We start from the raw sequence: 72,089 nt of genomic DNA on the forward strand, positions 1-72,089 counted from the left end.
TGCAGGCAAATCTACGTCACTTGTGTCCCTCAAAAAACCAGAACCCGGCCTTGCCACGCCACCAATTTCCCGTGCCCCCGGGAAAGCTTCCTCATTAAAAATATACTCATCCCCATCATCCTCCTCATCCTCCACCTCCTCTTCGCCCGGTACCTCGTCATGTACACTGCCCTGACCAGACAATCGCTGACTGTCATCAAGGCTTTCCTCTTCCTCTGGTGCAGACGCCTGATCCTTTATGTGCGTCAAACTTTGCATCAGCAGACGCATTAGGGGGATGCTCATGCTTATTATGGCGTTGTCTGCACTAACCAGCCGTGTGCATTCCTCAAAACACTGAAGGACTTGACACATGTCTTGAATCTTCGACCACTGCACACCTGACAACTCCATGTCTGCCATCCTACTGCCTGCCCGTGTATGTGTATCCTCCCACAAAAACATAACAGCCCGCCTCTGTTCGCACAGTCTCTGAAGCATGTGCAGTGTTGAGTTCCACCTTGTTGCAACGTCTATGATTAGGCGATGCTGGGGAAGGTTCAAAGAACGCTGATAGGTCTGCATACGGCTGGAGTGTACAGGCGAACGGCGGATATGTGCGCAAAGTCCACGCACTTTGAGGAGCAGGTCGGATAACCCCGGATAACTTTTCAGGAAGCACTGCACCACCAGGTTTAAGGTGTGAGCCAGGCAAGGAATGTGTTTCAGTTGGGAAAGGGAGATGGCAGCCATGAAATTCCTTCCGTTATCACTCACTACCTTGCCTGCCTCAAGATCTACAGTGCCCAGCCACGACTGCGTTTCTTGCTGCAAGAACTCGGACAGAACTTCCGCGGTGTGTCTATTGTCGCCCAAACACTTCATAGCCAATACAGCCTGCTGACGTATGCCAGTAGCTGCCCCATAATGGGAGACCTGGTGTGCAACAGTGGCAGGTGCGGATGGAGTGTTTGTGCGACTGCGGTCTGTGGACGAGCTCTTGCTTCTGCAGGAGGACGAGGAGGAGGAGGAGGAGGAGGGGGTGCGAACGGCTACAGACAACTGTTTACTAGACCGTGGGCTAGGCAGAACTGTCCCAAACTTGCTGTCCCCTGTGGACCCTGAATCCACCACATTTACCCAGTGTGCCGTGATGGACACGTAACGTCCCTGGCCATGCCTACTGGTCCATGCATCTGTTGTCAGGTGCACCTTTGTGCTCACAGATTGCCTGAGTGCATGGACGATGCGCTCTTTAACATGCTGGTGGAGGGCTGGGATGGCTTTTCTGGAAAAAAAGTGTCGACTGGGTAGCTCGTAGCGTGGTACAGCGTAGTCCATCAGGTCTTTGAAAGCTTCGCTTTCAACTAACCGGTAGGGCATCATCTCTAACGAGATTAGTCTAGCTATGTGGGCGTTCAAACCCTGTGTACGCGGATGCGAGGCTAAGTACTTCCTTTTTCTAACCATAGTCTCATGTAGGGTGAGCTGGACTGGAGAGATGGAGATCGTGGAACTAGCGGGGGTGCCGGTGGACATGGCAGACTGAGAGACGGTGGGAGATGGTATTGTTGCCGCCGGTGCCCTAGATGCAGTGTTTCCTACTACGAAACTGGTGATTCCCTGACCCTGACTGCTTTGGCCTGGCAAAGATACCTGCACAGATACAGCAGGTGGTGCGCTAAATGGTGGTCCTACACTGCCGGAAGGGATGTTGCGTTGATGACTAGCTTCATTGGCCGAGGGTGCAACAACCTTAAGGGACGTTTGGTAGTTAGTCCAAGCTTTCAAATGCATGGTGGTTAAATGTCTATGCATGCAACTAGTATTGAGACTTTTCAGATTCTGACCTCTGCTTAAGGAAGTAGAACATTTTTGACAGATGACTTTGCGCTGATCAATTGGATGTTGTTTAAAAAAATGCCAGACTGCACTCTTTCTAGCATCGGATACCTTTTCAGGCATTGCAGACTGAGCTTTAACCGGATGGCCACGCTGTCCTCCACCAGGTTTTGGCTTTGCCACGCGTTTTGGGCAAGATACGGGCCCGGCAGATGGAACCTGTGGCGATGTTGATGCCTGCTGCGGCCCCTCCTCCTCCTCTGCTTCAGAACTGCTGCCGCCTGCACCCTGTTCCCCCAATGGCTGCCAATCGGGGTCAAGAACTGGGTCATCTAATAACTCTTCTTGTACCTCCTGCGCAACTTCGTCTGTGTCACCGTGTCGTTCGGTGGTATAGCGTTCGTGATGGGGCAACATAGTCTCATCAGGGTCTGATTCTTGATCAGCACCCTGCGAGGGCAATGTTGTGGTCTGAGTCAAAGGACCAGCATAGTAGTCTGGCTGTGGCTGTGCGTCAGTGCACTCCATGTCAGATTCAATTTGTAATGGGCATGGACTGTTAACTGCTTCACTTTCTAAGCCAGGGACGGTATGTGTAAAGAGCTCCATGGAGTAACCCGTTGTGTCGCCTGCTGCATTCTTCTCTGTTGTTGTTTTTGCTGAAGAGGACAAGGAAGTGACTTGTCCCTGACCGTGAACATCCACTAACGACGCGCTGCTTTTACTTTTACCAGTTTCACGAGAGGAGGCAAAAGAGCTAGAGGCTGAGTCAGCAAGATAAGCCAAAACTTGCTCTTGCTGCTCCGGCTTTAAAAGCGGTTTTCCTAATCCCAGAAAAGGGAGCGTTCGAGGCCTTGTGTAGCCGGACGACGAACCTGGCTCCACAGCTCCAGACTTAGGTGCAATATTTTTTTCCCCACGACCACCTGATGCTCCACCACTACCACTACCCTCATTACCAGCTGACAATGAACGCCCCCGGCCACGACCTCTTCCACTAGACTTCCTCATTGTTTTAAAAACGTAACCAAACTAACGTTATTTGTTGCAGTCACACAACTTACACGGTGAGCTATAACTTCAGTATGATTTAGCTACCCCTTTACAGGTTGGTGAGACCACCGCGAAAATCAGGCACAATGTTACACACTCTTTTTTTGGTGGCTGCAAATTAGAGAGATGCCCCACACGCAGGACTGTCACTGAAGCACAAATGTTAATATTAATGTCACACTATTATTTGTTTTTTATTTTTATTTTTTTCAGGAACACTTTAGAAACCCCCCCAAAAAAAAAAAATTGATTTTTGCAGGGAGAATTTAGAAAACAAATGTAACAAACTATATGCTTTCTATGGGCCACTGAGTGAGAGATGACGCACACAGGAATCAGGAGTGGCACACAAGCCCAGAGGCCAATATTTTTCTACCAATGATTGATGGAGTTATTTTCTCTGGTAGATTTTGGAACCCAAATCAAGGAAAAAAAATATAGGCTTTCTATGGACCACAATTGGAGAGAGAGAGAGAGAGAGAGAGAGAGAGAGATGGCACACCCAGGAGTCAAGACTGGCACACAAGCAGAAAGGCCAATATTAATCTCCCACTGTTTTTTTTTTTTTTTTTTTTTTTTCAGGGAGACTTTAGAAAAAAAAAAAATAAAAAAAATATGATTTTATCAGGAAGAATTTAGAAACCAAATAAAATAAAATGATTTTTTCAGGGAGAATTTAGAAAACAAATAAAACCAAAAATAGGCGTTCTATGGCCCACTGACTGAGAGATGACGCACACAGGAATCAGGAGTGGCACACAAGCCCAGAGGCCAATATTTTTCTACCAATGATTGATGGAGTTATTTTCTCTGGTAGATTTTGGAACCCAAATCAAGGAAAAAAAATATAGGCTTTCTATGGACCACAATTGGAGAGAGAGAGAGAGAGAGAGAGAGAGAGATGGCACACCCAGGAGTCAAGACTGGCACACAAGCAGAAAGGCCAATATTAATCTCCCACTGTTTTTTTTTTTTTTTTTTTTTTTTCAGGGAGACTTTAGAAAAAAAAAAAATAAAAAAAATATGATTTTATCAGGAAGAATTTAGAAACCAAATAAAATAAAATGATTTTTTCAGGGAGAATTTAGAAAACAAATAAAACCAAAAATAGGCGTTCTATGGCCCACTGACTGAGAGATGACGCACACAGGAATCAGGAGTGGCACACAAGCCCAGAGGCCAATATTTTTCTACCAATGATTGATGGAGTTATTTTCTCTGGTAGATTTTGGAACCCAAATCAAGGAAAAAAAATATAGGCTTTCTATGGACCACAATTGGAGAGAGAGAGAGAGAGAGAGAGAGAGAGATGGCACACCCAGGAGTCAAGACTGGCACACAAGCAGAAAGGCCAATATTAATCTCCCACTGTTTTTTTTTTTTTTTTTTTTTTTTTCAGGGAGACTTTAGAAAAAAAAAAAATAAAAAAAATATGATTTTATCAGGAAGAATTTAGAAACCAAATAAAATAAAATGATTTTTTCAGGGAGAATTTAGAAAACAAATAAAACCAAAAATAGGCGTTCTATGGCCCACTGACTGAGAGATGACGCACACAGGAATCAGGAGTGGCACACAAGCCCAGAGGCCAATATTTTTCTACCAATGATTGATGGAGTTATTTTCTCTGGTAGATTTTGGAACCCAAATCAAGGAAAAAAAATATAGGCTTTCTATGGACCACAATTGGAGAGAGAGAGAGAGAGAGAGAGAGAGAGAGATGGCACACCCAGGAGTCAAGACTGGCACACAAGCAGAAAGGCCAATATTAATCTCCCACTGTTTTTTTTTTTTTTTTTTTTTTTTCAGGGAGATTTTAGAAAAAAAAATAATAAAAAAAATATGATTTTATCAGGAAGAATTTAGAAACCAAATAAAATAAAATGATTTTTTCAGGGAGAATTTAGAAAACAAATAAAACCAAAAATAGGCGTTCTATGGCCCACTGACTAAGAGAGAGAGAGAGAGAAGGAACGCTTAGTACTGGCACACAAGCCCAAAGGGCAATATTAATCTCCCTTTTTTTTTCCAGGGAGAATTTCTAAAACCCCCCCCCAAAAAAAAATAGGCTTTCTATGGCCCACTATTTGTGAGAGAGATGGGACGCTCAGGACTGGCACAGATGGCACACTCAGGACTGGCACAGAAGCCCAGAGGCCAATATTAATCTCCCTTTTTTTCTGGGAGAATTTATAAAACCCAAAAAATATTTAAATAGGCTTTCTATGGCCCACTATTTGTGAGAGAGATGGCACGCTCAGGACTGGCACAGATGGCACGCTCACAACTGGCACACAAGCCCAGAGGCCAATATTAATCTCCCTTTTTTCAGGGAAAATTTATAAAACCAAAAAAAAAATTAAATAGGCTTTCTATGGCCCACTATTTGTGAGAGAGATGGCACGCTCAGGACTGGCACAGATGGCACGCTCACAACTGGCACACAAGCCCAGAGGCCAATATTAATCTCCCTTTTTTCAGGGAAAATTTATAAAACCAAAAAAAAAATTAAATAGGCTTTCTATGGCCCACTATTTGTGAGAGAGATGGGACGCTCAGGACTGGCACAGATGGCACGCTCAGGACTGGCACAGAAGCCCAGAGGCCAATATTAATCTCCCTTTTTTTCTGGGAGAATTTATAAAACCAAAAAAATATTTAAATAGGCTTTCTATGGCCCACTATTTGTGAGAGAGATGGCACGCTCAGGACTGGCACAGATGGCACGCTCACAACTGGCACACAAGCCCAGAGGCCAATATTAATCTCCCTTTTTTCAGGGAAAATTTATAAAACCAAAAAAAAATTTAAATAGGCTTTCTATGGCCCACTATTTGTGAGAGAGATGGCACGCTCAGGACTGGCACAGATGGCACGCTCACAACTGGCACACAAGCCCAGAGGCCAATATTAATCTCCCTTTTTTCAGGGAAAATTTATAAAACCAAAAAAAAAATTAAATAGGCTTTCTATGGCCCACTATTTGTGAGAGAGATGGGACGCTCAGGACTGGCACAGATGGCACGCTCAGGACTGGCACAGAAGCCCAGAGGCCAATATTAATCTCCCTTTTTTTCAGGGAGAATTTATAAAACCAAAAAAATATTTAAATAGGCTTTCTATGGCCCACTATTTGTGAGAGAGATGGCACGCTCAGGACTGGCACAGATGGCACGCTCACAACTGGCACACAAGCCCAGAGGCCAATATTAATCTCCCTTTTTTCAGGGAAAATTTATAAAACCAAAAAAAAAATTAAATAGGCTTTCTATGGCCCACTATTTGTGAGAGAGATGGCACGCTCAGGACTGGCACAGATGGCACGCTCACAACTGGCACACAAGCCCAGAGGCCAATATTAATCTCCCTTTTTTCAGGGAAAATTTATAAAACCAAAAAAAAAATTAAATAGGCTTTCTATGGCCCACTATTTGTGAGAGAGATGGGACGCTCAGGACTGGCACAGATGGCACGCTCAGGACTGGCACAGAAGCCCAGAGGCCAATATTAATCTCCCTTTTTTTCAGGGAGAATTTATAAAACCCAAAAAAAAATAAAATAGGCTTTCTATGGCCCACTATTTGTGAGAGAGATGGCACACTCAGGACTGGCACACAAGCCCAAAGGCCAATATTAATCTCCCACTGTATTTTTATCAGGGAGAATTTATACACCCCACAAAAAAAAATACAGAAAAATGAAAAGGCTTTCTATGGCCCACTATGTGAGAGAGATGGCACACACAGGGATGGCACTCTAGCAGAAATGCCAAATTGCCAATCTTAATCTCCCACCAAAAAAAAAAAAAAAAAAAAAACAGGGAATGTCCTACAATTACTATCTCCCTGCCTGCAGTAATCTCAGCCAGGTATGGCAGGCAGCTACTATCTCCCTGCCTGCAGTAATCTCAGCCAGGTATGGCAGGCAGCAATAAGGAGTGGACTGATGCACAAATGAAATAAAAAGTGTGGACAAACAAAAAAGATAGCTGTGCAGAAAGGAAGGAACAAGAGGATTTGTGCTTTGAAAAAAGCAGTTGGTTTGCACAGCGGCGTACACACAGCAATGCAGCTATCAGGGAGCCTTCTAGGGCAGCCCAATGAGCTACAGCGCTGAGGGGAAAAAAAAAAAAAAAAAAACTTCCACTGTCCCTGCACACCGAGGGTGGTGTTGGACAGTGCAAATCGCTGCAGCACAAGCGGTTTTGTGGTTAATGGACCCTGCCTAACGCTATCCCTGCTTCTGACAAAGCGGCAGCAACCTCTCCCTAAGCTCAGATCAGCAGCAGTAAGATGGCGGTCGGCGGGAACGCCTCTTTATAGCCCCTGTGACGTTGCAGACAGCAAGCCAATCACTGCAATGCCCTTCTCTAAGATGGTGGGGACCAGGACCTATGTCATCACGCTGCCCACACTCTGCGTTTACCTTCATTGGCTGAGAAATGGCGCTTTTCGCGTCATTGAAACGCGACTTTGGCGCGAAAGTCGCGTACCGCATGGCCGACCCCGCACAGGGGTCGGATCGGGTTTCATGAAACCCCGACTTAGCCAAAAGTCGGCGACTTTTGAAAATGTTCGACCCGTTTCGCTCAACCCTAATCACCATGAGTGGAGAAAAAGTTTTGGTGTTATCATTCATATTCTCTGAAAAAAAAACATGAAAGCAAAAATTCTACCGAGGTATGTATAGTTTTGAGCACAACTGTATTAATGGTTGTCTGAACAATGTTACACCAAGCTGAATTCCTATACCAATGTCTTCCCAGAAGTGCTTGATTGGAAATTGCTGTAGGATATTGTTAGGTGTCGACTTCCCGCCGCTGCACAGGGGGAATCTCGAACCATGTCCTCTGCGGTCTCCCATGCTTCCCCAGCCGCAGTGGAGTCTGCTCAGCAGAGACGTCGGTCCCAGCATCTGGCTCAAGCTGATACTGTGCATCTGGTTACAGCTGCTGCCCGAAGTTCAGCCTTTGTAACCAGCATTGATCAGTGGCGAGCAGACGTTCCAGGGACTAAGTCCTGCTTTTCATCTACTGAGCATGCCTATGGGATGACCTCTCATTGGAGGTCGGAGGTCACATGCCCAGGACCTGTAGCGGCTCTGATTGGACCACTAGGAAGGTCCCGGAAGGCTGCATCTATAAAAGACTTGCATGGCCGCTCGGCCATGCTCTAGTAGAAATCTGAAATCATGTGTGTATGGATGTATGACTGAAACTGGTCAAAGCTCATTAATCATTCCCATCCCTAGTGTTGTTGAAAATAATTGGGTGATTGAGCTACCTAGCGCCAGATTGTGCCATCCAGCACTAGACACGAATTTCTGAGTCAATTAGCAGCCACCGCCAGTGCAGCGCCGTGCGCAACCAGTGCGCTTTCCTAGCCCTAGTTAGGGTGGTTAGTGGCATCCGCCAGAGCGACGCACTCTGTGCAGTAAATCTTTTGCTAGTCCTTACAATTGGTCAGTGTAGGGTGGGAACTCCCGCTTGGACTCAGCATCTGACTCAGGGCATCCTCAGGCACGGGCTCAAAAGCCACCAAGGGTCAGTGCGAGTCCAATCACCAGCATAGAGGGGGTGAATCATAGGGATCCCACCAGCATCCACCAGCACCCTGTGACTATTAACAGGGCACAGCATTCATTTAAGTGACTCTGTGAAGCAGCAGAGATCGCTTCCATTCACACTGGGTGAGGTCTAACCCATGTGTGAGCAGGCGTTCATCCACCATTACTCAGCAGCAGGTTCCATCTCTGCATGGTGGACCCCGGGATGCAAACGCACCTCATATCTCCCTTTATATTATTTGGTGTGTTCCGCTAGCCCTAACAGATATGGTAGCATATGTTTGCCAAGCAAGTTATTCACAGTTAGATGAGCAACATGCGGCTTGGGGTTGTGTTGAACATATCTCCTAAGAAACTTTAAGCAATTACCATGGCAATGGATTTACTACAAATCAATGTCACACCAGGCTATTAGCAAACCTGGAATGAATACTAGAGGGGTCGAGCTACCATACATTATGCCACTCCACACCATAATCCTGAGAGTTGGATGGATGTGATATTCCCTCATAAAGACTTCTTCATGGCATTGCCCATGCAGTATCCTTAGCAATATCTGGTTTGCATCCAATACAAAAGAGGGACTGATTGCTAAAGAGGAGAGACCTGCATTTAAGCATCCATTGCCATCTTCTTCTGTACTATGAGAGCCTTTGATAGCTTTGGCATGAGGTCAATCGGCATGTCAGCATTAACATAAAGAGGCTTTTATGAAGGAACATTTTTATGTAAAATAAGCTCTGGGGGCAGAATTATCTTTCAGGTAACATCCACCTCATAGCCTCTGTAAGAGTTAACAACCACAGCTTACTGTATTGTTGGAGATTTGTGATGTAATATATGTTCTGACCATTAGAGGTCAGGGTTAAGAGGTCAGTGTTGGAGAGAGGGATGTTTTTAGGAGCTGGCTGGGAGGAGTCAAAGAAGTGTTCAGGTTAAGGTGAAGCTGTGGTTCCTGGGAGAAAGTTTGGAAAGGGCGGTGTGGCTCTGGATCTATTGTTGTTGACTCTGAGATGCATTGTTTGGCTTGACATGAGTCAGCTTGGTGAGGAAAACCAAGTACACAGCATCTTGGGTTAGGCCACGTGAGGCCTTATTTCTAAGGCCTTAGGGAAGCTCTGCATTTGAGAGATTGGCATTCCCTAAGAGCTTCAAGACAGTGTTTCTATCTCTAAGAACTTAGAGAATCAGTGTTACTTCTGGACCCTTCTACTTCAGTTTCAGGAAGTACCGGTACCATCTTACATCTGAATATATTTATGTGCATATATAAATAGCCTTATAGAGATCCAGTTAGTTAGGAGAAAAGGCCTCTTCTCAGTGCCGTAGAGTTTCTGCTGCCCTAGGCACTTTTAGTGCTGCCTCCCCCATTGGTGAGTATGACACTATCGGCAGTGACTTTGGCAAAAATAACTGATGTGAAAGTAGTCTTTTGCAGCAGATCCGGCAGTTTTTCCACATCTGCCGCGTAACGGATCACTTACGGCAACACTGCGTTCGGCCTCATTCATTCTCTATGGGACTTGCGGACATGTGCGGCACTTGCGGTTTTGCCTCAATCTGGCAAATGCAGTATTTGCAGCAATGGAAAAAAATGCTGCTATCAGTGTTTTTTTATCTCACCGCCAGGGCAAAACTGCAAGTGTCGCACATGTTCGCAAGTAGCCATCACTACCTGTCCCTGCACCTTGCTAGCTCATCGCTAACCATGCCTCTGACCTAAAACTACACTATAAAGCTTTAGAAAAACAATTTATTAACTGAAATATTCCTACAATAATGAGGGCTCCTGGCTACAGCGTAGACTGGGACGGGCAGTCTCCGGGTCTCCATCCTCTCTGAGCACATCATCAGTCCCTGCCTTACTTCCTGTGCACAGACTTCCCTCCACCAGACCCGGTAATCGCCGCTCGCAGTAGCATACCAGCAGATGTGTATCTAGGGTTTCTGGCACCTGGGGAAAGAATTCACCAAGGACATATGCGATTTGCAAACTTAGTCATGTACCCACGAGCTCTCTCCCTAATGCTCTCAATGATCAGTGAAAAACAGAGAAGCTCGTTGTCACAGGACCATATGTATGAACGTCACATATGAGTGAAGTGTCCATGTGATGACTACTGGAACCTGCAGAGCTGAATCCTGACATCGCAGGCTTCTGAATTCTCACAACTAATGCACTGCACACTTTTAGGATTCTCCCTTGCTGGTGGACAGTCATGTCAGCACAAGCATGTGATTTGTATACTTCTGAGCACATTCCGACTAGACATGCCCGGCCTCGCTCAGTTCATTTTTATTGAGTGAGGCCACACATGTCTAGTCAGCACGTGACCGCATGTATGTAGATCGCAGCACGAGAGAATCCTGACAGTGTGCAGTGCCCACTGTGAGAATTCAGAAGTCTGCAGTCACATAGAATGACTGCAGACTCATCACAAGCCTGGACATCCCCTTTAATGCTCCTAACATACCGTATATACTCGAGTATAAGCCGAGATTTTCAGCCCAAATTTTTGGGCTGAAAGTGCCCCCCTCGGCTTATACTCGAGTCACGGTAGCGGTGGGGTCGGCGGGTGAGGGGCTGAGGGCGCTGGGGTATACTTACCTAGTCCCAGCGATCCTCGCGCTGTCCCTGCCGTCCCACGGGCTTCGGCGCTGCAGTTTCTTCCTCTCTTCAGCGGTCACGTGGGACCGCTCATTACAGAAATGAATAAGCGGCTCCACCTCCCATAGGGGCGGAGCCGCTTATTCATTTCTCTAATCAGCGGTGCCGGTGACCGCTGATAGAGAAAGAAGCTGCGGCACCGAAGACAGGAGGGGACAGCGCGAGGATCGCCAGGACTAGGTGAGTATAGCATATTCACCTGTCCTCGTTCCAGCCGCCGGGCGCCGCTCCATCTTCCCGGCCGGCGCCTCCATCTTCCCGGCGTCTCTGCTCTCTGACTGTTCAGGCAGAGGGCGCGATGACGCATATAGTGTGCGCGGCGCCCTCTGCCTGATCAGTCAGAGCAGAGACGCCGGGAAGATGGAGGCGCCGGAACGAGACGCCGGGAGCTGCAATCAAGGGAGGTGAGTATGTGTTTTTTTTTCTTTATTGCGGCAGCGGCGGCACAAATTTATGTGGAACATCTATGGGGCACAGTGAACGGTGCAGAGCACCGTATATGGCACAGCACAGCTATGGGGCACAGTGAACGGTGCAGAGCACCGTATATGGCACAGCACAGCTATGGGGCACAGTGAACGGTGCAGAGCACCGTATATGGCACAGCACAGCTATGGGGCACAGTGAACGGTGCAGAGCACCGTATAAGGCACAGCACAGCTATGGGGCACAGTGAACGGTGCAGAGCACCGTATAAGGCACAGCACAGCTATGGGGCACAGTGAACGGTGCAGAGCACCGTATAAGGCACAGCACAGCTATGGGGCACAGTGAACGGTGCAGAGCACCGTATATGGCACAGCACAGCTATGGGGCACAGTGAACGGTGCAGAGCACCGTATATGGCACAGCACAGCTATGGGGCACAGTGAACGGTGCAGAGCACCGTATATGGCACAGCACAGCTATGTATGGGGCACAGTGAACGGTGCAGAGCACCGTATATGGCACAGCACAGCTATGGGGCACAATGAACGGTGCAGAGCACCGTATATGGCACAGCACAGCTATGGGGCACAGTGAACGGTGCAGAGCACCGTATATGGCACAGCACAGCTATGTATGGGGCACAGTGAACGGTGCAGAGCACCGTATATGGCACAGCACAGCTATGTATGGGGCACAGTGAACGGTGCAGAGCACCGTATATGGCACAGCACAGCTATGGGGCACAGTGAACGGTGCAGAGCACCGTATATGGCACAGCTATGGGGCACAGTGAACGGTGCAGAGCACCGTATATGGCACAGCACAGCTATGGGGCACAGTGAACGGTGCAGAGCACCGTATATGGCACAGCACAGCTATGGGGCACAGTGAACGGTGCAGAGCACCGTATATGGCACATCTATGGGGCACAATGAACGGTGCAGAGCACCGTATATGGCACAGCTAGGGGGCACAATGAACGGTGCAGAGCACTATATGGTTCACACCTATGGGGAAATATGAACGGTGCAGAGCACTATATGGCACAGCTATGGGGAAATAATGATCTATTTTTATTTTTGAAATTCACCGGTAAATGCTGCATTTCCACCCTAGGCTTATACTCGAGTCAATAAGTTTTCCCAGTTTTTTGTGGCAAAATTAGGGGGGTCGGCTTATACTCGGGTCGGCTTATACTCGAGTATATACGGTAAATAAAAACATGAGAATTAGTTAGTATCACAAATAACATTTATATCCAGATACCTTATAGATGACGTCACCTCTGGAGCCGTTCTTCTTTTCTTCATCTTGTCCAGACCCTATGATGAGTTTTCTCATCTACAGCCTTCTCTGCAGACTTCCATCTTCTCCGTTCTTTTGCAGAAAATCTCCACATGATGCCCTTAAAGATACAAGTGTCATTATAATGCTCCTGAATAAAAACAATGCCCCTCACTATATTGTCTGCACAAAATATGACCCCACACTGTCCCTCTTATGGTATATGCTCCTTACACTGACCTCTCCTTTCCATACCGGCCCCCTCTTCACACTGTCCTTCACAGTGTCCCCCCATAGGGCCCAATATTTATACTGTATTCTCATCACACTCCCCCTCCTTAGTATACTGTACCCTCCTGGCTGTGCCCTTACAGTGTCCCTTTATGCTACGCCCCAACCACTCAGTTTCTATTCTGTGCCCAGTCAGTTTTGTCCCCCATACTGTCTCCTCACACTATTCCCCTCCATCCCCATACTGTCTCCTCTAACATCCCCCTGTTCACCATACTGTCTCCTCATATATTTAGCTCCTCACTTTCTATACTGCCTGCTCACCTGACTCCCCATAATGTGTCTGCACACATCGCATCACCCTCCCCCCATTCCTCCAGTACTGTTTCATCATACATGCCCCCATTCCCCAGTACTGTTTGCTCATACATGCCCCTTATTCCCCAGTACTGTTTCCTCATACATGCCCCCCATTCCTCAGTACTGTTTCCCCATCTCCCCCTTTGCAAATCATTTTGTGTCCTCAAATGTCACCCCATACATTAAAAACCCCCATCCCCACTCAAATTATCCACACATAATAACTCCATCCCCGTGCACTTAACCTTTGGTGTCTTCAGCTTCACTGGGTAAGCTTATTGACTCAAGTATAAGCTGGGTATGCATTGTCCCCTCATTCCTATCCCGGTAGGTGTGGTTCCGCCCTTCCTGTTCTGCTCTGTGTGGCTCCCCCTGTTGTATGCATGGCTCCCCTGTCCAATCCTGTATGCATGGCTCTGCTCACCCTCCTCCCATCTTTACATGCATAGCTCCCCCCTCCCATCCTTGTGTGCGTGGTTCTGCTCCCCCTCCTCCCATCTTTGTATGCTTGGCTCTGTTCCCCCTCCTCCCATCTTTGTATGTGTGGCTCTGCTCCCCCTCCTCCCATCTTTGTGTGCGTGGCACTGCTCCCCCTCCCATCTTTGTATGCGTGGCTCTGCTTCCCCCCTCCCAGCTTTGTATGCGTGGCTCTGCTCACCCCTCCTTCCATCTTTGCATGCGTGGCTCTGCTCCCCCTCCTCCCATCTTTGTATGTGTGGCTCCCTTCCCCCCTTGCCTCCTTGTATGCGTGGCTCTGCTCCCCCTCCTCCCATCCTTGTATATGTGGCTCCCTTCCCCCCTCCCCTCCTTGTATGTGTGGCTCCGTTCCCCCCCTCCTCCCATCCTTGAATGCTTGGTTCAGTTTCCACCCTCCTTGTATGCGTGGCTCCGTTCCCCCCTCCTCCCATCATTGTATGTGTGGCTCCGTTCCCCCCTCCTCCCATCCTTGAATGTGTGGTTCAGTTTCCCCCCTCCTTGTATGCGTGGCTCCGTTCCTCCCTCCTCCCATCCTTGTATGCGTGGTTCAGTTTGCCCCCTCCTTGTATGCGTGGCTCCGGCCCCCTCCCTCCTCCCCTCCTTGTATGTGTGGCTCCGTTCCCCCCTCCTCCCATCCTTGTATGGGTGGCTCCGTTCCCCCTTCTCCCATCCTTGTATGTGTGGCTCCATCCCCCCTCCTCCTAGCCTTGTATGCGTTGCTCCGTTCCCCCCTCCCACCCTTGTATGATTGGCTCCGTTCACCCCCTCCTCCCATCCATGTATGCGTGGCTCCGTTCCCCCCACCTCCTCCCATCCTTGTATGCATGGCTCCGTTCCCCCCTCCTCCCATCCTTGTATGCGTGGCTCCGTTCCCCCCCTCCTCCCATCCTTGTATGCGTGGCTCCGTTCCCCCCTCCTCCCATCCTTGTATGCGTGGCTTTGTTCCCCCATCTTGTATACGTGGTTCCCAGTCCTCCTTCTCCTCCCCGTCGTCCTTCTCCTCCCCTACCCGTCATACTCATCCTCCTCTCAGCGTGTTGAATGGACTCTTCCTCTTGCACCTCTGTCCCGACTCCCAGCACCGAAGCTTATTCCTGTGTGAGCGGTCACATGGTACCGCTCATTAAGGTGATGAATATGCATCCATATTCATCACCTTAATGAGCGGTATCACGTGAATGCTGGGAGCACAGGACTTGCTGCCGGCGCTGAGAGCAGGCACCACTGGAGTAGGGTGAGTATATCATCTTCAAGGAGGTGGGGAGGTAATGGTTGGGGAAGGGGGAGAGTTGAGGGGGGTGGGCGGGCGGACCCCCCAAAAAAAACCTTGCTCAGGTGCCGCCCCTGCATCCTGGCGCCCTAGGCACGTGCCCTCATATGCCTAGTGGCAAATATGGCCCTGCCTCTTCTGTAAGAGACACTTCAAAAACTGCTCCTAGGTGATTACTGAAGCACTGGCACAATTACAGTTTTGATTTATGCATAGAAAGGGTTAATTGCATTGTATTTTGCTCTTATATAACTGTTAATTCTGTTTAAGTGTACCTGCATATAGTCTTAGTTAAGGGCATTCTGAATGGCAGGACATTCCTCAGACAACTATTAACCTAATTTATAGCATGCCAAGATGTGTAAGTGTGTGTATTTCTGCGCTTAGTGGTCATGCAATGTGCTGCTGCAGTGCAATATAGAGCAACCTCCACCAGGGGGTGCTGGTTAAGGAAAAGAGGTTGTACACACAGCGCAGCAACACTGAACCACAACATAGGTGTCACAGGTAATGAAAGGGACGGCAGACAAGCCAAGGTCATGCACGGAGAGAGCAGCGCGGTACAGAAGGGGAGAGCAGAGAATAGTCGGGCACAAGCAAGTAGTCAGAGCCTACCGGGAACGTGGTAACCAAAACGTGAGACATAAGACGGAGTCGGGGTACAAGCCAGAGGTCAGAATAAGTCATAAATGGGTGCAGGCAGACAGAGGCAAAAGGAACACTAGAACAAGTTTTCAGGTCAGGTGCTCAAACCGTGCAGCATGAACTATAGCTGACCCTGGCCCCCAGGCTGCAGCAGACTTAAATAGCTCAGCCAGCTTCAAAGTGAGGCAGAGAGGATTAACTCCCACATGACCAGTCCAGAGACAAGAGAGCTGAACATAATCTCAGAACTGGATCATGACACCACGTATTCATGGTTATATATTAGTCACGTCTAAACAGATGGGAGGCCTCGGTCTCCTGTAGAGTTGAGCGAATTTTACTTTTTTCGTATCGAGTCGGGTTTCGTGAAACTCGACTTTGTCAAATGTCGGGTCGGGTGAAATCGGCCGATTATTGCGAAAAGTCGGGGGCCGAACGAAACACGAAACCCAAAGCAAGTCAATGGGGAATCAAAGTCGGCAGTGAGTGGAGGACAGGAAAACACCTACAGTGCTCATTTTAATGCCAAAAACATCAATTCATATTACTGAAGCTTGTCAATCTTAATTTACTTTATAATAATAGTTAGGCATTGAAAACTGGGGGTCATTTGGCTAAAGTTGAGGGGGGTAGGGCTTTTTGTTGGCCCAGGAAACGCGGAATACATAAGTAAATAAGTATTTCAACTTTGCTAGTGCCGTCATCCTGAGCAAGCAGTGGGCGCCCACTTGTTGGCTTTGGCACTGGCACAGGGCCCATCATAGTACGGCGGTGTGTTTGATGGTGGGTGGCGCCTTTTGCGTACTATGAGGGGCCCTGTGCCAGTGATGTCGCCAACGAGTATGCCCCCCCACCTGATGAAGGAACCTGCACTTTCATCTGCACCTTCCTCTTTTTTCCCGTGTAAAGTGGTATAGTATGCGGGAAGGGGAACCTGACTTTCAGCAGGGTCAGATTCTGGCTGTGTAGAGTGCAAGGGGAATGTAGTGGTCTGGGTCAATGTGCCAGCAGACTCATCTAGCAGTGGCTGGCCAATGGGCAGGATGAGGAGGAAACACAGATATAGGCCCAAATAAGAAAGTAGGCTAAATCCAATGCAAAATTGGTAACAGGACTAAACAGGTGGCAGTGCTTTGTTCAGCGGAGAACAACTGTAATGAGAAGCTGACACAGTAGGCCCCAAAAAGTAAGTAGGCTAAATGCAGTTCAAAATTGGTAACAGGACTATACAGGTGGCATTGCTTTGTTCAGCGGTGGACAACTATAAGGAGTGGCTAACAGTTACCAGGCCGAAAGAAGTAAGTAGGCTAAATGCAGTTCAAAATTGGTAACAGGACTAAAAAGGCGACATTGCTTTGTTCAGCAGAGGACAACTGTAATGAGAGGCTGACACAGTTAGTAGGCCCAAAAAAGTAAATAGGCTAAATGCAGTTCAAAATAGCTAACAGGACTAAATTGGCGGCATTGCTTTGTTCAGTGGAGGAAAACTGCAATGAGAGGCTGACACAGTTAGTAGGTCCAAAAAAGTAAGTAGGCTAAATGCAGTTCAAAATTAGTAACAGGACTAAACAGGCGGCATTGCTTTGTCCAGTGGAGGAAAACTGTAATGAGAGGCAGACACAGTTACTAGGCCAAAATAAGTAAGTAGGCTAAATGCAGTTCAAAATTGGTAACAGGACTAAACAGGCGGCATTGCTTTGTTCAGTGGAGGAAAACTGTAATGAGAGGCAGACAACAGTTACTAGGCCCAAAAAAGAAAGTAGGCTAAATGCAGTTCAAAATTGGTAACAGGACTAAACAGGCGACATTGCTTTATTCAGTGGAGGACAACTGTAATGAGTGGCTGACACAGTTAGTTGGCCCAAATAATAAAGTGGGCTAAATTTCTGCCAAAAAATTGTTCATAAATAAACAGGTGGCATAGCTAGGTACAGGGGTGGGGTCCTCTGCTGAGTAGCAGATAGTGGTAGTTGGCGCAAAGTGTTAGCTGGTCTAAATGGAGGCCTGGGCCCCTGTATATTTTAACTATCATCTATCAATTCAACAAATTTGTATTGGCAGTGCCATTGAAGGATTTAACAGCACAGACTACACAGTGGTGGAGCAGGGAGAGGTAAGTATTGCAAGTGGCAGAGCACTGTTCGAGCTGGGGGGAACAATCTCTCGTGGGTGGCGGTACTGGCACAGGGCCCCTCATATTACGATGGTGTGTCTGACGTTGGTTGTGCACCACCACCATCAGAGACACTTCATTGTACTATGAGGGACCCTGTGCCAGTGCCGTCGCCCAAGAGTGGGCACACCCACCTGTCCAGGTAAATAGCACTCGCATGGATGCTTGCTCCAAGTGGTGACCACGGCCCAGTGGGGGGAGTCAGCCCATTTAGGGAGGTATAAAAATGGCCTAAGGTGGATATTCAGCAGCTGCAAATGGCAGAATTGGAGAAGTCAGTAAGAGGAGGCCAAAAGCAAGACATTTTTCAGGCAAGCTACGTGTCAGCAGGGGAAGGTGGTGCAAAATAATTCGAAATTCATGATTGGTTCATTTTAATGAAGGTTAGATCATCAACATTTCGGGGAGCCAGACGTGTCCTTTTTTCGGTCAGTATTGAACCAGCAGCACTGAAGACTCTTTCTGATAGCACACTAGCAGCTGGGCAAGCGAGCTCCTGTAATGCATATTCTGCCAATTCGGGCCAGGTGTCTAGTTAAGATGCCCAGTAATCAAGGGGAATGACCTGTGAGGGAGAACATCAATAATGGCGGAAAAATAGTTGGTAACCATAGTGGACAAATGCTGTCTCCTGTCACTTTGAATCGATGCAGCAGTACCTGTCGTGTCTGCGGTCATTGCGAAATCACTCCACAACCTGGTCATAAATCCCCCCTGTCCAACGCCACTTCGGCTTTGTGCACCTCTAACACCTCTGCCATGTTGCCCCCTACAGCTCGTGTGAGAACCATCACCGCTGCTGTGTGCTGGGAATGCCTGAACCACACGGTCTACAAGAGTTGCTTGTTTGGTAGCCAATATTTGCTCAAGGTTCTCATGTGGCATGATATTTTGTAATTTGCCTTTGTATCATGGATCCAGGAGGCAGGCCAACCAGTAATCATCATCGGTCATCATTTTGATAATGCGGGGGTCCCGTTTTAGGATACGCAAGGCATACTCTGACATGTGGGCCAAAGTTCCAGGTGTCAATTCACTGCTTGTGCTGGGTTGATGAGCACTTTCTTGAAAATCTACATCACTTGTGGCCCACAAAAACCCTGTACCTGACCTTGCAATGCCACCAGTTTCTATTGCCCCCTGAGAAGCATCCACCTTCCATAAATATTCATCCCCATCCTCCTCCTCCTCTTCATCCGCCACCTCGTCCCGGAGACTTCCCTGAGCAGACAATGGCTGACTGCCATCAAGGCTTCCCTCCTCCTCGGCTGCACACGCCTGCTCCTTGATGTGCATCAAACTTTGCATCAGCAGACGCATTAGTGGGATACTCATGCTTATGATGGCGTCGTCTGCACTGACCAGTCGTGTGCATTCCTCAAAACATGGAAGGACTTCACAGACGTCTTGGAGCTTCAACCACTGCACACCAGACAACTCTATGTCTGCCAACCAACTGCCTGCTAGTGTATGTGTATCCTCCCACAAATACATGACAGCACGCCTCTGTTTGCACAGCCTCTGAAGCATGTGCAGTGTGGAGTTCCACCTTGTTGCAACGTCGATTATTAGGCGGTGCTGGGGAAGATTCAGCGATCGCTGATGGTTCAGCATACTGTTGGAGTGTACGGGTGACCGGCGGATGGTGGGGACCGGGACCTATGTCATCATGCTGCCCACACTCTGCGTGCTCCTTCATTGGCCGAGAAATGGCACTTAAAGCGTCATACGAAACGCGACTTTGGCGCGAAGATCGCCGACCTCATGGCTGATCCCACAGTGGGATCGGGTCGGGTTTCACAAAACCCGACTTTGCCAAAAGTCGGCGATTTTTTAAATTGTCCGATCTGTTTCACTCAACCCTAGCCCTTAGTGAACTTGATCAATTACCAAACTTTGGCTGACTTTTGCAGACTTTCAGGGAAAAACTTGAGAATCTGAATACGAATACGAATGTGCAACATTCGTGCCAAATTTGAGATTGGCAAATATTTTTCAAAAAAGTTTGTTCATCTCAACTGTTATACACCTCCATGTGCCTTGCCAGAAATCTTTCTCCAATCAAGTAAGATTTCTGGCGTAAAGTCCGCCACAGCTCATAATGAGGTGGACAAGCTTTGGCATCAAGCCCCTCTCACACCCGTTTCAACCTCCATACATACTGACAAATCTAGGTGAAACTGGCGTAAGAACATCAAAACTATCAAAATTTGTGATTTTTCAAAGTAATGATTCTAGCATAATTAATTAATTAATAACCCCTTTCTGACATAGGACGTACTATCCCGTCGAGGTGGGGTGGGCCCCCATGACCACGGACGGGATAGTACGTCCAGCCCGATCGTCGGCGCTCACGGGGGGAGCGCCGCCGATCGCGGCCGGGTGTCAGCTGTTTATCGCAGCTGACATCCGGCACTATGTGCCAGGAGCGGTCACGGACCGCCCCCAGCACATTAACCCCTGGCACACCGCGATCAAAGATGATCGCGATGTGCCGGCGGTATAGGGAAGCTTCCCGCAGGGAAGGGGCTCCCTGCGGGCTTCCCTGAGTCCCCCGCAGCAACGCGATGTGATCGCGTTGCTGCGAGGGTCTTACCTCCCTCCCTGCTTGTTCCAAGCCCGGATCCAAGATGGCCGCGGATCCGGGTCCTGCAGGGAGGGAGGTGGCTTCACAGAGCCTGCTCAGAGCAGGCACTGTGAAGCAGCCTGCACTGCTCTCAGATCGGTGATCTGACAGAGTGCTGTGCACACTGTCAGATCTCTGATCTGTGATGTTCTCCCCTGGGACAATGTAAAAAAGTAAAAAAAAAAATTTCAAAATGTGTAAAAAAAAATAAAAAAAAATATTCCTAAATAATGAAAAAAAAAAAAATATTATTCCCTTAAATACATTTCTTTATCTAAATAAAAAAAAAAACAATAAAAGTACACATATTTAGTATCGCCGCGTCCGTAACGGCCCGACCTATAAAACTGGCCCACTAGTTAACCCCTTCAGTAAACACCGTAAGAAAAAAAAAAAACGAGGCAAAAAACAACGCTTTATTATCATACTGCCGAACAAAAAGTGGAATAACACGCGATCAAAAGGACAGATATAAATAACCATGATACCGCTGAAAGCGTCATCTTGTCCCGGAAAAAACGAGCCACCATACAGCATCATCAGCAAAAAAAAATAAATGTTAAAGTCCTGAGAATAAAGCGATGCAAAAATAATTATTTTTTCTATAAAATAGTTTTTATCGTATAAAAGCGCCAAAACATAAAAAAATGATATAAATGAGGTGTCGCTGTAATCGTACTGACCCGAAGAATAAAACTGATTTATCAATTTTACCAAACGCGGAACGGTATAAACGCCTCCCCCAAAAGAAATTCATGAATAGCTGGTTTTTGGTCATTCTGCCTCACAAAACTCGGAATAAAAAGCGATCAAAAAATGTAACGTGCCCGAAAATGTTACCAATAAAAACGTCAACTCGTCCCGCAAAAAAAAAAAAAACCTCACATGACTCTGTGAACCAAAATATGGAAAAATTATAGCTCTCAAAATGTGGTAACGCAAAAAATATTTTTTGCAATAAAAAGCGTCTTTCAGTGTGTGACGGCTGCCAATCATAAAAATCCGCTAAAAAACCCGCTATAAAAGTAAATCAAACCCCCCTTCATCACCCCCTTAGTTAGGGAAAAATTAAAAAAATGTATTTATTTCCATTTTTCTATTAGGGCTAGGGTTAGGACTAGGGTTAGGGCTAGGGCTAGGGTTAGGGTTTGGGCTAGGGCTAGGGTTAGGGCTAGGGTTAGGGCTAGGGTTAGGGTTAGGGCTAGGGTTAGGGTTAGGGCTAGGGTTAGGGCTAGGGTTAGGGTTAGGGCTATGGTTAGGGTTAGGGTTAGGGCTAGGGTTAGGGTTAGGGCTAGGGTTAGGGTTAGGGTTAGGGCTAGGGTTAGGGCTAGGGTTAGGGCTAGGGTTAGGGCTAGGGTTAAGGCTACAGTTTGGTTTGGGGCTAAAGTTACGGTTAGGGTTTAGATTACATTTACAGTTGGGAATAGGGTTGGGATTAGGGTTAGGGGTGTGTCAGGGTTAGAGGTGTGGTTAGGGTTACTGTTGGGATTAGGGTTAGGGGTGTGTTTGGATTAGGGTTTCAGTTATAATTGGGGGGTTTCCACTGTTTACGCACATCAGGGGCTCTCCAAACGCGACATGGCGTCCGATCTCAATTCCAGCCAATTCTGCGTTGAAAAAGTAAAACAGTGCTTCTTCCCTTCCGAGCTCTCCCGTGTGCCCAAACAGGGGTTTATCCCAACATATGGGGTATTAATGTACTCAGGACAAATAGGACAACAACTTTTGGGGTCCAATTTCTCCTGTTACCCTTGGGAAAATACAAAACTGGGGGCTAAAAAATAATTTTTTGTGGGAAAAAAAAGATTTTTAATTTTCACGGCTCTGCGTTATAAACTGTAGTGAAACACTTGGGGGTTCAAAGTTCTCACAACACATCTAGATAAGTTCCTTAGGGGGTCTAGTTTCCAATATGGGGTCACTTGTGGGGGATTTCTACTGTTTAGGTACATTAGGGGTTCTGCAAACGCAATGTGACGCCTGCAGACCATTCCATCTAAATCTGCATTCCAAATGGCACTCCTTCCCTTCCGAGCCCTCCCATGCGCCCAAACGGTGGTTCCCCCCAACATATGGGGTATCAGCGTACTCAGGACAAATTGGACAACAATTTTTGGGGTCAAATTTCTCCTCTTACCCTCGGGAAAATACAAAACTGGGGGCTAAAAAATAATTTTTGGGGGAAAGATTTTTTTTTTAAATTTTCACGGCTCTGCGTTACAAACTGTAGTGAAACACTTGGGGGTTCAAAGCTCTCACAACACATCTAGATGAGTTTCTTAGGGGGTCTAGTTTCCAAAATGGTATCACTTGTGGGGGTTTCTACTGTTTCGGTACATTAGGGGCTCTGCAAATGCAATGTGACACCTGCAGACCATTCCATCTAAGCCTGCATTCCAAATGGAGCTCCTTCCATTCCGAGCCCTCCCATGCGCCCAAACAGTGGTTCCCCCCCACATATGGGGTATCAGCGCACTCAGGACAAATTGGACAACAAATTTTGGGGTCCAATTTCTCCTGTTACCCTTGGGAAAATACAAAACTGGGGGCTAAAAAATAATTTTTGTGGGAAAAAATTTTTGTTTTATTTTTACGGCTCTCCATTATAAACTTCTGTGAAGCCCTTGGTGGGTCAAAGTGCTCACGACACATGTAGATAAGTTCCTTAGGGGGTCTACTTTCCAAAATGGTGTCACTTGTAGGGGGTTTCTACTGTTTAGGTACATTAGGGGCTCTGCAAACGCAATGTGACACCTGCAGACCATTCCATCTAAGTCTGCATTCAAATGGCACTCCTTCCCTTCCGAACCCTCCCATGCGCCCAAACAGTGGTTCCCCCCATATATGGTGTATCATCGCACTCAGGAAAAATTGGGCAACAAATTTTGGGGTCCACTTTCTCCTGTTACCCTCGGGAAAATACAAAACTGGGGGCTAAATAAATAATTTTTGTGGGAAAAATGTTTTGTTTTATTTTTACGGCTCTGCATTATAAACTTCTGTGGTGGGTCAAAGTGCTCACCACACCTCTAGATAAGTTCCTTAGGGGGTCTACTTTCCAAAATGGTGTCACTTGTGGGGGGTTTCAATGTTTAGGCACATCAGTGGCTCTCCAAACGCAACATGGCGTCCCATCTCAATTCCTGTCAATTTTGCATTGAAAAGTCAAACGGCGCTCCTTCCCTTCTGAGCTCTCCCATCTGCCCAAACAGTGGTTTACCCCCACATATGGGGTATCAGCGTACTCAGGACAAATTGTACAACAACTTTTGGGGTCCAATTTCTTCTCTTACCCTTGGGAAAATAAAAAATTGGGGGTGGAAAGTTAATTTTTGTGAAAAAATATGATTTTTTATTTTTACGGTTCTACATTATAAACTTCTGTGAAGCACTTGGTGGGTCAAAGTGCTCACCACACCTCTAGATAAGTTCCTTAGGGGGTCTACTTTCCAAAATGGTGTCACGTGTAGGGGGTTTCAATGTTTAGGCACATCAGGGGCTCTCCAAACGAAACATGGCGTCCCATCTCAATTCCAGTCAATTTTGCATTGAAAAGTCAAATGGCGCTCCTTCGCTTCCGAGCTCTGCCATGCGCCCAAACAGTGGTTTACCCCCACATGTGGGGTAGTGTCGTACTCAGGACAAATTGTACAACAATGTTTGGGGTCTATTTTCTCCTGTTACCCTTGGTAAAATTAAACAAATTGGAGCTGAATTTAACTTTTTGTGAAAAAAAGTTAAATGTTCATTTTTATTTAAACATTCAAAAAATTCCTGTGAAGCACCAGAAGGGTTAATAAACTTCTTGAATATGGTTTTGAGCACCTTGAGGGGTGTAGTTTTTAGAATGGTGTCACACTTGGGTATTTTCTATCATATAGACCCCTCAAAATGACTTCAAATGAGATGTGGTCCCTAAAAAAAATGGTGTTGTAGAAATGAGAAATTGCTGGTCAACTTTTAACCCTTATAACTCCCTAACAAAAAAAAATTTGGGTTCCAAAATTGTGCTGATGTAAAGTAGACATGTGGGAAATGTTACTTATTAAGTATTTTGTGTGACATATCTCTGTGATTTAATTGCATACAAATTCAAAGTTGGAAAATTGCGAAATTTTCATAATTTTCGCCAAATTTCCGTTTTTTTCCACAAATAAACGCAGGTACTATCAAAGAATTTTTACCATTGTCATGAAGTACAATATGTCACGAGAAAACAATGTCAGAATCACTGGGATCCGTTGAAGCGTTCCAGAGTTATAACCTCACAAAGGGACAGTGGTCAGAATTGTAAAAATTGGCCCGGTCATTAACGTGCAAACCACCCTTGGGGGTAAAGGGGTTAAACTGTTCTTCGCACATTGTGAAATTGCCTTTCAGTAATGTACACTCATGAGTACCTGAATTAAATTGAAATTAAATTTTGCTCCTAATATTTTTATTAAATAAAAGCGCAAAAATTAATGTTTGTGGCTAATGTCTACATGGGTGTGATAAGATATACTTAGTCATCTCTTCAATCCTTTAGTAGGGAAAAAGACAAACTAGTCTAAATGTGACAGAGATCATATTTTCTCCATGAATCTCCCTGATTGGGGGGAGAGCAGGTATAAATGTCCCTGCAATTTCCTCTGTGGTCACTTGACACTGTAAGGTGGATAGATGACTTCAACCCATGCCACAAATATACAGTATACAGTCCGACTGTGCCCCAGACTGGCAAATTGTAAGGACCCTTGACGTAGGTTGCCAGCTTACGTATTGAGGCCCCAATATAAACTAATACCTTACATACATTGATATGTGGTTTTCTTTTTGCACTTTATCTTGCAGGGCGCAGTCGGACCAAGATGGCTCTGTAAACTATTGGCCTCTGTTCGCACAGCATGCATTTTGTAGCACTGGGCAGCCCGCCTGTAAGTGCGTTACTAATAGGCTGTAAACCAGATGCTCTGCATTGCTTGTGTGAATTATGCCATATACAGACTAGTATCTTTTATCTTTTTGTGCACTAATGCCAGACAGCCAACACTGGATTGAAAGTGGTTGTTTCATCGGTATTTTTTGCACCTGTGTGTTTGCCATCATTTATCGGGTCCGCTGCGCCCTGCTGGTGCATTTGGTTGGAGGCTTCTGCAGGTAAACATCTCTGCTTTTTTCTCTGTGACTTTTTTATACAGTTGTGAGATTAACACTAATTTTGGTTTTCACAGAGTTTGCTACTTCAGTTTTTATATTGTGAATATGTCACCACATGGAGAGAGCAGAAAGATGTAGACGGAGACATCGATTTCAGCAATGTGTCACTTACTGGGCTGCTTACTGTTATTTTAATAAAATCATGATTGATGGAGAGTTTCTTTAATTTAATCACAAAATACCCATTTCCAATGAGCTTTAGCTCTGCCACAAAAAAATACCTGTTTATATTATTTATGTGATGCTCTTAATAGCTATGGAGAAAAGTGTTAGTGAGAACAAGGACATCTGAGGAAGAGAACAAGGACATCTGATAACAGTTTGTTATACTGAATAAATTATAAGAACAGATTGGTTGTTTTAAAAGGGGGTTAGTGCATGAAATCATTGACTTTTTTGATAACCATGGTTACCTACAAGGAAATACGTACAGACGTTGCTACTTTTCATTAAAAGGGCTTTACAAGAAAGGACATTTCTGCTTGTAACAATGGCAGCAGGCAGGTGCTTCCCTCTGCAAGCACAGTGAGATGAAGGCTTTTGAAAGTTGGGCTAGTGTCAAGATGGGCAGCCAAGAAGCCACTTCTCTGCAATAAAGTCATTAAGGACACACTGACCTTTTGCAGGAAGTATAGAAATTGATGCACCTAATATCTATATTCTATGATAGTGCGAGTATGAGCCGATGGTCTTGTGACCGCATGTAGGCAATTTGCATACTTCTGCTCACATTCCGATTATATATGCTTGTCCTCTCTCAGGCCAAGCATGTCAAGTTGACTCATAAATGCAAGTATGCAAATTGCCTTCCTGCAGTCATGTGACCACCCGCTTACACCGCTGTCAGGTTTCAGAAATCTGCAGTTACATAGAGCAATTGCATACTTTTATCCCACGCATGGACAATCCCTTTAAACACAATATCTAATTAAGAAGACAGGCTATCCTGCATTTTAAATGGCTAACCTGCATTTTATACTAAACACAATGATTGTCACAATATATTATTGTCAGTGCGATTTGCCTTGTAGCCTAGGTAAAAGATAAAGTTGTATACTGTGCACTGTATACCAGAACCAGTTATTACGTTAATAATGATATACTCTATAAAAATAAGAATGCAGCCCAATAACTACAAAAATATGAGCATAAGCACATATTTATTGAATGCTGCAATATTTCCAGTAGCTAGATGCCGTTCTATAGGGTAGCACACATACTTCACTGCATTTACAAATGTCAACAGTTTCCAACCTAATAATTTGTTTTGACAGCACAAGGTGTACTTATGTAAGTAGCTGAAAAGTGCTGCCGCTTGCAAATAATATTGGTATAATTCAAGGAACAGCATATGTCAGCATGAGCGTGATTATTCCTGTTTACGATAGCCGCTTACATCAAACTTAGACAATTGCAAATAAATGACAATCTGTCCTTGACAATCAGTGCTTGCCTTACAAAGGAAGCACATATTAATATCATTAACAACCAATGGTACTATAAAGGATAATTAAATACAATTTTCATATAAAACAGCACAGTAATGTAAATGTAACACTAAAGCTTAAATAACAAGAGCAAAAATTGGTAGACAATTAGAAAAAAATGCTTATTTGGCCTAAAATTAAAACATTTTGCCTGACTAAGCAAAACACGGAATGTGACTTAATTACCACTTAGTAATGTTGTGCTGCATATAGTAATTATTTGAGATAACTAGTTTACAAGGGTAACAGCAGCCAATGGGCTGAGATGCAGCTAACATATGGTTTCATTTTGACCTGCCGCTATGTGCATTTTTATTTGGCAATGTTATATGATAATTATTTTACAATGAGTTGAACCAATTTTGAACAATTGTATTTTAACTAGTATATCAACTAATTTATTTTAACTTATTTTAACTATTGCTATTGCTCTATATTTCTATAGAAAATACATATTTTTCCTTCACTCCAATAGGTCCTAGTCTTAAGGTACCGTCACACTGAACGATATCGCTAGCGATCCGTGACGTTGCAGCGTCCTGGCTAGCGATATCGTTCAGTTTGACAGGCAGCAGCGATCTGGATCCTGCTGTGCCATCGTTGGTCGGAGCAGAAAGTCCAGAACTTTATTTCGTCGCTAGACTCCCACAGACATTGCTGAATCAGCGTGTGTGACGCCGATTCAGCGATGTCTTCACTGGTAACCAGGGTAAACATCGGGTTACTAAGCACAGGGCGGCGCTTAGTAACCCGATGTTTACCCTGGTTACCAGCGTAAACGTAAAAAAAAATAAACACTACATACTTACATTCCGGTGTCTGTCCCCCGGCGCTGTGCTTTCCTGCACTGGCTGTGAGCGCCGGCCAGCCGTAAAGCACAGCGGTGATGTCACCGCTCTGCTTTACGGCTGGCTGGCGCTGACAGTGCAAGAAAGCACAGCGCCGGAGGACAGACACCAGAATGTAAGCATGTAGTGGTTTTTTTTTTTACGTTTACGCTGGTAACCAGGGTAAACATCGGGTTACTAAGCGCGGCCCTGCGCTTAGTAACCCGATGTTTACCCTGGTTACCAGGGGACTTCGCATAGTTGGTTGCTGGAGAGCTGTCTGAGTGACAGCTCTCCAGCAACCACACAGCGACACTGCAGCGATCGGGATCGTTGTCTAGATCACTGCAGCGTCGCTTAATGTGACGGTACCTTTAGTTTAGCTTATAGTGTAGATTAGTTTCCTATCTCACACATTAACCTTTCAGAATGCTTTGGAATATGGGAGTGAGGCCTCATGACCATGCTTGCATTACAGAATTTTGTTTATGGATCTATAATGCAGAGCCTTTAGCCTGCTTTGGGCCCAAAGTATACCTCTGCATGCCTCTGATTTTACATTGAGGCGCACAAAAGTTTTGTTTCACAGATTATAGATATGAATACAGTGCTCAATGAGGCCACCATTTAGTGGCAGAGTTGCTCCAGAAGAAACACATTCAACCATGCTTGAAGACACTGTTGTCATGGTCAAAACCCATCCAAACTGCAGACCAGTGGTGCAAGGAACCTGATCAGTTCTGTGCAGGTAAAAGCGTAACTAAATACACTGCAAACTTTGCATGTTTTATTCAAACTTTGTGTTGCAAATACATTGGTCATATGACCTGGGAAAGCTCCTTACAGATATGATAAATGTATTTATATTATTTAAATTCTTTTGGTATACCTTAGGTTGGAATGCACTAGTACATTTTTTTTTTTCATTTTTAATATGTATTTAGTGAATTTCCAAGAAAAAGTTACAACATAGGAAATGGAAAACAGGCCGCTAAAATGACAGAATGAATTTTATATCATATTCCAAGGAATTAGGAGGTCAAAGCAAAGTTGAAATAAATGTGCAAAAATAGACCGAACAAGGGAACAACCCAAATAGCTTGCACCAATGTTGAAAGAAAAAAGTTATATAGGATTAAAAGAGAAATGTTAATGACAAGAGAGGATAATAGATAACTGCCAATGTCATTATGAATTATCTTCAGCGTAAAGAAGTAGTCCTGGAAGTGATGATATGGCCACCACAGAGCCCTGATTTCTATCACATAAAGTCTGTCTAGAATGACATGTAGAGACAGAATGAATTGCACAAGCCTTCATCTACAGAAGATCTGTGGCTAATACTTCTAGATGTTTGGAACAATCTCCTTGCCAACTTCTTTCAAAACATGAGAACTGATGCCGTTTTGAAGGCAAAAGGTGATCACACCAAATATTGATTTAATTTAGATTTCTCTTTTGTTCATTTAGCTTGCATTTTGTTCGTTGATAAAAATAAACTATTATTAGCCCTTGTATTTTTTAAAGCATTCTTACTTTGAAGCCTTATTCCATACATGAACCTGTCTAAAACTTTTGCACAGAACTGTATATCCAATTTCTTATGGCTTTTCAAAGCCTTCATCGGGTGTTTTGAAAGAAAAGAAGTTATTGGAAGTGCTTTTGTGGAAGATAGGCCTGATCTATTGCACCAATTCATTATATTCGTCTACAAGTAGATGTTTTCAAGTCTAATATGAAGTAAAGTTTTCACTTCTCAAATGTTATATCTTACAATGCATATCCTATCTGCAGGACAGTGATGAAACAGATTTCCGCATTAGAACACCACACAAGTTGCTCTTGGATAATTCCAATGTGTGTACTTCATTAGGAAAGTTTATGCAGCAGAATAGATGCTCTGTATAGTACATAGTAGAAGGTATTTGTGAGCAGAGGTCAACCAAGCTACACCAGCACACAAGGTGATTTGGTAGTTTAGTAACAGCATGACTTTCTAAAAGATTCTCTTTCACAAACATGCTTTAAAGCGTCAGAGTTGGTATTCATTGGATGCAGCACTTTCTGTATCTGCCAATGTCAATATGATTCTGAAGCAATGATTCTCTGTCTTAAAGATACTATGTGGAATAAGTAAAAGGGCAACTAGAGTGCCAAGTGTGGGCATGCTGCTATGTAAGTTGTCACGCCAGATGACTGACTAATTTGTGCAGTGCAAGCATACAGAAGACCTCAGTTCATTTTCTGATTTCACATATTGAACTTCAAGTGACCCAACTCATACTCCCGGCTGTGTCAGTGACAGACAAAGTAGGCTGTGTAGATAATTTAAGATATGAGGTATGGTTCTAGTTTGACACATCAGATTTTATTAGACTATATAAAACTTTGCTTAACAAAAGACACGCTGAGGAGTTATTTGCGTTGGTTTGAACTTTTATTTTAAAAAAATGAATGATTTTGTCTGTATATGTAAGTCATTTTGATAATCGATTAAAAATGATTCACAAATATTGAAATCATAATTAGTAGTGTTGAACATTCCGATACTGCAAGTATCGGGTATCGGACGATATTTGCTGTATCGGAATTCCGATACCGAGTTCCGATATTTTTGTGATATCGGAAATCGGAATCGGAATGTGCGGTGCATATGGTTCCAAGGGTCTCCTTCAGGCCCTGGGATCCATATTAATGTAAAAAATAAAGAATAAAAATAAAAAATATGGCTATACTCACCCCTCCGAAGGACCCTGGCTGTCACCGCTGCAAGTGTCCGCCTCCGTTCCTGAGAATTGCAGAGTGAAGGACCTTCGATGACGTCGCGGTCAGGTGAGCGGTCACGTGAGCGGTCCGCGACGTCATCGAAGGTCCTTCACTCTACAATTCTCAGGAATGGAGGCGGATGCTTGCAGCGGTGACAGCCAGGGTCCTTCGGAGGGGTGAGTATCGCCATATTTTTTATTTTTATTCTTTATTTTTTACATTAATATGGATCCCAGGGCCTGAAGGAGAGTTTTCTCTCCTTTAGACCCTGGGAACCATCCAGGATACATTCCAATATTTGTTTCCCATTGACTTGTATTGGTTTCTGGTATCGGTATCGGCGAGATCCGATATTTTGCCGGTATCGGCCGATACCATCCGATACCGATACTTTCAAATATCTGAAGGTATCGCTCAACACTAGTGTTGAGCATTCCGATACGGCAAGTATCGGATATCGGCCGATATTTGCTGTATCGGAATTCCGATACCGAGTTCCGATATTTTTGTGATATCGGAAATCGGTATCGGAATGTGCGGTGCGTATGGTTCCAAGGGTCTGGAGGAGAGGAAACTCTCCTTCAGGCCCTAGGATCCATATTCATGTAAAAAATAAAGAATAAAAATAAAAAATATGGCTATACTCACCCTTCCGAAGGACCCTGGCTGTCACCGCTGCAAGCATTTACTCCGTTCCTGAGAATGTAGTGAGTGAAGGACCTTCGATGACGTCGCGGTCAGGTGAGCGGTCACGTGAGCGGTCCGCGACATCATCGAAGGTCCTTCACTCTCTGCAATTCTCAGGAACGGAGGCGGACGCTTGCAGCGGTGACAGCCAGGGTCCTTCGGAGGGGTGAGTATAGCCATATTTTTTATTTTTATTCTTTATTTTTTACATGAATATGGATCCCAGGGCCTGAAGGAGAGTTTCCTCTCCTTCAGACCCTGGGAACCATCCAGGATACATTCCGATATTTGTGTCCCATTGACTTGTATTGGTATCGGGTATCGGTATCGGCGAGATCCGATATTTTGCCGGTATCGGCCGATACCATCCGATACCGATACTTTCAAATATCGGAAGGTATCGCTCAACACTACTCAACACTAATAATTAGGAAGGTGCAAAATCCGTGAAAAAGCATTGTTCTTTATCTGCAATAATGTTGCATTTATATAGAAAAAAATCTTAATTATTCATCAGTAGAGTTGAAAAGTTTTTAAAACTCGGTTTCGATTACTATCTGCGGCGAATATTGTTTTTGCAATATTTGCCAAACACAGTCGAACATCATTGAAGTCAATGGAAGTAGAAATGAACGAATATGTTCAGAAGCGATCATCAAACATAAATTCGGCACAATTAGGGTTCCAATATGGCACGAATAAGGCAAATTCAGATTCGGCGACCAATTCCAAACATATTAGCTCAACTCTATTCCTCATACATGATCTAAAATATGATGTTCCAAGAAGAAAGGGGAGCTGTTTGTCTATTTGAAATTTCTTTTCTTAATTCTTCATTAAAATTCTTCATTAAAAAATTATATGTTGCACGGTAGTTGGTGAAAAGCTATATTAACGCATTTTGACCGCAAACTGGTCTTCATAGTAATATTCCATTGCATGTTGAAGCATGTTACGATTAAAACCAGTTTGTGAGCGAATCAAATCAACATGGCTTTTCACAAGCCCTATGCACCATGTTAGTTTTTAATTAAAAAATATTAAATGTTGGAATTTAAAAAATATAAAAAGCCTCCTTTTCTTCTTGGAACATACTTCATCCCTTAACCCCTAAAGCTTTTTTCGGTTTTGTGTTTTTGGTTTTCGCTTTCCCCTTCTTTACAGAGCCATAACTTTTTATTTTTCCATCAATATGGCGATGTGAGAACTTGTTTTTTGCGGGATGAGTTGTACTTTTGAATGACTACATTGGTTTTAACATGCCATACTGTACTAGAAAACAGGAAAAAAATTCCTAGTGCGGTGAAATTGCAAAGAAAAAGTGCAATTCCACACTTGTTTTTTGTTTGTCTTTTTTACTAGGTTTACTAAATGCTAAAACTTATCAGCAATTATGATTCTCCAGGTCATTACGAGTTCAGAGACACCAAATATGTCTAGGTTCTTTTTTAACTAAGTGGTGAAAAAAAATTCCAAACTTTTGTTAAAAAACAAATTGTGCCATTTTCCGATACCCGTAGCGGCTCCATTTTTCGTGATCTTGGGCTAGGTGAGAGCTTATTTTTTGCGTTCTGACTGAGCTGACATTTTTAATGATCCCATTTTGGTGCAGATACGATCTTTTTATCACCCATTATTGCATTTTACTGCAATGTGGCGGTGACAAAAAAAGTAATTTTAGCATTTTAACTTTTTTCTCACTATGCCATTTAGGGATCAAGTTAATTTTTTTTATTGATCGGGCGATTATAAATGCGGCGACACCAAATATGTGTAGGTTTGATTTTATTGTTATTGTTTTATTTTGAATGGGGTGAAAGGGGGGTGATTTTAACTTTTATATTTTTTTAATTTTTTTTTACATTTTCAAAAACTTGTTTTTTACTTTTGGCATGCTTCAATAGTCTCCATAGGAGACATCTCCATAGAAGCTGCCATAGCCCGATCGGCTCTGCTGCATAGATCGCCTATCTGCCGATTGCCGGAAGTGCAATTTAAATCCCGCTGTCAGCGTTTGACAGTGGTATTTAACTAGTTATTAGCCATGGGTGAATCGCGAATCCACACGCAGCTATTGCGAGCACATATCAGCTGTTCAAAACAGCTGACATATTCCGGGAAAGATGTAGGCTCACCGCCGGAGCCCACATCAAAGGGAGGGATACCGACATCGACGTGCTATTACGCCCGATGTCAGTATGGGGTTAATCATATGAGCTAGAGATTTGGCACAAAAAGCAGCATATAACAAGAAGTGGTGAATTCCGAATTTGCTTTATTTAAAATATCATACTGAGGAAACAATATATGTCTGTACCTGCCTCCACATGGTGGACTCACTTATCTGATATGTGCATATGTAGACCTGATTAAAACAGCCCAGTTCTCTCACCAACATCTATTTAACATATTGGAAACACTAATGGACTGCTTTGTTGTCTTACATCTGTATGTTCATGAACATTTAATTAATTAACTCTCCGTCAGGAACAATGCCTTCACTAACGAGTTTAGGTAAAATGCGCCTGTTAGGAGCAGGCAAGAAAAATGCTTATAAAATCTCATTTTCTCAATTTTAGTGCTCTAAAAGTGATCAATAACCTTCATAAAGATGTAATAAAATAGAGTTCACATAATCAGGTGCAAAAAAAACCATTCACTTACCATAAATGTAATAACTGTAAAAGTACACACATTTCACAACTCCCGCCAAATAGCCCCAAGTTTTCAACGCATAACTATTATTAAAAAGTAAATATAGGGGAAAAAGCTTAATTTTAAAGTACCTAAAATGGTATTAGACACATATTCATTCAAAATTAGATGTTAAAGGGAACCTGTCACCTGAATTTGGCGGGACTGGTTTTGGGTCATATGGGCGGAGTTTTCGGGTGTTTGATTCACCCTTTCCTTACCTGCTGGCTGCATGCTGGCCGAAATATTGGATTGAAGTTCATTCTCTGTCCTCTGTAGTACATGCCTGCGCAAAGTAATCTTACCTTGCGCAGGCGTGTACTATGGAAGACAGAGAATGAACTTCAATCCAATATTTCGGCCAGCATGCAGCCAGCAGGTAAGGAAAGGGTGAATCAAACACCCGAAAACTCCGCCCATATGACCCAAAACCAGTCCCGCCAAATTCAGGTGACAGGTTCCCTTTAAAGGTTCACCAGAAAAAATACATTTGCATAGCAAAGAGCAAGAGCTGAGCATCATTTTTGCATGTGTCAGGCAGATTGCATTATGACTAGTGATGGACGAGCACTAAAATGCTCGGATACTCGTTGCTCAGGTCGAGCAAATTGGAATACTCGGGTACTCGACCCGAGCAACGAGCCCAATGTAAGTCTATGGGAAACCCGAACATTTTTAACGCGATCCCCCCAGGTCTTAAAATGACTGAAAATGATGGAAACACTGCTCAAATGAAACGGGATCATCATGGGGGTCGCCCCTGGAAACATTTCTGACTCCTAGGTCACTTCTGTGATTAATGTTGTCAGATTTTCACGCCATTTTTACAAGCGCACCAAACAACATACAAAAACGAAATCAAAATGGATTTTGCTGGGAAATATGTTAAGGAACATCTTTTCCAGGGTAATGAATTATATGAAGCAAAATAATTAACCCCAAACAAAAATGTTCCTCCACCACTTGGGCTGTGTTCACACGCAGAGTTCTTGATGCATTTTTCAACTTTAATATTGCTTTCAGCCAATACAAATGCATTCACTGGGAAATGTGATTATAACATTTACCAACCCTAGCTGGCCATGTGTTGTGTGACACATAAGGAGACACATCTTGTTTCATTTATGAAGGTGGGACTCTTAAAGTCTCAAAGCCTATTTTTAGAGGGGCATCAGGCGGAATTAATATTCTTAAGGGGCCACTATTAAACAGTGGGTCTCCTATTATGTTATAGCCTATGTAGTGAGTGGCTGGGCTGCCAAAAAATATGACGCACCCCAATATCCCTTTCACGAGAGGTACAGGAGGGCTTCCTGAAAAAATGTTGCATTGAATGCAAGGCGAGCTCTGCTATCAAGTTATATGCACCCCAAGAATCCTTTGAACCCAGATACTGGATGGCCACAGGAAAATCCACTTCACATTATTCATTTTTTAGTAATCCCATAATGTTTTCGTATATATTGACTTCAAGGCTTGCCCTGCTACCAAGTCATATGCACCCCAATAAGCCTTTGAGCCCAGGTACTAGATGGCCACAGGAAAACCCACTTCACATTACTCATTTTGTAATCCCACACTGTTTTCTTATGTACTGACTGCAAGGCCTGCCCTGCTACCAAGTCATATGCACCCCAATAACGTCACCGCTGTGCTCTGCTTTACGGCCGGCCCTCACTGTCAGTGCAGGAAGCTGACGGCGAGGGACGCGACAGACACCGGAATGTAAGTATGTAGTGTTTGGTTTTTTTTACATTTACAATGGTAACCAGGGTAAATATCGGGTTACTAAGCGCAGCCCTGCGCTTAGTAACCCGATGTTTACCCTGGTTACCCGGGGACCTCGGCATCGTTGGTCACTGGAGAGCTTTCTGTGTGACAGCTCTCCAGTGACCACACAACGACTAAACAGCGACGCTGCAGCGATCGGCATCGTTGTCTATATCGCTGCAGCGTCGCCTAATGTGACAGTACCTTTATATCAGGTTTCACAAAGCATCAAAGAGTCAGGAAGGTATTGGAGATGGGGGATTTCCTAACAATCTGGTCAGGAGGGAGAAATTAAACTAAAAGAGCTGCACCTGTCAGATCAGTTGTTCCTGATGGAGGGTTAAATGTGACACATTTTGCAACTAATTGCAAAATTTTATTACAAAGAATTTAAAAAGAAAAAAGAAACACATGAAGTGCATATCACTGTCTATTTAACCACTTTTACAGGGAGTTACCCTGTTTTCAGCCACATTCACCCAATTATAACTGTAGCTATAGTTATCGCTGTTTTTGGGACACATAAATTAAAGTATAATAACAATAATACTAATAACAACGCTACTCCCAGTGCACGAGGAGCATGCATACCCACAGAACTGAGCTGGAAGGGCAGGTAGAGAGTGACCGACTGTACTACACATGGAGGGCTCAGATGAAGAAATCGTGCAGTGTCACCAGTCAGTGCTGAATGTTAATAAGGAGCAAAACTATGGCGAAATAAGATAAAAACGTTATATACTGTAGACAAGACTAAGGTTCCCCGTGGGTTAAGAATAAAAAACAACAACAGTCTATTCTAATGATTTTCTTACAGAGTGGAACGAAACTCTTTCTAAATTCTCATTGGAGATAATGGGTTTAATGGTAAATCAAGCAGAAAAAGCATTGATTGCGATACAATGAGAAATGATAAAATCTCAGGAATCGATTAAAGACTATGTGCAAATACAAGAACTTAAACACAGAGACAAAGACAATAAAGAAAAAGTAAATAAATTGAGACAGAAATTAAAGAAATAAAACTGTCAAAATTCAAATGGGATGTGGAAGCTTTCGATATAGTATATGATTTTATTAGGCGATAATACAGATAACTACCACAATAAATGATGCCGCGCTCGGGGTGCGGTTGTCAGTATATTTACCCACTTTCCTATATTAATTGCTCTGCAGAAAGCCTCATTCCATGTGGGTGTAACAATGATAGATATGCACCACAGACATAGCATTAAACTGCACCCCTTGATGTTTTCTAAGCTTTATGGGTAATTATAATGATCAGCGCTTACCCTCGTTTGCCGTGAGAGTACGCCCTTATGTCAGGATCACCGAAGATTAGTCCGGCCGGTCAATGCTGAACATGTGGGGGGGGGTGTAATCCTTGCTGCTTTCTGTTTGCTACTAAGAGAGCGGGGAGCGCGCCACAGCTGTGCGATACCACCGGAGCCTCGGCCGAAGGTGTCCCTGGTTACAGCTGGGGGAAATGGCTGCCGGTACCTGCTCGCAGCCATTGCTGGCCTATTGTGGACATTCAGCAGCTGCAAATGGAGGAATTGGAGAAGTCAGTAAGAAGAGGCCAAAAGCAAGACATTTTTCAGGCAAGCTACGTGTCAGCAGGGGAAGGTGGGGCAAAATAATTTGAAATCCATGATTGGTTCATTTTAATGAAGGTTAGATCATCCGGCTTTAAAAGCTGTTTTCCTAATCCCAGTAAGTAGGGAGCAAGTAGGGAGTAAGTAAAGCCTTTGAGGCCTTGTGTAGCCAGACAATGACTCTGGCTCAACACCTCCAGCCTTAGGTGCTATTGTGCTTTTGCTACTACCACCAGATGCACCACCACCACCATCAGTACCAGCTGGCAACCACAGCCCACGGGCTCTTCCACCAGACTTCCTCATTTTTTGGAAAATCTAACCAAAATAACAACCGTTATATGGTACTGTAAAACAAGGTAGAAGGTGTATATAAACTTGTTGAGAATTTAAATTTCCCTTTTTTTGGCGGCCGACATACGACAAATTAACAGGACTGAAGTATATCCACTTTGTGAGAATCTGAATCTCACTTTTTGGGGGGGAGACTGAACCAAACCTCAGGCCCAGTGTATAAAACAACGCAATCTAAGTGGCAGAAAGTGGCTGGCTGACATACGACAAACTAACAGGACTGAAGTATATCCACTTTGTGAGAATTAGAATCTCCCTTTTTTTTTGGGAGACTGAACCAAAACTCAGGCCCAGTGTATAAAACAACACAATGTAAGTGGCAGAAAGTGGCTGGAAGATATATGAAAAAATACAAGGACTGTAGTACAATTTCAATCTCTCTACAATGATCTCAGGAAAAGTATGGCAGCAATAAAAAGGACTGCTGCACACAAAAGTGTGGACAAATAAACAAGAGAACTGTGCAGAAAGGAGCAACAGGATTTTTGCTGTTAAAAAAGCAGTTGGTTTGCACAGCAGCGTGCAAACAGCAATGCAGCTATCAGGGAGCTTTATAAGGCAACCTAATAAGCTACAGAGCTGATGCACAAAAATATAGCCTCCACTGTCACTGCAAAAAAATGGTGGTGTTGGACAGTGGAATCCGCTACAGCACAAGCAGTTTGGGGGTTAATCTTCCCTCCCTAACTATATCCCTTCTTCTGATGAAGCTGCAGCAACCTCTCCCTATGCTAAGATCGGCAGAAGCAAGATGGCGGCTGGCATGCACGCCCCTTTATAGCCACTGTAATGTTGCAGAAAGCAAGCCAATCACTGTCATGCCCTTCTCTAAGATGGTGGGGACCGACACCTATGTCATCACGCTGCCCACACTCTGAGTCCTCCTTCATTGGCTGAAAAATGGCGCTGAAACGCGACTTTTGCGTGCAGATTGCCGATCTCAAGGCTGATCCCACACTAGGATCCGGCCGGGTTTCCTGAAACCCGACTTTGCCGAAAGTTGGCGATTTTTGAATTTGTCCGATCCATTTTGCTCAACCCTAGTTATGATTGTTAATTAATGTTCTTGTCTAAGTGGCCACTTCGCATTACTCATTGAACTTCAGAGAACTATATACTGGGCTGTCAATAGGACACTCCAATCCCAATTTTGTTTAATGAATCAGATTGTTTTTATTCGGACTCCCATGACAGCACTACGAGAGGGGATCCGCCCTTCAGGAACAGGAAACCTACAGATACAAAAGGGCGGCACCTCTCCCATGCATCAGCACTACGAGGTCCGATCAACCATCCACAAGTGAAGGGGCTCCATTTGACGTCATGGAGTTTGAGAGGTCGTTGTTAAAAAACAGAGGTTTTTCCCCAAATTTAATTGATACCCTTATGAAGAGTAGAAAACATATAACAACAAAAATCTACGCTAGAACCTGGAGGAAGTTCCTGGCCTCTTCAGATTTTTTTTGTTTTCTACAAGTACGCCAAAAGTATAAGTCTCAGCCCCAGGGGCCCTATTTTCTTGTAACATTGATAGTAGCTATTGGGTATCAAGGTTTATTAAAGCATCTAGTAGAGCTAGCCTCTGAAAAATGCCGCTACCAGTTAGTAGCTTAATGCATTTCTATTGAATAATTTTTTATTTAAAAATTTTTGTGTTAAACATCTGATTTCCACTGAAGTGACTGAAGCAGTAGATCTGTTGCAGTGAGCAAGAATTACCATATATACTCGTGTATAAGCTGAGTTTTTCAGCACATTTTTTATGCTGAAAATGCCCCACTCAGCTTATTGTCGGGTCATTGTCCCAGATGATGGCAGAGGAGGGGGAGCGGCGGAGCAGCGGCTCACAGGAGGCAGGAGTCGGTGGCTGTGGCTAAAGGCTGTGCCCGCTGCTAAAGTGAAATGAGTATTCACTGCACTGGCAACCACTTACAATCTGGTTTCCGCTCTTTACACTCCACTGAAACTGCCCTCACTAAAGTCTCTAATGATCTAATAACAGCTAAATCCAAAGGTCATTGTTCCCTGCTGATTCTCCTGGATCTCTCTGCCAGATTTGACACTGTGGATCACCAGCTCCTCCTCACTATGCTCCGCTCCATAGGCCTCAAGGACACATCCCCCTCCTGGTTCTCCTCCTACCTCTCTGACCGCTCCTTCACTGTATATTTTGCCAGCTCCTCTTCCTCTCCTCGTCCCCCTACTGTCGGGGTTCTACAGGGCTCAGTCCTAGGCCCCCTCCTCTTCTCTCTATACACTGCCCCTATTGGACAAACAATCAGCAGATTTGGGTTCTAGTATCATCTCCATGCTGATGACACCCAATTATACACTGCTTCCCCTGACATCAACCCTACCCTAATTCAAAATTCCAAGGATTGTCTGTCTGCTGTCTCTAATATCATGTCCTCCCTCTATCTGAAACTAAATCTCTTCAAAACTAAACTTCTTGTGTTTCTCCCCTCTACTAACCTCACTCTACCTAACATCAAAATTACCCTGGATGGTTCAACCATAACTCCCAAGCAGCATGCCCGCTGTCTTGGGGTCGTATTCGACACCGAACTTTCCTTTACTCCCTATATCAAATCACTCACTCGCTCTTGTCACCTGCATCTTAAAAACATCTCAAGAATCTAACCTTTTCTCACATTTGAAACTGCTAAGACTCTTACTGTCGCTCTTATTCATTCTCATCTGGACTACTGCAACTCTCTTCTGATCGGTCTCCCTCTTACCAAACTTTCTCCTCTCCAATCCATCTTGAATGCAGCAGCCAGGGTCATTCTTCACCCAGGGGCGCCGCTATCATGAGGCAAGATGAGCCCTTTGCTTCAGGCAGCAGTCCTCACTGAAAGACAGGGGGCGGTGGAGTGGCAGTCCGAGCACGTGGTGCCGACTCTCCATAATCCCTGACATTTGCTGCGTGTCACTAGTGTGGTGCGTGCACCCCTGCTCACAACCTAACCGTTGGGTTAGTCACAACCCACGGTGTGCAATATCACCCGGTCATCCCTGCAGCCGCAGAACAGCACACCACATATTGGCTGCTCTGTGTGCACAGGACTTGTGATGAGGTCACAGGAGGGGAGGAGTAGGGGTCACATGATCGGGACCTCCATGGATTGCAGGACTCTGCTGCGCTGGTTGCCATGGGAAGCTGCCTTATGTGTTGGGTCAAGAGGGGTTTACAGTGTGGATGTAGCAGAGCCATGTATGTATGAGGTGCATGGAGTGGAGCTGAATGTGTATGAGGTGTGCGGAGCGGAGCCATGTGTGTACGAGGTGTACAGAGCGGAGCCGTGTGTGTACGAGGTGTACAGAGCAGAGCCGCGTGTGTACGAGGTGTACGGAGCAGAGCCGGGTGTGTATGAGGTGTATGTGCAGCACCCCAGAGTCCTGGTCATTGCAGTAATGTCGTTCTTCCACCAGGGGAGTGATGTTACATCTGATGTCACCAAAGGAGTTCACCCTGCCAGTTCTTCGGAGGGGTGAGTATAGCCATATTTTTTATTTTTATTCTTTATTTTTTACATTAATATGGATCCCAGGGCCTGAAGGAGAGTTTCCTCTCCTCCAGTCCCTTGGAACCATACGCACCGCACACTCCGATACCGATTTCCGATATCACAAAAATATCGTAACTCGGTATCACAATTCCGATACAGCAAGTATCGGCCGATACCCGATACTTGCAGTATCGGAATGCTCAACACTAGTCATGACCTTTCATCCCCCGGAGGGAAGGGGGTCCATCCAGGAGATTGGACTGCCAGTGAGGGTGCACGTCGCCCGGGACGAGGTGGGTGGAGCCCTGCTGGGGAGAGGAAGATGCTGACCGTGATTTGCGGCCCGGGGATGCTGTAACCTATACCCGGTGGCAAAGAGGAAATGGTTGGTGGGCTCGGGATGTCCAGCAGTGTGCAGCTCTCCTGGCTGCGCCTACGGATCAGAAAACCGAACCCGTTGCGGAAACAACGTCTGCGACTCCCGCTGCTCGCGATCACGCGGTTCGGACCCTCGGTTCTACCCTTTCTTGGCCGAGAGGGGTGGTGTGCAAGGTAGAGCCGCTACAGACGTTTAAGTAAATCTCGGAAAAACGAAACTGTATATAGTTCTTTTAAACTGTTCTTTCTTTGCTGCTTCAAACCCGTCCAGGGTTAATCCTTAAAGGGATCCATTCGTTTACCCAGGATCCCTATTTGTTCCAGTTTGCACAAGTTTATCATGGAAGTGCGGAATCATGAACTGAGCATGGTCACAAACTGTTCCTGTATATACTTTGCACATTCTTAAAGGTGCTCTCTACTGGTTTTACAAGAAAGAAGACTTTGCGAAGAAACTGTTCCTGATGACGACGTGAAAGTTTCTATGGTCTTAAAGTTATAACTGACTTGTTGATTGTTTGCACTACCTCAGAAAAGACTAGTTTCCTCTTAAAGGGAATGTTTACTTGTTGCACCTTGATAGTGTTGCTTTGAGAAGTTAAACAGTAATAATGTTTACATAGCTGATAGTATGTAGCCAGATAGTGATAGAATGTTTAATAACGTACTTTAAATGAAAGTGAGGTTTTAGGAAGAAAGATGCAGTAGGCTCGTGGGGTAGACAGATAGTCCTGCATATGAAGAAGAGGAATAAAGAAAATGTTGAATTGTACATTAAGGGTTAATGATAGTATACCCTTAGAGGGTACTTGCACTTAGTGGATAGAAAACCTGTATGGGTAATTGTGTTTCATAGTTAGATAGTACCTGTTTTCCAATTTGCCTTTAAAGGTCAAATGCACAATGTAAATATGTTCTTGTTTGCAACGTTCAAGTGTTCTCACATCCCATAAAGGGAAGCGCTGTTAAATTAATTTGTTTTATAGCATTTCAAAATTTTCCATGTCTTTAGTTAACCTGTAATTGTTGTGTTCCTTTCCGAGCCTGGGAGTGCTGGATTTAATGGGGGTGGGAAGGGGGGGGGTGGGGGGAGTGCAGCGCCCCAGAGTCCTGGCCATTGCAGTATTGTCGTTCTTCCACCAGGGGGAAGGGGGAGTGCTGTTACGTCTGATGGCACTAAAGGAGTTCACCATGCCAGGTATCACAGCCACACACATACTTCACACGCCAGTCCACCAGGGGGAGCTAAAGGTTCCATCTACTAGGCCACTCCTCACATAGGGTAAAACTGGTGGGTTGGTTAGGCAGTCAGAGTGAGTTAGGAGAAGGAGAAGCAGACTGTGCTCGGCCCAGGAAATACCTGTCAGGCAGACAGAGGGAAAAGGAAGAACATCAGCGGCTCAGAAAGAAAGAAGAACACGGAGCTGTGCCTGCAACCCATGCGGCAGCCTTTTAAGAGAGGACAAGAAGGGAAGTGTGCTGTAATGAGTGAGCACAGAAGTCATAGCAACAGGAGTGAAACATCAGTGGGAGACCAGCTAGAAGCAGGCTGCCTCCTTCTGAAGCGCAGATCCAGTGGCCGGAACACCGAGGGAGTAATAGACTCTACGCTTTACTTCAGAGACCGGCAGGGCAGTCGATTCCAAGTTGGCTGTCCGACCTAAACACCTAAGCAGACACGGTGGCAATCGTGGAGGAGGGGCGTCACTAGGGTCCCTATAAAATAACCTCAGGCCATCACCGTCATACAGGTTTGTACTATTCACCTGAAGGACAGAGAGAGTGAAGTAACAACAGTGAGGAAATTATGGTAGCTAATGCAAGTAGGGACCTACTACGTTACTGTGCGCAAGGGGAAGGCTACTGATTTCCACCTGGATAAGGGGACTCTGGAATTGCCATCAGACCGGCCAGACCCTGCTACCTTGTCATCCGGCACTCTGGACTGTGGATGCTGAAGCCTTCCATAAAGGTAAAGAGACTGCACCCACTGTGTCCTCGTTATTCACCGTGCCTTGCACCACCTACCATCACCATCTACACTTCTGGGAAGCCCTGGGGATATACTTCACCTGTGGGAAGGTATACCATCTAGCTGCCATAACATCACCCCAGTGGACCCCTAAGCAGCGTCGGTCACCCTGACCGAATATCACAGGTGGCGTCATGAACACTACCATTATCTATGAACTCTGCCTTTTATTGGGTGCCCCTCATAGGGCCACGGTCCGGGTCAGGCCACCGTGACATCCTCGCTGAGGGAACTGAAGGACCCGGTACCAAGTACCCCATTGCCCTTGCGTGGGGGCAATCCATATGGAGCGGAGCCATGTGTGCAAGATGTACGGAGCGAAGCCGCGTGTGTATGAATAATTACGTGTCACCATTATATGGTACGCAGTATCATGTGCGGCCAGTATACAGTATGGAGCACTATGTGGCCATTATTCAGTATGGAGCATCATGTGTGGCCATTATACTGTATGCAGCATCATGTGTGGCCATTATAAAGTATGGATGGCATGTTATTCTGTATGGAGCACTGTGCGGTACCCACAATACTGTATGGAGGACTATACTGTCTGATTTATGACATATTGTAGAATGTACAATAGTTATCACTCATGTAATGTATGGGGGGACTGTATATGAGATGGGAACTCTATAGGGGGGCTGTACCGTATATGTGTTTGAGGGGGCGCCGTTTTGAAGTTCGCCTCAGGCAGCAATGTGGCTACGTTCACCCCTGGCTTCACCGATGCCTCCATCTTGTGCCAGTCATTACACTGGCTACCCATTCGCTACAGAGTAAAGTATGAACTCATCTCTCTCACCCACAAAGCTCTCCACAGTTCTGCACCGTCTTATATCTCCCCTCTCATCTCTGTCTATCGCCCTACACGTGCCCTCCGTTTTACAAATTACCTAAGACTAACATCCCCCATAATCCGAACCTCGCAACTTCGTCTCCAAGACTTCTCTGGTGTTTCTCTGGAGTGCACTTTCCCAGACGATCAGGCTGATACCTTGCCCCAACCTATTCAAGCGCACTTTGAAAGCCCATCTCTTCAAACAAGCCTACCACATCAACTACTCAGTAAACTAACTATGCCCTGTTCCCTCCTTCCAAATATTATTCTAAATCTGAACCCTACTATTCATCTGTCTCCACACCCTCCATGCACACGATAACTGCACTTGCTACTTGACTATTGCACTTAAACACATGGGCTGGTGACTGGATCATGCAGCTTTATATGAAAATCTTTATTTACTATAATTGCCAGACCTGAAATAACAAGCACTTTTCACCTATTGTGCCCCCCCCATTTCCTTGTAGATTGTAAGCTTGCGAGCAGGGACCTCACTCCTAATGTCATTGTTTAAATTGTCTTAACTTGTATTGAATTTATTGTCTGTACATGTCCCCCGCTCAATTGTAAAATGCTGCAGAATATGTTGGCGCTATATAAATAAAAATTATTATTATGATAATTATTATTATGTTTTTCTCATGGGGGCCATCCATATAATGATAGGGATGAGGAACCATGCATACTAGGACAGGGATGAGGAGCCATTCAAACAAAGATGGGATGAGGAACCATGCATACAAGGATGGGGATAAGGAGCAAAGCAGACAAGGATGGGGATAAGGAGCCATCCAGACAAGGATGGGGATAAGGAACCATGCAGACAAGGATGGGAATGAGGGGCCATACAGACAATGATAGGGATGAGGAGCCATGCATGCAAGGATGGGGATGAGGAACCATGCACACCAGGATAGGGATGAAGGGACAATGCATACCCAGGTTATACTGGAGTCAGTAAGTTTTCACAGTTTTTCGTGGCAAAATTAGGTGTCTCAGCTTATACTCGGGTCAGCTTATACACGAGTATATATGGTACTTGATGCATTGTTAGTTAAGAAATGTGTAATGCATTGAATGTGCATACCCTGATAATTGGGTAATGTGCATTGTGCTTTTTGTACTTTGCTGCCATGCATTGGCTGATATATGCATAAGAAAGTTATGTATTTAGTCTCCCCACTATAAACTACCATGGAAATGGCTGTAATGCATCTCCCAGCTTAGTGCTGGCACTTCTTGTAAGCTGGTTCAAACTATTTCGGTCCAGTCTAGCCCAGGAAGAGAAAGAAAGCACTGCTACTTCCAGAATCTTTATCCAGTCCTTGCTGAGGGGACATCTTTCTTCAAAGAGCCTCCAAAAAGGAGCGAAGCATTCCACAATCAGGAGAGATAAGGATGAAACAGTACTGTCCTGTATATTAGGGTACCGTCACACAGTGGCATTTTGATCGCTACGACGGCACGATCCGTGACGCTCCAGCATCGTAACAATATCGCTCCAGCGTCATAGACTGCTGTCACACTTTGCAATGTATGACGCTGGAGCGATAATTTCATGACGTATGTGCGATGTAGAAGCCGTTGGTTACTATGCGCACATCGTATACAATATCGTGCACACCTTTGTTACACCATGCGATCATGCCGCCACAGCGGGACACTAGACGACGAAAGAAAGTTTCAAACGATCTGCTACGACGTACAATTCTCAGCGGGGTCCCTGATCGCAGGAGCGTGTCAGACACAGCGAGATCGTAACTATATCGCTGGAACGTCACGAATCGTGCCGTCGTAGCGATCAAAATGCCACTGTGTGACGGTACCCTTAGACTCTTTATGCGCTACCAGCAGGAGACAGTTAAATGTGACTTCCAGGCCATGGAAATTGTAACTCCATATTTCTAGTGTGCCACCTTGGAGAGAAAAGCCATGACTCCCTCAGTGAAGTTCTTCTTGGTCTGATCTTTCATATACTTCCTATCCCTTAAATAACAGATGGCATGAACTGCACTCTAGCCACCCTGAGAGGTCCGAAACCTGTGTACAGTTCACAGGAAGACAAAACCTTCCTTCATACTGAAAATACTGAATGTATCCTTTTCTGTGAATTACATCCAAAGTGCCTTTAAAAGAGACTGTAACCTGTTATTTCCTTCAGTTGAGAAGAGTTATGTTTGTAAGCTCACATGTATGTTTGGTTTCTTCCAATTGCATGAACATCATGTGCGCTCTCAATACCTGAACCCAGACATCACCTCTATAGGAGCACACCCAAAGTGTCCTATAACATCTTCCACTATTGAAAAATGTTGTGGACACAAGGAAAATGTTTAAGGGCACAGCAGCCCACTGACATTACCATCTGTTGCCAGTGGAACTACATGGCTGCCGGAGGCGGCACATGTGCAATTGCGGTCTTTGGCGTAGAAATCTCGGGAGATGCAAGAAGCTCCCTGCAGCAGTGACCCTGGGTCACTGCTACACCACAACCTGTAAGCTACAGTCAGATTATAAGATGCACCCCTAAATGTGGGTGGGTGGGGAGTGTGTCTTATATTCAGAAAAATTCCATTAGTACTAAAGTAAATATGTAAAATTCTTCCTCTGAATGTTGATGCGGTCAACAATCAGGATAGGGAGTGAAAAAAATGTTCTTTAGGGTAGACTGTATCATGCACTGGGGATGTGACTTTGCCCCATTCTCTTTATCCTTTCCCACCACTTGAGTACATAAGCCTTTATTCAACCGTACTATGTAACCCGTGTCATGGCCAAAGTCGCCATGTAGTGCTAGTCGAAACTATATTTCTTGCTGTAAATGCATATGCTTCAGCTAAGAGGTCATTGAAACATGGCAGCAGTAGTGTTGAGCGATACCGTCCGATATTTGAAAGTATCGGTATCGGATGGTATCGGCCAATATCCGAAAAATATCGGATATCGCCGATACCGATATCCGATACCAATACAAGTCAATGGGACACAAATATCGGAAGGTATCCGTAATGGTTCCCAGGGAACTCTCCTTCAGGCCCTGGGATCCATATTAATGTGTAAAATAAAGAATAAAAATAAAAAATATTGATATACTTACCCTCGGACGGGCCCTGGTTGTCACCGCTGCAATCGCCATGCTTTTCTTCCTAAGAATGAGCGCTTTAATGACCTTCGATGACGTCGCGGCTTGTGATTGGTCACTGAGCGGTCATGTGACCGCTCACGCGACCAATCACCAGCCGTGACATCATCGAAGGTCCTTAAATGAGCGGTCATGATCGGTCATGACCGGTCATGAGCGGTCATGATCACATGACCGCTCAGCGACCAATCACAAGCCGCGACGTCATCGAAGGTCATTAAAGCGCTCATTCTTAGGAAGAAAAGCATGGCGATTGCAGCGGTGACAACCAGGGCCCGTCCGAGGGTAAGTATATCAATATTTTTTATTTTTATGCTTTATTTTACACATTAATCTAAATCCCGATACCGATTCCTGATATCACAAAAATATCGGAACTCGGTATTGGAATTCCGATACCGCAAATATCGGCCGATACCCGATACTTGCGGTATCGGAATGCTCAACACTAGGCAGCAGCAGTGCAACCTGTGTGCAAAATATATATATTGGATTTTATCAAGCTTAAATAAAACTTTACTGCTTTTTCTGCCAATGCTGGACCTATTTGCTTCTTGAAAATATGGAATGGAATATTGTTTAAACATCATGTAATGTATCAGCACATCATGGTGGCTGAGTTGTTAGGTATGTAGTCTTATAACACTGGGTTCCTCTAATCAAACTCCATTACAACATTTGCAAGGATGTTCTTCCTGTGTTTGTGTGGGTTTTTTCCCATGCTCCAAAGACATCCTAATAGGTACCATATTTTTTGGAGGAAAATGGGGGTGCGTCTTATAGTCCGGATATATTGGCTCTGGCTGTGGTTGGGGAGCGGTATCGGAGGAGCAGCGGGTCACAGAGTCAGGAACCGGTGGCTCCGGCTAACTCCTGTGCCCGCTGATAAAGAGAAATGAATATGCACTGCATTCCATGCCCATGGGCATGGAGGGCAATGAATATTCATTTCTTCCTGGCATCCTGGTATGATTAATTGGCCCCATTCCCTTGCAGGCATAATTGGCCTCATCCCCTTGCTGGTATGATTGACCCCATCGCAGTCCTGCTATTTATGGTCTGGTATCCATGGCCCTATCAGAAAAGATTAAAAAAGCAAACCTTTACTCTTACCTTCCTCCGCTCCCTCGCAGTCATAGTGTCCTGCTGCGGTGCCAGCAGCTGCTTAATGCTTGTAAGCAGCACATGGCAGGGACATCATGCGCTGCTCACAAGCAGTGAACAGCTGCTAGAATACTCACAGGGACCGTTCTTTAGACATCGTGGTGAGTATCCATTCCTCTTCAGTAGCGCGCACTGTCAGCCGCCTGCTTCCTGCTGCTGCTGGTCACGTGTGGGTAAATATAATTCTTTAAGAGTGCTTTTCTGCAAAGTGGCAGGATGACAGCACCATGATATTTTGGCCAACAACCTTCTTCCCTCCATAAGAGCATAGAAGATCGGTCATGGCTGGGTCTTTCAGCGTGACAATGACATGAAACACATAGACAAGGCAACTAAGGAGAAGCTCTGTAAGGGCTCTTTCACACGTTCTGATATTTACGGTACCGGAAAAACCGGTACCGGAGATATCCGTGTCCGTATGTCCGTGTGTCCATGTGTGTACTCCGTGTGTCATCCGTGTGTCCGTGTTGAAGTTATGTATGTCATCCGTATGTCATCTGTGAGCCATCCGAGTGGACACGTACCTCAGAGATTTTTTTAAAGTTTTCAAATAAAGGCTTGGGCCTGTAATTAAAGGGTTAGATGAGGGAAAGGTGCACTAATTAGCAATTTTCAATTCTAAACACACGTTTCCACCTTCAGTACTTGTTCATTATTTTTTTTTTGCAAAATATATTGTGCATTTGATCCCTTGGTGCTACCAAGCCTACAACTAGTTAGTGAAGTTGTTGCAAATAAACACAACATGTACATAAATTTGTTGTAAACCAAAACTTGTTATAATTGTAGGCAAAAAAAGCCGTTTTTACATTTTCCATCAACATATGCCCAATAATGTGCATTAAGGAAATTGTTACATGCCACATATTTGAAAAACAGTTATTTAAACATTGAGAACATTTAAACATTTTGGAAATCATCCTGAGTAGACACTGATTCTTCTGTAGTGTTTTCTGGGCCTACACCTTCTGTGAAGGCGGATTGTGGGGGCATTTGAGATTGTGTAATTTGTGTCTGCAGTGGTGGATTATCGACGAATGTTCCAACATACATTTGTTGGTATCCAGAGGTAGTAGTGTTGTAGCTTTGGGTTTCTAAAGAGGGGCCATAAAAGTGTTGATGTTGGGGGAGTGTTTGTTGCTGGTAGTTTGCACAGACTGAGTATTGTCCAACCTGAGCAACAGGTTGCATATGGCTTTGTGGACGTGAAATGTAACCTTGATATGTTAGGCCAGTTGTTTGTTGTATTGTTGGCTGAGGGTTCGGTGGGCCAAATCTACTTAGGCCAGGTGTGATTTGCCTTGGTGGCCTGGTGTACTGCTGTTGCACTTGAAATCTCTGAGCAACTTCACCAAGTGGCCTATGTTGTATCTGTTGGCTTGATGCAGGGGGTGGTTCAGGCACATAATATGGTACTGGCATTTGTGGGAATTGTTGGCTGGTTGATGGTTGCCCATAAGAGGTTGCAGGCACCTGTTGCTCCTGGTGTGTTGACGCTATAGTGGTCAACTGGGTCTGATTTTGGTCAGTACGCCACTGTTCTATGTGTGAAAGCACCTGGTTGGGCTCATTCTCTCCCTGGCTGGCAGCAAGGAGGGTGAGCATAGCTGCCTGGACACGTTCTTGACGTTGTGTGGGTATTTTTGCCAGACAGTGAGACAGTGAGCGGCAAAAACGATCAACATCTGATTCTAGTGTCATTGAGTTCAGTATATGCAGGACTCTTGCATCAATTGCTTCTGGCAACATCCTGATCTCCTCATGTTGCCTGCTCCGTCTTCCTCTCACGCTAGGTTGTATGTACCGCGGTGGAATGTTTGATGCTGCTTGTGATGCCTGGGGTGCTGGTGAGCTTGATGCCTGTGATTGTTGTTCTGTTGTATTTTGGCTGCTTCCAATCATACCCTCAGTGCTTGTTTCACCAGCAGCAGATGGCTGTTGTGGCTGTGTTGTTTGGCCTCAGCTGTGTGATATGTCTCTGATGCTGACGTACAAGGTGCTGAGGCAGCTGCTGTTGGTGACTCATCAGAATCGTCCAAGTTGTCCACAGTCCTAGGATTAAAGAAATGGACATTGTCATTAGAGTTGTAACGTAAACATGTATTTATAAATAATTCGAATAATAGCCTTGAAAACATTTTCAAACCTACCAATAGGGGATTTAAGGTCACACCCTTATATTTCAAATGTCAATTTTGACAACCTTGGTATCTTTATGCAACCATTTTTTAAACCTTTTTTTTTCTGGACTATTCATCTGGGACCTTTTTTTTTTTTAAATAAAAAAACATAGGCGTGTTGCAAGCCATTTTACATGTGCATGTACAAAGTGGCTTTATTGAGTATTTACAGTGCCACATACATAGTTAGCCTCAAACAATATTGGTGTTTGAGAAACAACATTTAAAATTGAGCTAGTTGAAGCAGTACACTTACTGGTTGAGCTCCATGACTGGGCGCAGGAATTCTAATTGCCAGAAATAAACATATTGGCGCTTTCTAGATGCCAAAGATGTGGAGGGAATGGGATTATATTCCCGCCGGTACTGGTCCCTTGCTGAGCGCCAGCGTCGTTTCAACAAAGCCACTGTTGGTGACAAAGTTAAAAAAAGAAAAAAAAAATTACGCCTATGTAATATACGTAAACATAATTTGTTTAAAAAACATATGCCTTTAATGGTCACTTGCTCAATATGTTCACAAAAGTAAACAGCAGCTATGGCCTTACTATACATCTAATTCTTGCCACTTCTTACCTCCTGGCATGCATACATTTAACAACTGTAGCCTGCACCATAATGTACACATTGCTAGGGTTCTTATCTACAAAAACTATGTTCAAGATTTATGTGTGTAGAGTAGTAAGTATACACATCCTTTACAATGCCTGCCAGATACCTGTAAGGGCATTATTGGTGTAAGATATTTGCAGGGGTTTTGTAAAAGAAACAACTAAAGGTACCTTCACACTGAGCGACTTAACGATATCGCTAGCGATCCATGACGTTGCAGCGTCCTGGATAGTGATATCGTTGTGTTTGACACGCAGCAGCGATCTGGATCCTGCTGTGACATCGTTGGTCGGAGCAGAAAGGCCAGAACCTTATTTCGTTGCTGGATCTCCCGCAGACATCGCTGAATCGGCGTGTGTGACGCCGATTCAGCGATATCTTCACTGGTAACCAGGGTAAACATCGGGTTACTAAGCGCAGGGCCGCGCTTAGTAACCCGATGTTTACCCTGGTTACCATTGTAAATGTAAAAAAAAAAAACAGTACATACTTACATTCCGGTGTCTGTCGCCTCGCCGTCAGCTTCCCGCACAGGGATGACGTCACCGCTGTGCTTTAAGGCCAGCCGGTGCTGAGACAGTGCAGGGAAGCTGAGGCCGGGGGACAGACACCGGAATGTAAGTATGTAGTGTTTTTTTTTTTTTTACATTTACAATGGTAACCAGGGTAAATATCGGGTTACTAAACTCGGCCCTGCGCTTAGTAACCCGATGTTTACCCTGGTTACCAGGGGACTTCAGCATCGTTGGTCGCTGGAGAGCTGTCTGTGTGACAGCTCTCCAGCGACCACACAGAGACGAAACAGCGATGCTGCAGCGATCGGCATCGTTGCCTATATCGCTGCAGCGTCGCTTAATGTGACGGTACATTTATACTGAAATAAACAAGTGAAGAGGAAAAAAGTGGCGTTAAAAAAAACAAAAAACCTAGGACCAACACTGAACATGGGACAGTCTACTTTGGGCCTTGCAGAAGCATGGTTGTTCAGACGAGGCACAACAGTAATGTGTGCTAACATTGTGAAACATCAATTTGACCATGTTTTTTGGGGGATTTGACAAACAGTATTCCAAGGTACATCATGAAGTTTATGTTTGCCATTCAACAAGCACATTCAGAAGTCTAGTGACTATAATAGTGCTAAGGATTACCACATTACATGCCATTTTGATGGCCTACAAACAGAATCACTAACACATCAGCACTGTAAACACTATTTGAAATATGAATTAAGTAAGTACAGTTTGTTAGTACATAGGAACATCCATGGGTCCACTCACCATACTTCGCTTGCTTGGATGGGGAATATGTTGACCAACCACTACGTGCAAACAATGCTTCTGCTACTGCACGCCATCCACGGTCTATATTCAGCCGATCGTGGTATCCCTCCACACGAGTGTCCCAAAGTTCTGGGTGTTGTCCCACAAGAGCTATTAGGCGCTCAGTATCAACACGAGGTGCCATTATATCATAAAAATACAGGAGAAGCAATACACAAATGTGCCTGAACACACAACTACGTCACCTCAGCAAAGAAAAGGCCAGACTGAGTTTATTTCTTAATTTCACATGAAAATCAGGACACCTGTCTATAATAATGATACAATGTTTGCAAAAACGCACACGGACAGCACACGGATGCTCATCCCTATGCACGTATGCTGTCCGTATTATGGTCCGTGTTGCCAGTAAAAAATGGACATGTCTACGTGTTTTGCACACGGACACACGGTCCGTGTGAAAACACGCACATGTGCAGAAACACATAGATTCTAATGGGTCTACGTGTGTCAGTGTCTCCGGTACATGAGAAAACTGTCACTACACGTACCAGAGACACTGTTGTGTGAAAGAGGCCTAAGAAGCATTTCAAGCTCCTGGAATGGTCTAGCCAGTCTGCAGACCTGAACCCAATAGAAAAAAATCTTTGGAGGGAACTGAAACACCATGTTGCCCAGTAACAGACCCAAAATATAAAAGATCTGGAGAAGATCTGTATGGAGGACTGGGTCAAAATCCCTGCTTCAGTGTGTGCAAACTTAGTCAAGAACTACAGGAAACATCTGACCTCTGTAATTGCAAACAAAGGTTTCTGTGCCAAAAATTAAGTTTTGTTTTTCTATTGTATCAAATACTTATTTCTTGCAATAAAATGCAATTTAATTATGTAAAAATCATACAATGTCATTTTCTGGGTTTTTAAGATTCTGTCTCTTATAGTTGAAGTGTATCTGCGATAAAAATTACAGACATCTGCATTCTTTGTAGGTGGGAAAACTTGCAAAATCAGCAGTGTATCAAATATTTTCTCCTCTGTATATGCTGGGATTATTTGGATACTGTACTGCTCTGTTCTACTGGCAGTGTAAAGGCCCCTTCACATTAAGCGACGCTGCAGCGATACCGACAACGATCCGGATCGCTGCAGCGTCGCTGTTTGGTCGCTGGAGAGCTGTCACACAGACCGCTCTCCAGCGACCAACGATGCCGGTAACCAGGGTAAACATCGGGTAACTAAGCGCAGGGCCGCGCTTAGTAACCCGATGTTTACCCTGGTTACCATCCTAAAAGTAAAAAAACCAAACAGTACATACTTACCTAACGCTGTCTGTCCTCCAGCGCTGTGCTCTGCACTCCTCCTGTACTGTCTGTGTGAGCACAGCGGCCGGAAAGCAGAGCGGTGACGTCACCGCTCTGCTTTCCGGCTGACCGACGCTCACAGCCAGTACAGGAGGAGTGCAGAGCACAGCGCTGGAGGACAGACAGCGGTAGGTAAGTATGTACTGTTTGTTTTTTTTACTTTTAGGATGGTAACCAGGGTAAACATCGGGTTACTAAGCGCGGCCCTGCGCTTAGTTACCCGATGTTTACCCTGGTTACCAGTGAAGACATCGCTGGATCGGTGTCACGCACGCCGATCCATCGATGTCAGCAGGGAGTCCAGCGACGAAATAAAGTTCTGGACTTTCTTCAGCGACCAACGATCTCCCAGCAGGGGCCTGATCGTTGGTCGCTGTCACACATAACGATTTTATTAACGATATCGTTGCTTCGTCACAAAAAGCAACGATATCGTTAACAATATCGTTATGTGTGAAGGTACCTTAAGAGCATATTAATTAGGCATTGTATTGTGTTGTGACATGGAAAGATATTTTTTAACTTCTCGACATTTGAAGTATACAAATGTGATGGTTAGGAAGTACTTCCCAACTGATGATGTGTATATTCGTAGGTTGACACCTAGCCTACACAGGTGACTCCCAACACTCACTGCCAGGAGCAGTGGCCAAACCGCTCCCAGCAGTTTAACCTGCTAAATACTGCAATTGATATTAATAGTAGCTGTTAGCATGCAGGCAGAGGGAGGGGGCCCCCTTTGCTCTCCAAATGGAGCCCCCTCAACGTTATCACGAGGGGGCCAATCATTGCCATGGTGACCCGATCTCATAATGATGACGTCCAGGTCACCAAAGCTAGCAAACTTGTTACACAATGCTCAGAGCACAATGTACCAAGCTTGTTTGTTAGTGCAACACTGACAGTGTGTAAAGCATAGCAATTCTCATGCATTGTTATGCTTTATAAGCAATCAGAGTGAGAAAAGTGAAAGTCCCATAGAGGAACTAAGTTAAAAAAAATAAAAATGCAAAAATATAAAAAAATATAAAAAATCACAAAATAATAACAATAAATAAAAATATATTGTACCAATAAATAAATATTTTTATGGAAAAAAATGTACACATATTTGGTATTGCCGCTTTGACCTAACCTATAAGGCCGGCTTCACACTCAGCGTATGAAAATACGGTCCGTATATTACGGCCGTAATACGCTGAAATGTCCCGAAAATAGTGGTCCGTAGCTCCTCCGTAGGCAGGGTGTGTCAGCGTTTTTTGCGCATGGCATCCTCCGTATGTAATCCGTATGGCATCCGTACTGCGTGGTTTTCTCGCAGGCTTGCAAAACCAACATACCGCTATAGAAGTGATCCATGTGTCCCAAAAAGAAAAAAAAATATATATATACTGTCTATATATATATATATATATATATATATATATATATGTCAGTAGACACATATATGTATATATATTAATATTTTTTCCAGCGCTATACAGCTTGAAAGCCGGTAATTCAATTACCGGCTTTTTCCTTCTCCTTCCTAAAACCCGACATGATTTGAGACATGGTTTACATACAGTAAACCATGTCTTCTCTCCATTTTTTTTGCAGATTCCACACTACTAATGTCAGTAGAGTGTATCTGCAAAATTTGGCCGTTCTAGCTCTTAAAATAAAGGGTTAAATGGCGGAAAAAATTGGCGTGGGCTCCCGCGCAATTTTCTCCGCCAGAGTAGTAAAGCCAGTGACTGAGGGCAGATATTAATAGCCTGGAGAGGGTCCACGGTTATTGGCCCCCCCCTGGCTAAAAACATCTGCCCCCAGCCACCCCAGAAAAGGCACATCTGGAAGATGCGCCTATTCTGGCACTTGGCCACTCTCTTCCCATTCCCGTGTAGCGGTGGGATATGGGGTAATGAAGGGTTAATGCCACCTTGCTATTGTAAGGTGACATTAAGCCTAATTAATAATGGAGAGGCGTCAATTATGACACCTATCCATTATTAATCCAATTGTAGTAAAGGGTTAAATAAAACACAAACACATTATATAAAATTATTTTAATGAAATAAAAACAATGGTTGTTTGAGTATTTTATTCTACGCCCAATCCAGTCACTGAAGACCCTCGTTCTGTGAAAGAAATAACATAATAAACCAACAATATACTTACCCTCCGCAGATCTGTAACGTCCAACGATGTAAATCCTTCTGAAGGGGTTAAAACATTTTGCAGCAAGGAGCTTTGCTAATGCAATGCTACTCCTCGCTGCAAAACCCCGGGGAATGAGTCTAAATATAGATCAATGAGCTATATTTAGCTTCATTTGCGGTGAGGCGCCCTCTGCTGGATGTTCATAGATCGTGGGAAATTACCTAGAAAGCTCCCAGGAAAAAGCCGGTAATTGAATTACCGGCTTTCAAGCTGTATAGCGCTGGAAAAAATATTAATATATATACATATATGTGTCTCACTGACATATATATATATATATACCTATTCTATGTGTACACATTTATTCTACCTATTCTACTGTAAGCTGTCAGTGTGATTTTACTGTACACCGCACTGAATTGCCGGCTTTTCTCTCTAACAGCGCTGCGTATTTCTCGCAAGTCACACTGCTTGTCCGTGTGTAATCCGTATTTTTCACGCTTCCATAGACTTTCATTGGCGTATTTCTTGCGCAGTACGGTGACAAACGCAGCATGCTGCGATTTTGTACGGCCGTAGAAAGCCGTATAATACTGATCAGTAAAATACGGCAGATAGGAGCAGAGGCATAGAGAATAATTGTGCCGTATTTTTTGCGAGTTTTACGGACGTAGTTTCTGCGCTCTTACGTCTGTAAAACTCGCAAGTGTGAAGCCGGCCTAAAACTATCCCACTAGTTAGCCCACTCAGTGAGAAAATTAAAAAAATAGGAAACAAATGATGCTTTATCATTATATCACCGAATAAAAAGTGGAATAAAACGAGATCAAAAAGATGAAAGTAAATAAAAATGTTATCACTGAAAACATCCTCTTGTCCTGCAAAAATAAAGCTGCCATGCAGCTCAGAGGAAAAACAAAAAAGTTATAATTGTCAGAATAAAGCAATGCAAAAATAATATTTTGTTATAAACTAGTTTTTATTGTGTAAAGTGTGAAAACATAAAAAAATATAAATGTGGCATTGCTGTAATTGTACTGACCTAAAGAATAAAGCTGCCTTATCATTCTTTACCACATGTGGAATGACAAAAAATGATAAAAAAATAAAAAATTATGAATTGCTTGTTTTTGTTCATTCTGCTTCCCAAAAATAGGAATAGGAAGCAATCAAAAAATGTAGTGTGACTAGTGTTGAGCATTCCGATACTGAAATATCAGGTATCGACCGATATTCGCTGTATCGGAGCTCCGATACTGAGTTCCGATACTTTTAGAATATCGAATACCGGAATTGGAAGTTCCAATAATGCAATGAGCCAGTTTGATTTTATTCAGCCAATGAGCATCCTAAGAAGTGTGGGCACATCCTGTTATGCATGTTAGGCATGTTAACTAATGGCATGGCTGTGATTGGCTGCTGAAATGATGTCATGATGATGCAATATAATGATGCCATTTTGGGTTCACTCTGCTGTGAATTTACTTAGGAACAGGATCCTGCTGTTCTGACTCTGAGTGACAGTTTGAGATAGCGATTTGCTTTATTGTGCTTTACCCAGGCTACATTAGCAACCGCTGTGTGAGAAGCTTTATTTTGCCTTGCAGAGGTGTTCATGGCAGTCTGCAAGGTCTCTGTGTGTAAGTGCAGCTCACTCTGTAGTTTGTTCTGCAGCCACCCCTGGTTGTATTCCGCTCAGTGTGCATCACTGCCTCATACATTGTCCTGTTTTTGCATTAGTGCTGCTCATTTTTCCTGATTTCTCCTATTAGTATGGTTCCATCTGTATCCAGCTAGATTGCTTTCAAACACTATATAGGAGTAAATAGAGGACTCGGAGCCTTTCTGCAGCCTTGCAGCACTAGTGCACAGTTCTCTGCAGTATTGATGGCTGTCTGCCAGGTCTCCGTGTGTGAGTGCAGCTCACGCTGTAGTGTGTTCTGCAGCCACCTCCGATTGTAGTCCGCTCAGCGTGAATCTCTTGGCTTCGAAAGAGGGGGCCAGCCAAGCAGCATTCTAAAATTTGAAGAAGAGGTAGTATGCAGTGATGCACAACAGCTTTGTCTCTCTGAATCTGAAGAGGCTGGTGGGCCAGTGCCTATGGTCAGCACACCTCAGTACGCATCTGATGATGAGACTCAGCTGCCACTTTCTGGTATGTACTGTGCTGTTGAGACTACCCAGGAGAAGCAGTTGTTTGAAGAGGGTAGTGTAGATGATGAGGTCCTTGACCCATCATGGCGGGAGGTACAGGAAGGTGGTGGGAGCAGCTCTGAAGAAGAGATTCCCCGAACGGCCAAAAAGGAGGGAGAGGGAGGGGGCAGACTCGGCTGCCTGTAACCTCCACTTCAGCACCCATTAGGAGCATGCATCATCCAAAACCAAAAGCGTGCGCTTCCAAGACTTGCAGTGCCTTGCCCTTTTTTGACACAGTTGCAGATGACATTTGCTTTGTCAAATGCAAGCTGTGTAATCAGAAAGTGAAAAGAGGGAAAAGTGTCAGCAACCTGAATACCACAAATATGTGGAAACATGTGCAGACCAAGCACGTGGTGGAGTTACAAAGACACACTGAAGACCTAGGCCAACCTACAGCGCAACATACCACCTCTTCAGCTCATGTTGTAGCCTCTTTCTCCAGCTCACACACAACTGTTTCGGCTTCCTCACAGGATCGCCATGGAAGAACCTCTGGCACTGTTGTACAGAGACACAGTGTCATTCCACCCAAAGCACCATGTTCCTGTCATCCTCACATTCCCAGGCCAGTCTACAGCCATCGGTAGCGCAGGCATAGGAAAAAAGGTGCCCATACTCAGCAAACCACCCCCGAGCACAGGCTCTGAATGATGGCATTGCAAAACTACTGTCCCTTGAAATGCTGTCATTCAGGCTGGTGGAGATTGACACCTTCCGTAACTTTATGGCTATGGCAGTCCCACAATACAATGTGCCCAACCGCTTTTATTTCAGCAGGCAAGCCGTCCCTGCCCTGCAAAAGCATGTGGAGGGAAAAATTAAACATGCACTACTAAACACCATCAGTAGCAAGGTCCACCTGACCACCGATGCGTGGACCAGTAACCATAAACAGGGACGATACCTTTCCCTCACTGCCCATTGGGTAAATGTTGTGGAGATGGGTACAGATCTTGAGAGTGCGGACATATTACACGCCGCTCCTTGCGGTTGGCTACTTTGGGACTATTTTACACTTATACGAACTCCTATGGGGTCATATGCATTATAGTAGTCGGTTTCCTTATCTCTGCATCTACCGTCTGATGAAGGTCATAAAGACCAAAATGTTATGAATTGTGTTGGGATCATTAAATAAACAAATCTTTCATGATTTTTTGAGTGCCGGATTTTTTCCTTATTATACAGATCTTGAGAGTGGCACTGTACGTGTTCTGCCAACTCCAAGGATTGCAGGAATCCAGTCTGTACACATTGACTCCTCCTTATACTCCAGTTCCTCTGAATCAGCGTTGCAGGAGCTGTCACGGTCTACCTCCACATGGACCCATGAACGCTTACCTGTTACGACCGATATGAGCACGGATATGGCCAAACGTCAACAGGCCGTATTGAAATTAATTTATTTGGGGAATCGAAGCCACACAGCTCAGGAGCTCTGGAATGCCATCAAGCAGCAGAGCAACATGTGGTTTGTGCCAGCGAATCTCCAGCCAGGCATGGTAGTGTGTGACAATGGCCAAAATCTGGTGGCAGCTCTGGGCCTAGTCAGCCTCACTCACATCCCATGTCTGGCACATGTGCTCAACTTGGTCGTGCAGAGTTTTTTGAGGGACTATCCGGATCATGATGCACTGCTGAAAAGGTCCGCATAGAGTGCGCTCGCTTGCGGCGTTCCAGCATGGCAAGATTGCACATTGCAGCTCTGCAGCGCCAATTCCGCCTTCCGGAACATCGCATCATATGTGACCTACCCACCAGGTGGAATTCAACGTTACATATGTTGGAGAGGTTGTGTGAGCAGCAGGCAGCAGTAATGGAGTACCAGCTGCATCAGGCAGAAACAAGTCGACCTGCGCGCCGTTCACACTTCACCACCACCGAGTGGGCCTCTATGAAGGACATCTGCCACGTTTTGCATGCCTTCGCTGATTCCATGCAGATGGCAAGTGCAGATGATGCACTAGTCAGCATGACTATCCCCCTTATCTGCCTGCTTGAAAAAACACTGCAAGCACTAAGGGAGGAGGTTGTTGAAGAGGTGGAGGATAAGGTGGAGATGGTCCATCTCCACTGTTTCTCCTTGCCATGTCCTGCTATTTTATCTTGAAGCCTTAAATAAAGAACGGACTTTTGCACGGATGGTGAGTGCTCTTCTTTTCTTCGTATTTTTACAGCATGATTGACCCTGGGCTCAAACACGCCAGTTTCTGCTCGGAGGTGCCATCTGCACAGAGAAAAACACTAGCTCCTGTGGTAGTGGGGTTCAGTAACGTCAGCTGCTCCCCTGCTGTGTGTCCGGCAATGTCTCCTGCTCCATCCACATTCACATTACATCAGATATTAAAATTGCTCCCATTAGGCCTCGGCCTACACCATAATTGACCCTGGGCTCCAACACGCCAGTTGCTGCTTGGAAGTCCCGTCTGCACAGAGAAAAACACTCGCTCCTGTGCTAGTGGGGTTCAGTAACGTCAGCTGCTCCTCTGCTGTGTGTCCGGCAATGTCTCCTGCTCCCTCCATATTCACATTACATCAGATATTAAACTTGCTCCAATTAGGCCTCGGCCTACACCATGATTGACCCTGGGTTCCAACACTGCCAGTTGCTGCTCAGAAGTGCCATCTGCATGTGACTATCCTCCGATAACATTGACCAGCTTACTTTTCTGAAAATGAACAAGGCCTGGATCTCGCAGGAATTTGCCACTCCTCTTCCAGATTAAATAATTGGTTGGCAACAGTGTCCAGGTCTCCTGTTGTGTTCATGTTTCTACCACCTGAACTGTAATCCCTGGGCTCCAACACTGCCAGTTGCTGCTCAGAAGTGCCATCTGCACATTCAACACATGCTCCAGTGTTATTGGGGTTCAGTAACATCAGCTGATCCCTTGCTGTGTGTCCGGCAATTTCTCCTGCTCTGTCCACATTCACACTACTACTGATTTTTAACTTGCTCCAATTTGGCCTCTGCCTACACTCTGTTTCTAGTATTTACCCTGGGCACCAACACCGCCAGTTGCTGCTCAGAAGTGCTGTCTGCACAGTCAACACTTGCTCTTGTGTTATTGGGGTTCAGTAACGTCAGGTGATCCCCTGCTGTGTGTCCGGCAATTTCTCCTGCTCTGTCCACATTCACACTACTACTGATTTTTAACTTGCTCCAATTTGGCCTCTGCCTATACTCTGTTTCTAGTATTTACCCTGGGCACCAACACCGCCAGTTGCTGCTCAGAAGTGCCGTCTGCACAGTCAACACTTAGTCCTGTGTTATTGGGGTTCAGTAACGTCAGCTGATCCCCTGCTGTGTGTCCAGCGATTTCTCCTGCTCTGTCCAGTCCACATTCACACTACTACTGATTTTAATCTTGCTCCAATTAGGCCTCTGCCTCCATTCTGTTTCTAGTATTTACCCTGGGCTCCAACACCACCAGTTGCTGCTCAGAAGTATCTTCTGCACAGTCAACACTTGCTTCTGTGTTATTGGGGTTCAGTAACGTCAGCTGATCCCCTGCTGTGTGTCCGGCAATTTCTCCTGCTCTGTCCACATTCACACTACTACTGATTTTAATCTTGCTCCAATTAGGCCTCTGCCTCCACTCTGTTTCTAGTATTTACCATGGGCTACCAACACCGCAAGTTGCTGCTCAGAAGTGCCGTCTGCACAGTCAACACTTGTTCCAGTGTTATTGGGGTTCAGTAACGTCCGCTGATCCCCTGCTGTGTGTCTGGCAATTTCTCCTGCTCTGTCCACATTCACACTAGTACTGATTTTAAACTTGCTCCAATTAGGCCTCTGCCTCAACTCTGTTTCTAGTATTTACCCTGGGCTCCAGCACTGCCAGTTGTTGCTCAGAAGTGCCGTCTGCACAGTCAACACTTGCTCCTGTGTTATTGGGGTTCAGTAACGTCAGCTGATCCCCTGCTGTGTGTCCGGCAATTTCTCCTGCTCTGTCCACATTCACACTAGTACTGATTTTAAACTTGCTCCAATTAGGCCTCTGCCTCCACTCTGTTTCTAATATTTACCCTCGGCTCCAACACCACCAGCTGTTTACCGCCAGTGTCTTTGGCACGGGTACTCCCTCCTGCCCTGCCTGGTTCCAGCACGCCAGCTGTTTCCGGATTGTGTCAACGTCACTTTGCCTCCAATACGTTGTCCTGTCGTATTGCGGTAGGGTTAGCCGACTCTATGGTGCCTGCAGTTTAGGTGCTCCCTATGTGGGCTGCGGGATCAGGCAATGAAGGCTGGTTCAGTAGTGCCAATAGGACAAGCACCCCCTGTAGGACTGTGGGTTTCGGTAACTCTGGCTTCCTGCCTTGCAACTGTTTTTCATGTGTACCTCCTGCTGCCTATCTGAGTTCCAGTACCATTAGCTGGTTCTTTGGAAAAAAATCTTGAATATGTCACCCTGGGTTCCAGTAACATCAGCTGTTTCCAGGCAGTGCCTTTGGATTAGGTGCCCCCTTTTCGGTATCCGAGTTCCACCAACGTCTGCTTGTCCTTGGTAGTGCTTGCTGGCACAGGTACCTCCTGCTTAGTAACAAGGTTCCAGTACCATCAGCTGGTCCTCGGTAGTTCCATTGGCTCTTGTACCTTCTGCTACCCATCCGAGTTCCTGTACTGTCAGCTGGTTCTCGTCAGTTCCTCAGCCTTCTTGTACCTTCTGCTACATTTCCAAGTTCAAGCTTTTTGAAATAGTTTTTGGTATTCACTCTGGATCTCCCTGACGATGACCTTAAAGACGACGACCCTGAGGACGACGACCCTGAAGACCACCCCAAAGAAGACGACGAACCTGAAGACAACGACCCTGAAGACCACCCAAAGAAGACCAAGAAGATGACCCTGAAGAAGATGACCAAGAGGACAAAGAACAAGAAGACAACCACCAAGATACAGAAGAACAAGAGACAGAAGACCAAGAAGCAGAAGAACAAGAAGCTGCAGAACAAAAAGCAGAAGAACATTAAGCATAAGACTAAAAAACAGAGCAAAATATATTATCTAAATTATAAGCAGAAGAAGACTAAGCAGTGTATGGGGATGAGTCCGTTCCTCCTCGTGGTGCCCCTGGAAAATACCTGCTGATGCAGGCCAAACTGAACGCAGACAAATCCTGTTGTAAATCTTTTGTGACAGGCAGAACGGAAGGTGTAATCTTTAAACCTTTATAGATAACAACTATAGGAATGCCTGTTACAAATAAGAATATGATGAAGAAGAAGAATATGAGGAAGATGAAGAAGTAGAATATAAAGAAGAATAATAGTTGAATAGGAAGAATATGAAGAATGTAAAAAAAAAAGAATAATAGGAAGAAGGTGAAGAAGAAGATGAATAAGGTGAAGAAGAAGTTGATGAAAAAGATGCTGCTGCTGAGGATGATGAAGGAGAATGTGTGGGAGAAGTAAAAAAGAAGGTGAAGAGCATGGAAGTAGTGAAACATAAATATCTGACAAAATATGAAAAAAGCTTAACATAGTCAATATCTTTGTAACTCCGAACGTCTTTAAAAAAAAAATTAATTCCTGCTATTCCATTTGATTAGGCTAAACCTCTATGCCTTTAATGTCTCTTCCACCTCCCACAATACATTATACATTATTCTTAGTTGTTTTCTTTCATGTAGAATTAACCTACAAGGAAAGAAAGGGTTTATTTTCATTCTGGTATTTGTGTCCCATTGACTTGCATTGGTTTCCGGTATCGGAATTGGCGATATCTGATATTTTTTGGGTATCAGTCCGATCCAATCCGATCCGATATTTCCCGATATCGGAAGGTATCGCTCAACACTAATTGTGACCAAAAATGGTACTAATAAAAATGACAACTCTTCCCACAAAAAACAAGCCCTAACATGACTTTGTTGGCAAAAATATGGAAAAATTATAGCTATCAAAATATAGGGTTGCAATTTTGCAATATAAAGCATCTTTTAGTGTGTTACAGCAGCCAATCTTAAAAAAACAATATAAATATAGTATTTCTGTAATTGCACTGACACAAAGAATAAAGTTGTCTGATAATGTATACCTCATGATGTAAAAAATAAATAAAAACCAATTCTTGACCTACTACTGATTTTTTAATTTTGCCTCCCAAAGATCGCAGTAAGGCTCTAAGTACATTTTCCCTCTCCTAGTGTATCCTCACCCACCCCCTGCAGACTGTGAGCCCTCGCGGGCAGGGTCCTCCCTCCTTATGTACTAGTGTGCCTTGTTTTCTGCTCATGTTTAATGTATTTGTCTATATTTGCCCCGTATTCACATGTAAAGCGCCATGGAATAAATGGCGCTATAAAAATGTATAATAATAATAATAATAATAATAATTTATCCGGCACTCTACACTGATTGCTTATATTGGGGTTTCCCTATAAATTTCTAAACGACGTGAATCAGACCAAACCTCTGATGGAAGATTCCCTAAAATGAGACAGAAGGAGGCACTGTGGATTCGGCAGTGTCCGTGTTTTCAGGCTTGCATAAAGATGTGGTCGGCCACTGTTTTGTGCACTACTGAGAAGGATAACACTGAACAGAGGCCAAACGGAGTAATGTTGCTGGCTCATTATAGTGAATGGATCCCTCAGGAGTTTCATCTAAATCATGTAACTGGGAGATTTAGATGAAAAACCCCAAAGTAAGCACTCAACTTAGAGCGCATGATAAATGTGATCTCTAACATTATGTAAAATGTTCCCAATAAAAGCTTCAACTTAATCCACAAAATAAAGGAAGTCTCCACTCAGGTTTGCCATTTGTTAATGGAAATATAGTGGGTTTGTACATTATTTGTAGTACAAAGGCTCTCGAATAGTGAAATGGCTCCTTGCCCCTCAAAGGAAATTCAGCAAATTCTACGCTCAGAAATCCAAATGCTGCCCTTCATTCTGAGCCTCAATGTGCCTAAATCACATTTAGTGGCCACGTGTTAGGCATTTCTGTAGTGATGAGAGCTTAATATATGGATACATGTCCCAGAACCATGAACTTAGCACTACAATGTACAGGCACTGCAACATACTAGTGACTACAACATCCTGGTCACTACAATGGCAGTTGCAATTTTCACTCAGCAACATCCACTGCTGCTTGTTTCTGGAAAACACCTATGGAGTCAAAATCATAACTACATCTGTAGATAAATTCTCAAAGGGGTATAAATTCCAAAATGGGGTCACTTGAGGGGAAATTATGCTCTTCTAGCATTTAGGAGCTCTCTATATTTCATCTACAAACTATTCTAGGAAAATATGCGCTCCTGGAGGAAAATAGCAATCTTTCCCTCCCGAGTCTCACCACATGGCTAAGCAGTACTGTAAAGCCACATATGGGGCATATATACATTCAGCAAAAATTGTAGGACAAATTTTGGTGCCATTATTACCAATTTCTCCTTGTGAAAATGTAAAATCTGGGACTAAAACAACATTTTTGTGGTAAAAATGTAATTATTTTTTCTTCACTGCTCAAATGGTATAATACCTGTGGTGGCAATATAATCATTGCACCTCTAAATGAATTCATTGTGAGGTGTAGTTTGTAAAATGGATCACTAGTGGGGGCTCCTGCTGTTTTGGTACCTTAAGTGCTCTGCCAATGTGACATGTCTCCCTCAAACCAGTCCAGCAAATTCTGAACTCCAATATGGCACTCCTTCCCTTCTGAGCTTTGCATTGTGCCTCAAAAGTAGATTTCAACTGCATATGGGTATTGCTGTCCTCAGTAGAAAATGCAGAAAACATTTCTTTTCATTTTCACAGATCAACGTTATTAAGTTCTATGAAGCACTTGTGGGTTCAAGGTGCTCACCACACATCTAGGTAAATTCCTTGAGAGGTCTAGTCTTCAAAATTGGGTCACTTGTGTGGAGTTTCAACAGTTTAGGCATATTAGGGGCTCTCCAAATGCGACATGACACCTGCAGAGCATTCCATCAAAGTCTGGACTCAAAACGTCACTCCTTCCTTTCTGGGCCCTGCCGTGCACCCAAACAGTAGTTTACCCCACTTATGGGGTATCTGCATACTCAGCAGAAAATGTATTTCAGATTTTGGGGTCTATTTTCTCCTGTTACTCTTGAGAAAATAAAAAATTGATGCTAAAAGAATATTTTTGTGGGAATAATGTGATTTCCTATTTTCACTGCTCTACGTTATAAACTTCTGTGAAGCACATGGCGGCTCAAGGTGCTCACCACACATCTAGATACATTCCTTGAGGGGTCTAGCTGCTGAAATGTTGACTTGTATGGTGTTTTTACTGCTTAGGCACATCAGGGGCTCTCCACGCAGCGTCCGCTAATGATTTCAGACAATTTTGCATTCCAAAAGTCAAATGGCGCTCCTTCCCTTCCATGCCCTGTCGTGCACCCAAACAGTAGTTTTCCACCACATAAAGGGTATCTGGAGAAAGTGCGCAGCAAATTGTATATTGCAGTTTCTCCTGTTACTCTTGTGAAAATGCAAAATTTAGAACTAAAAGATCATTTTTTTCACCGCTCAACATTATAAACTCCCTCTTGTGAAGCACTTTGTGGCTGAAGGTACTCACCACACATCTAGATAAGTTCCTTGAAGGGGATAGTTTCCAAAATTGGGTCAATTGTGGCTGTTTTTCACAGTTTAGGCATATCAGGGGCTTTCCAAATGCGACATAGTGTCCACTATCAATTCCAGCCATTTTTCCGCTCAAAATGTTGAACAGTGCTCCTTCCCTTCCAAGACCTACATACAAGTTATCAGCATACTGTAATTGTACAACAAATTTTCAGGTCCATTTTCTCCTGTTACTCGAGTGAAAATAAACAATTTGTGGCTAAAATTAAATTTTTGTGGGTAAAATGTGATTTTTTTATTGTCACAGCTCTACATTATAAACTTATGTAAAGCACCTGGGGTTTCAAGATGCTCACCACACATCTAGGTACATTCCTTGAGGGGCCTAGTTTCAAAAATAGAGTCACTTGTGGGGTGTTTGCATTGTTTAGGCACATGAGGGGCTCTCCAAATGCGATATGGCATCTGCTAATGATTCTGGAAAATTTGCATTCAGAAAGTCAAACAGCGCTCCTTGCCTTCCTAGCTCTGCTGTACACCCAAACATTAGTTTCCCTCATACAGTATATGGGGTATAGGCATGATCAGGGAAAATTATTCAACAAATTTAGAGTCCATTTTTTCCTTTTACCTTTGTGAAAATAAAAATATTTGGGTCTGAAGTAACATTTTTGTGAAATAAGTTATTGTAAATGTTCATTTTTTCCTTCCACATCACATCAGTTCCTGTGAAGCATTTGAATAGCTAATAAACTTCTTGAATGTGGTTTTGAGCACCTTCAGGGTATGTGCACACGTCAGGATTTTTTCCTGGCAAAATCCTGAGAATTCTGCCAGAAATCCGCATGCTTTTTTCTCGTGGATTTCTCGCGGAATTTGTGCGTTTTCTGCGCGTTTTTTGTTCGGATTTTTTGCGTTTTTTTTTTTAATTTTCCGGAATGTCCTTTTTGATAGGAAATCCACAGAAAATCCGGAAAAAGATAGAGCATGTCCGGATTTTTTGCGGTATGCGTTTTTTTTGCGGAAAAAAACGCTAACATTTGCACAAAAAATGCGGAATGCATTCTAAATGATAGGATGCATAATTTTAGCGTTTTTTTTACCAGATTTATAGTGTTTTTATGGCGAAATTCCGCAAAAAAAATGCTAAAAATCCTGACGTGTGCACATACCCTCAGGGGTGCAGTTTTTAGAATGGTGTTCTACAGGACACTTGAAGTCACGTAAAATTTGATGAGGTCCCTAAAAAAATGGCTTTGTAAATCTTGTGAAAATGAGAAATCGCTGGTCAACCTTAACCCTTCTAACTTCCTGACAAACAAAAATTATGTTTCAAAAATTGTGCTGATGTAAAATAAACATGTTGGAAATGTTATTTCTTAACTATTTTGTGTGATATAACTTTCTGATTTCATGGCATAAAAATTAAAAGTTTAAAAATTGTTTTATACAAAAATTTTACTGCTTTATTTTAATTGGGTGTTAACCCCTTTCTGACATCAGACGTACTATCCCATCGAGGTGGGGTGGGCCCCCATGACCAGCAACGGGATAGTACGTCATGCCCTTTAATGCGACACTGCGACTTAAGTCGAGGTGATCGCATTAAAATTCCAACGCCATCTTACCTCAGGGAAGATGGCCTCGGCATCCTGGGGTATGGCGTCCCCTCCCTCGCCTCCCGATCGCTGTGATTGGCTGTTCAATTCTGAACAGCCAATCACAGCCTTTCTCATTGTTTCAGCCAATCAGCTTGGCTGAAACAGTGAGGTTCCAGGCTAGGATCGAGTACCGATGTACTCGATCCTGGGGCCGGTGCCTGGCAACCCAGGCACCGGCCAAAACCCCCAGGATTGGCGCGATCGACGATCACATCAATCGCACCAATCGCAGGGCATAGCGGCGGTGCTACCGCGCTGTGCCCTGCCTGAAAGTACCTGATCCGGAGCCTTCCTCAGCTGCCCTGCGGCTCCGGATCCTGCAGCTGTGATTGGCGCGATCGATGTGATCGTCGATCGCGCCAATCAGGAACAGACCCGCCGGATCGCCGCGATCGACGATCACATCGATCGCGCCGATCGCAGGGCACAGCGGCGGTGTTACCGTGCTGTGCCCTGCTTGGAAATACATGCAGGAGGGCCCTGCATCTTCCTGCCACCTCCTGCAGCTTTGCCAATCAGGGCACAGCAGCGGTGTGCCCGCGCTGTGCCCTGATGGTGACCTGCCGGTGACCTGCCGGTCACCGCTGGGTCTGAACCCGTGCCTTTCATTTCTTTTTTTTTTTTCCACATCCCCGTCCACGCACCCCGCCGCTGCGTCTGAACCCGTGCCTTTCATTTCTTTTTTTTTTTCCACATCCCCGTCCACGCACCCCGCCGCTGCGTCTGAACCCGTGCCTTTCATTTCTTTTTTATTTTTTCCACATCCCCGTCCACGCACCCTGCCGCTGCGTCTGAACCCGTGCCTTTCATTTCTTTTTTATTTTTTCCACATCCCCGTCCACGCACCCCGCCGCTGCGTCTGAACCCGTGCCTTTCCTTTTTTTTTTCCCACATCCCCGTCCACGCACCCCGCCGCTGCGTCTGAACCCGTGCCTTTCATTTCTTTTTTTTTTCCACATCCCCATCCACGCACCCCGCCGCTCCGTCTGAACCCGTGCCTTTCATTTCTTTTTTTTTTCCCACATCCCTGTCCACGCACCCCGCCGCTGTGTCTGAACCCGTGCCTTTCATTTCTTTTTTTTTTCCACATCCCCGTCCACGCACCCCACCGCTGCGTCTGAACCCGTGCCTTTCATTTCTTTTTTTTTTTTCCCACATCCCCGTCCACGCACCCCGCCGCTGCGTCTGAACCCGTGCCTTTCATTTCTTTTTTTTTTTTCCACATCCCCGTCCACGCACCCCGCTGCTGCGTCTGAACCCGTGCCTTTCATTTCTTTTTTTTTTCCCACATCCCCGTCCACGCACCCCGCCGCTGCGTCTGAACCCGTGCCTTTCATTTCTTTTTTTTTTTCCACATCCCCGTCCACGCACCCCGCCACTGCGTCTGAACCCGTGCCTTTCATTTCTTTTTTTTTTCCCACATCCCCGTCCACGCACCCCGCCGCTGCGTCTGAACCCGTGCCTTTCATTTCTTTTTTTTTTCCCACATCCCCGTCCATGCACCCCGCCGCTGTGTCTGAACCCGTGCCTTCCATTTCTTTTTTTTTTTTTTTACACATCCTCGTTCACACACCCAGCAGCCGCCGAACTTTGATAAGTGACGCAGTTCACTTATCAGAGCTAGGGCCTGCTGTTTTAGACTTTTCCTTTTACAGGTATTTTTTTTCCCTTTAGCTTTTTCCTTTCAGAATAGTTTGCACCAAACACTATCCCCGCCCACACGTACACAGTTACCAATAAATATTACACCCAAGCACCATACTCACACAAAAAATGTCCCGTTCGTCCCAGCAGCGCTATTCATTGGAGGAGGCATATGCTTTCCTTGCCTCCGACACTGATAGCGAGGGAGAGGATCCCACATTCCTTTACTCTTCAGATTCTTCATCCTCTTCCTCCTCCTCCTCATCTTCCTCCTCGGGTCCTGTGGAACCGCCACGCAGATGCCCCAGGAGAGAAGATCAGGCAGCTCCCACTCCTGAAAATGAACCAGCGCGACCCTCTTCTGACCCCATATGGACCTCGCCCCCTGAAAATGACGAGCCACTGATTCCTGATTTTGTGGCAGAATCAGGAATCAAGTTTGACACCACCGGCCTCACAGAAATAGACTTTTTCAAAGTCTTTTTCTCTGAGGCTTTCGTTAACCTCATGGTGGAGCAAACTAATTTGTATGCTCGGCAATTTTTGGAGCAAAATCCCCGTTCATCATTTTCTAACTGGTCTCCTGTAGACGCAGTTGAAATGACGCAGTTTTGGGGCCTGGTCCTCCATATGGGGATCGTGAAGAAGCCAGAAATTCGGCAATATTAGAGTGTAGATATTTTTTTTGAGGCCATCCATAAGTTCCTGCATTACAACGATAATGCATGGTGTCCCGCACGAGATGACCCCAATTTTGACCGTCTGTTCAAAGTTCGGCTGGTCATCGAACACTTCAGCAAAAAGTTTGCTGAAATGTACGTGCCCAAAAGGGACATCTGTGTGGATGAGTCCTTCATTCATTTTAAGGGGCGGCTCAGATTCCGTCAATACCTGCCCAGCAAAAGGGCCAGGTACGGAATCAAACTCTACAAGCTGTGTGAGAGTACCTCAGGGTACACCTACAGCTTTAAAGTGTACGAACGGAAGGACAGCAGGATTGAACTGCCTGAGTGTCCTTCCATCCTGGGAGTGAGTGGGAAAATTGTGTGGGATTTGGTGCACCCACTGCTGGATAAAAGTTATCACCTCTACACCGATAACTTTTATTCCAGCATCCCACTCTACAAATCCCTCTCTGCGCGAGGTACCGCAGCCTGCGGTACTGTCCGCAAAAATCAGAGAGGCCTCCCGAAGACACTACTTGGGCAGATGCTCAGAAAAGGTGAGAGCAAAGCCCAATGTAGCAACCACCTGCTGGTGGTCAAGTACAAGGACAAGAGGGATGTCCTTCTCTTGACCATCATACACGGTGATGGCAGTGCCCTCAGCAGTGTACGGGGTACCTCAACACAGGTCTGCAAACCGGAATGTGTACTGGGGTACAACAAAAACAT

Source organism: Ranitomeya imitator, chromosome 6 (assembly GCF_032444005.1).
Source record: "Ranitomeya imitator isolate aRanImi1 chromosome 6, aRanImi1.pri, whole genome shotgun sequence".
NCBI lineage: Eukaryota > Metazoa > Chordata > Amphibia > Anura > Dendrobatidae > Ranitomeya > Ranitomeya imitator.